This window comes from Pseudopipra pipra, chromosome 3, assembly GCF_036250125.1.
Source record: "Pseudopipra pipra isolate bDixPip1 chromosome 3, bDixPip1.hap1, whole genome shotgun sequence".
Taxonomy (NCBI): Eukaryota; Metazoa; Chordata; class Aves; order Passeriformes; family Pipridae; genus Pseudopipra; species Pseudopipra pipra.
The window spans coordinates 8,469,736-8,541,824 of record NC_087551.1 but is presented as its reverse complement, the minus strand read 5'-3'; the positions used below and the strand labels follow the sequence as shown (position 1 = coordinate 8,541,824).

The 72,089-nt window shown below is 39.9% G+C and overlaps 1 long non-coding RNA gene across 2 annotated transcripts; it reads right to left on the bottom strand.

Moving 5' to 3' along the window:
* Positions 1–21,946: 21,946 nt before the first annotated feature.
* LOC135410815 (uncharacterized) lies at positions 21,947–55,062 on the bottom strand. 2 transcript variants are annotated; one of them, XR_010428887.1, is made up of 7 exons: positions 48,801–55,062; positions 45,455–46,440; positions 44,307–44,386; positions 42,725–42,916; positions 40,835–40,996; positions 38,867–39,029; positions 21,947–22,109 (listed from the first exon to the last, which is right to left on the bottom strand). It is a non-coding gene; the product is annotated as an uncharacterized LOC135410815 (long non-coding RNA). The 2 variants fall into 2 exon arrangements; XR_010428886.1 differs by having other exon boundaries at positions 45,455–55,062.
* Positions 55,063–72,089: the final 17,027 nt, after the last annotated feature.

The window sequence follows — 72,089 nt, the reverse complement described above, 5'->3', positions numbered from 1 at the left end:
GATTTTATTCTGATTCCTTACTTTTATACCAAACTGTGGATCACACCGTCCTGAGTTTAAAAGACAGATGACACCAAATTTCCACTAATATCTTGGCAGGGGCCAAGTAGAAGCATATTTATCATACCACTACTATTCACCTGAGCTTATCAGCAAATCTCTGTACTGGGGCATTATTAGAAACCAGTCAGGTATAAATGAGCCTGAGAAGTTCGGTATGGTCTGGAGGTTTGTCAACCAAAATCCTGGAGCATTTCCTTCCGGCTCCCCTTTGAACACCCTATCCCATCTCTCATCTACTACAGCTTCCTCTTTTCCCCCCTTTTGTTCCCCTCCAAGGATACTTACTGCCCTCTAAAGGCTCCTGATACTTCAGTGTCCTTTCTCCCTACACTGCATTTCCCCCAATGCCTATCCCTTTTTCTCTCTGCTCTAGGTTTTGGCAGTCTCCTGTTCTACTGAACAGTGCAAATTAAACACTCTAATCTCTCTTACTTTTTCACTCAGGGATATGGCCAGCAAGAAATCTGGACAGTGATGTACCCTGCGAGCTCATGGGAAAAACAAGGAGAGGGTCCACTGTAAGACTTGGTCTTTGTGCTACCTAATTTTCCTGATTTTTTTCCTGAAACTAGGCATGCTAGTTCTTATTTGTACTCCTTGTCATTTCCTCCAAACTCATTTATCAACCTTCAGAGCTCCAGTCCCAGTGCTGCTGCTCCCCAGACCTTACAATGTGGAGCCCCTACCACGATGACAACCTCCAACAGGCACAACAATTCTCCATGAGCTTCACATCACAGACCTCCCCAAAGTGCATAACCCCCAAGAGTCATCACCTCAAAGGGCTGGAGGGGATTTCCAGAGGTCACCAGTCCCTTTCCTGGCCCATGGCACCTGTGTCATTCCTGACAGATGCTTATCTTTGGGGTTTTAAGGCCTTCAGTGCTGGAGACGCTGCCACCTCCTCAGGCAGTGCCTTGCAGTGCATCGCTGTCTTTATCACAAGAGGGTTTTAACCTGAATCTTTCTTGCTGCAATTTAAGCTCATTACTTCTTGTCCTATCTTCAACAGGCGTGGGGAACTGATTATTCCTTTCCTCTTTGCAGCGGTCCTTTACATTTTTTAGGATTGTTTTGTTGACACAGACGCTTCTCTTCATCAAAAGCACTGTCTGAGGAGAGGTTTATCTCTCCATCGCTGAAACCAGCATACTTTGAGCTATAATGTCCACTGGTGGCATTTCTATTGTAAACTCACTTTACAAAATGAACTGAAAACTGAAATGAAACCTCATTGAAAAGCTCACATTATGGGAATTTATACTCCCTTTTTACTGTGCCTTAAAATACAAACAAGACTATTTTTGACTTATGTGTAATTGAAATAAAAATAAGCAGACTCAGCTTTGCCAAATGCCAGTGCTGAATACTCATCATTCAGTATGCCAGAAATTATCATCTGGGCTTAAAAATAATAAAATTTCAGAGATACATACGAAGCTCTTCTTAATTGCCATCTGGGCTAGGTTCTCTGAGAGCTTGAGCTGGGCTTCTACTCACTTCAGTCAACTATTCATGCACCAGAAAATTAGATGTCTTGTCCATGTGCTGTGGGCTAATGGGTATGAAAAAGCCAACACATCTATTTAAGATGGCACAAATTACTCCCTGGAAATGTCTTCTTTTTTTCTCCTAAGAGGGTGCCCAGGCATTAAAGGCTTTCAGAACAAAAACCACAGTGGAGCAAGTTATATTTTCATAGACTTTCTCCCCAGTGAAGCAGCGACTTCCCTGTCGGTACACTTTCTTGGTTTGGACAAAAGCTGAGATTCTCACATCGTCTCACATCTCCAAGGTCTTTAATAAAGGTGACAAACATCAAAATACCCACAACAATTTCACCAGCAGGTTAATAGCTTCTACAGGAAGCTGTGTTTCTTATTGCTTTAGAGTATTTCAGACTAAAAAAAGGCACATTCACTTCAATGGTGCTGTACCACTTTGCAGATGTCATTGACTCAGGTATGTGTTCAAGTTAAGGAGCAGCCTGATGGGTATTTTTTGGTTTCTACAGGCACATTCTTCTTTCTTCAGAGTTTTAGGAGCTACAACTTTTCTAACCCAAAGCTGCCTACACTTCAGAAGAGAACTGGCTGTACATCTGCTTTATTGATGACCAACCTTTTGGCTGACTTCTGGGAGAGAGCCTTTCTTCATCAAGGACTGAGTTAGCATATGCTGCCTGCTCTTGAGTGTTCAACACACATTTAAAGGTGTCTTTTTCAGAGGGCTTCTGAGGCCAGATAATTTTGAGGCCACGGATTTGATCCAAGGTCCTTGTCTTGCAACAAAAGTAAAAAGTTGCATGGAAAAAAAAGGAGATAAGGTTCCCACATACCTCCACTGGTGGGAGTGAGGAAACAATGAACTAATAAGCTCAATAATTGGGACTTTGACAATGGTTAAGTATTGGAAACAGTCCACATTGTACAGAAAAAAATTTCCCCTGCTATTCTGTTTTGGAAAACAGCAACCAACTGCTTCTGAGGTTGTAGTCAGGTGGCTGTATTTACTAATCACTAACGAACATATCTGCATGAACTTGTCTGCTTGCTTTTTGAGACAATTTATATCATCTTTTCTGATGTGCACAGGCCCCTGATGGAGCCCCATAAGTCTAACCCAAAGTGCCAAAGTGCCAAATTTTGACCAAAACCACATTAAATGACCTTTTAATCTCTCCTTACTTTCATCGACTCAAGCAGTAGGTTGTCCTTGTCCTCTTAATGAAGTTAAAATGACAACAAGAGACTCTTACAGTGAAGTGACAGAGCTCTGGCACTTGCTGTTAGTGAAAGGTTCTTAAAATATGTCCAGACATTTAAAACTAAAACCACCTTTCAGCTTAGCAATCTGCTCTTGGGCTTTCAACAATGGTAAAATTAGTCAGATAAACTTTCTTCTCAACAGATTTCCTTGCTCCAAAAACAAGTTGGAAACTCTTCTTGTGCCAAAGACAGAATAGGTAGATAGATGGATAGATAGACAGACAGATAGATAGAAAGAAAATATTTTTACTTTTTGTCATATTTCTTTATACTGTGCTATCAGGATGCAAAATGAAAAAGTGAACATGAAATGGTTCCAAAGGTACTGCTTGGATTCAAGACCTCCCTATTTTATCAGGAAAAATCCACTGGGGGAGGTACTGAAACAAGAGGATGAAGGGGTAACAACAATTGTGTTAAGCTGTGGGTGTATGAGCCAGGCCAAAACATCTCCTTGGCTATGGGGTTATTGAGGGAGGGCTGATAGTTTGTTGGATCAAGTAGGAATAAAACAATCAGCTCTGATTTTCTTGCCACACGCATGCACCACACCCTTTGAAACCCAACACAATCAGATGAAAAGCTTTGGATATATTGGCATTTAATAATTGCCTCCTACTCAGTGAGGAGCAAAGCTTTTTCTTCCCTTTCTTCCCTCTCCTCCACAACAAATTCTCCCTAGGATTTTTTTTTTCCACTACAGACAGCAAACATAATTACACAACAGATCAGAACAGCTTACATAATGCCCTTTATAGAAACCTGACTTACCTCAGAGGCATATTAGCATTTCTTATGGGTTTAAGGGGTGAGGGATTAATTACAGATTTTCAAAATATGCCTAATTACATATTTACTGGTGGAATAAATAATTCACGTTTCATAACTCACCATGAAATGACTACTTTCTTTTGAAGATTAAAAATTCGAGGCTTGAGGAATGTTAAAGTTCAAACTCTAAATAAAGGCTCCTAATCCTTTATAGATCAGCATTTTACTCACATGAAAAATACAGCAGAAAGTCACTCTTTCACCTGAGTGACTTGTAGACCCCTTGAAATTTCTCTCTTGGCAATCTATCAAACGAAACGAGCAAAACATTAAAAATGTGATTTGTTCATTTACTTTGGCACTTGGGTGGATCATGCAGGATTTCAGGAAGCAGATAAATGACTGGAAAGCATGAGTTTCCCTGCTTCTTGGCTTTTGCATTGGGCAGAGGTGGGACCAACAGCATCCCTCTGTACAGCACGGTGTGGGCAGTGGGTGGTACCCTCTTCCCAGGGCTGGTGTGGGGGCTGCTGCTGTGCTGTGCCTGGCAGTGGCAGCCAGGGACTCCTCACATCCTTGCAAGCCAGAGTGCCTTTAAACGCTTCATGGCATCGGGTCATTTGGAAGCATAAATCAACTTGCCCCTTTCCTGACCTGCCCTAACGTACAGCCGGTGGTTTCCTCTGTTATATTTTATTTTAGCCAGAGTTAGCAAGAAGAATATCCCTACAGCATTTAGGGAATATAGAAATTATTACAGAAGGGCAAATAACTGCCTGCAGAAAGGAAATAACTGTTTCTGAGCATTTTAGATATTAAAAAAAAAAATAAAAGGTGCCTTCAACAACAATAAGTGCCATGTTAAGTAACAACAGATACCACAGGAAAGAAAGGAAGGCAGACCCCAGTGACAAGCACGACTGGTCTTGGGGTTTGAGGTTTAATAGACTTACAAAGGAGGAGTAGGTTGGAGGATCTGGCCCAATATTGCTCCTATGTATACATGTACGTGACAGTCAAAATCTATGCCCACCAGTCCTGGCACATTATGGAAAGTGTTAAAAAGAAGCCCTTAGATGAAAAAAAAGCAGTAGGATACGGGGAGCAAGTGACCAGGTTAAGTCATCCCCTGGTCACCCCACCACAGGGCAGCTCCCTAAGGGACAAATAGAGAACAGTTCTCCTGGCCAGCTCATGCTTTCTCCTGCTTAGTTCTCCAGGTTTGTGAAGATGCTTACAATAAAGCCAGTATACCTTTTAAAAAGAAAGATATACAGGGAATATTCATAGTGTATAGCAATGGATCTTACCTATTCAACTGTAAATATTCCAGAAAACAAAGAAAGAAACAATGTTTTATAACATAGACATACTTGTAAATAATTTGTAGACAAAAGTCCATGTGTTTTGGACAGGTACATGAAAATAGAAACCTGCTATTCAGCATTTTAACTCTTCAGAAGAGAACTAGGTATATAGAGTCACATAAACCAAAACAATCTGATTCTTGGTGAGACTCCAGTCCTAGTTCAGCCTTTCTTTTTGTGCCACCTTGTGCAACCTTAACCTTTCTATGATGTCCTTCTCTTAAAATGCTTTCTACCTTATAAGCTAAAATGATTGTGTATAGACTAGTTATTGATTTAATTGAAGCAAGTGGAAAAGTGGAAACCCACTCTCATAACCAGTTTGGGAACAGGAATGCTATTTTCATTTGGAAGCAAAGGGTCTACTTTTTCATGCACTTTGCACATTTTTAGTAGTTTAAAATTAGAAGCCTATGGAAAAAGAGTTCTTTTTTTTCCTTCTTCAATAATGTCTTACTTTCAGTCCTGTTTTCAACAATAATTTCTGTATTAATGTATGCTTAAAAATAGGAGAAAATATTCTGGGAAAAGCACTGATAAGATTGGTTAATACAACAGAGATGACTCCACTGTAAAATTTTGTGTCTCAAAATGCTCAGCTTTCCCAGAGAAAAACTCACACATTTGATCAACATGCAGCTGTTTCCTTCATTAATAATTGCGTATCATCCATATTTAAGTGTAAATACTTAATTTAGGCTCTAAATTATTTAAGGTAAAATACTCAACATCGCGAAGTGGGAGAAGGCAGTCAGTGGTATGAGGTGGTAGATGAGGGGCAGCTGAGCATCCTTAGCCATAACTACAAGCAGTGAACACCTTAGGACAGATTTATAAATGTACTGCAAGCCATTTAAAAAGTCTTCTCCCTCTCTCGCCCACACAATATTAATTACCTGTGCCAGCTTTTGCTAATTCATTTTCCTTTCACCTCAGTAAAGGAAGCTGCTGCTCAAAATAAGTAGTGTCAAGATACAGCATGAAGTAGCTGTGGATACTTTCAAAACTGTTTTTTTTTTTTTGGGGGGGGGCAGGGAGAGAGAAAGAATAACACCTATAAGTTATGCTTCCAACTAAGTTTCATTCACTGAGTCGTGTAAATAAATATCCAGCCAGTTTGGTCCCCATCCCACAGCCTCGGCACAGCAGCTCTAATTACTCATCTGTAAACAATGCAGACAAGCCATCGCTCACCGCCGCGCTACGGCTCGTGGCCACACGCTTTGCATCCTACCTGGGCAAATATTAAAATGAATATAATCGACTATATTTTAAGGGTAAAGTTATCTGCAAAGCCCAGTGATTCATGAGCTCCTCCGAATGTACATAAAGTGCTTTAGTGAAAGCATTTCCTAAGGGCCTGATCCAGTCGTGCTTCTCAAACCCTCCGCAGCTGCCTAGGCTGGAACAGAAAGGTCATTCAGCCACTGAAGGCCAATCCATCACTCCCATTAAAAAAGAAAATACCTAAACTGCTCCACAGGTTCAATTTGTGGATCTGATGGGAAGATACTGAAAGAACAGCCAAGGTCCCCTTCCCCAGGGAGATGAGGACCAACACAAAGCCTGTACCTTTCCTGGGGCTAATTTTGAGGATACAAGCAGGAAGCCAGAGGATCCCAGGAAAATTCCTGCCTTGGAGCACATCTCTTGTCATCCTCTTGTTTTTAACATGCCAGTGCTGCAAGGCAAGGAGCTGCTGTGCTCTTCCACACCAGGACCTTTCTCCCTACTTGCCCCCCCTCAGTATCAGGGGGCTCCTGAATGCAAAATACAGTGTTTTGTTAAGTCTCATGATAGGAAAAGTAAATATTCGTTCCAAAACACTCTCCCCCAACCTGTAACTTAAGAATGGAGGATCCCACTTTCTCCAGGCTGTGTGTGGCCCCTCCACTGTTCTAACCATGCCTCAGGAGAGCCAGTGGTGATACTGGGGATGGGTGCTGCTGTCTCCTCCATGGAGATATCCAGGCCACAATGGGGCTGCAGGGAGATGTTCACCAGCCAGGGAAAGCGTACATCCCTCTGTCATCCCTTTAGCAATGGTACACCAAACTGCAAAACATCCCTATTCCTTGGGGATTCCCTGCGTCCTGCAGACTCAGTGGGCAACTTCAGCCTCATTAAGTTTGGGCAACCAAGGCTGAGGGAACTTCTGCAGGGGACAGGTGTGAAAACCCAACGGGACATTGCACAGCTGATGGGAACGGGGCATTTTTCCACCTTGAGCACTGGCAGCTCACTGAACTGCTATGGGTCAGCAGCAAAAGGGGCTGGACATCATCACCCCAGAGAGCTCCCTCCCTCCCCAAAGCAGGGGAGAGAACAAAGAAGCCAGAGCAGGGACTGACAATGCTGCTTGAAAAATGTATTCCAGCTGCTCTCCTTAAACTGCAAGCTACGTCCCAGTTGTTTGTGATCAAAAACGTTTCTAAAGAGGCATTTCTGGGGTTTGATAGGACCTGCCTCCTCCAGACATGGATGTTTTGGAAAAAAAAAAAAAAGGGAGGCAAGGAGAAAAGAAAAAGCATTCTCCTCCTGGATCTCATATTTTCCATTCAGATTTCGAGCACCAGAACCATTACCAAATAAAATGTCAACTTTTTTCCCCTCGTTCATTAACCTTTGATGCTTACTGTACAGCCCATTTCAGTGCTCACGGGGGACTTGGGAGGCTCAAGTCACAGCATTCATTTTACTCAGGGCTTAGGCACAACTTGAACCATAGTCCAGAAAGGAGGGAGGGGAAGGGAGGGGAAAGGCTGTTAGCCCAATCCTGCCTCTTCAGCGCTTTACATGTTTAATAAAGATTGAATTCAGAGAGAGGGGGAACCCCCAACTTAGTAATAATTCCCTTCACAAGTTCTACCATAATTAAAAAATAGAGGCAAGGTCATGACGAGTGCTATTGAAAATAACAGACAGACCTGTAATTATAGCAGGGCCAGCTAAACCAAGGGTTAAAGGTCTCTTAATACTCTGTCAGCATTTCCACTATAACCCCTCAGTTTCAGGGGTTTACAGCTCACACATAAATATTTGCTGCAGGCCAAAAATGGCCCTTCAAGGGGTCAGCAAAAGGAGGTAAATTTTATTTACATATTTATAAAAAATGGCCTGGCTCCACAGAAGTGGCACGTCCCTCACCAACACCACCAGTGCAATTCATGGGGATGAGGAGGGAGAGCCAACAATCACGACCATGAGAGCATATGGGGTGGGTGGAGGAGCTGGAAATACATTTTAACCAGAGCAAGTGGCTCCAAATCCACAGAAGCCCTGTACAGAGGCAACGATCTACAAATATAGTATGTATTATAAAGCTGAATCCTTAAATAATAAGGCTGTATTCCTATCATGAATTATACAGATAATCACTCCCACTGTTCAGCCAAGCATGCACATAAGTCTTTGGAAGATGAAAACCTAGGGCCTTGCTAGCATATTGGTTTAACTTAAATCAGTACTTTAATTGATTTATTTAAGCCAGCGCCAAACCCAGTGTGACTCCCTGATTTCTGATGAAGAGTAGCTTATTTCAGTTTAGTTTAAAAAAGCATATCTCGACTTTTTTCCCCCCAAAGCATTCCTTCCTCCCTTTTTCCTATCTGTATTTACGTGACCCTGAGTTGACATTAGTTCAGTGCTTAAGGATCAGAAGAGGCAAACTGGCTGTGACCTTTTCCAGGGCTCCTTTCCTTGAGGGACTGACCTGCTGCCAGTGGTCCATGGCCAGAGCGACCACTTGCACCCCATAAATACAGCCATTTATTGGTTGGGGAACCTAAGCTGTTACTGCTAGCCTTGCAAATCCTATTTTCTCTTCTTAAAAGTCTTTTAAAAAGTTTCTAGTGCTCAGGAAAAAAAAAAAAGAGAGTTTCACAAACCCAAACAAATCCAGAAAGATCAGAAAACCATGGTGACAAATAAAAAGGGTCCTGAATTATGGAAAAAAACACAGAACAGACCCTTGTTTGTTATTGGCATGATATATAAGCCAGGCTGTGGTTTTTGGGAGGTTATCTTACCATTTTCCAATGCCTGCCATTAGCAATCAAAATTAAGGCAGTTTGGTTTGCAGAGGGGGTTTCTCCATTGCCAGCTGGTTCAACTGGACTGTTCTTCTCATGTGGTCACACATAACAGAGGATTTTTAGACATGCCTTCAGGTTCAGTTAAGGGGAATGGCGGGAGAAAAGCTAGAGCACTAAATTATCTTGGATCTAGTGAAATTCATTTATAAGAAATTTTTGATGGTCCAGAAGTGAAGAGAGGAAAACACTCAGCTAAAATGATTAACCAGGCAAACCCTTCCAGTAAGTATTATTTTCATCTCCACCTAAAAATGTCACAAAATAATACATTACTTTTCCTCACTAACTTCAGCATATTTTTCAACGTGATTCTAGAGAGACTTGGGTTTTGGGTTTTTTTAAGTGAAATTATATTGAGGATGTATAACTTTTTTTTTAAAAGTTTCTAACAAAATATTTATTGTGCAAGACCCAGAAGATAAAAAGATGCAACTGTTTTTCTTGGTTTGTTTTGAGGTTATTTACTTAGAACTAAGCACCTCATTTTTCTTGTGTAGAAAAAGTAATTATGCAGTCAAAAGAATTATGACCCACATACTTCAAAACATATGAAAAATGTAAAACTTTATTACATACATTAATTTCTAACAAAGGATGTCTCCAGCATCAGTGTAACTGCTATAAGGCGGATAACTGATGTATGGTATATTTGTTGATGTTCCTCCCAAATGGGTTTTATAAAGGCAAACAAACAAATAAACAATTTCTTTCGTTATGTCTCTCTCTCTTGTATAAATTTCATCAGCCTCATACAAGGGACTGTAGGCTTAGAGGAGTGGGTTGCCCGTGGATTTATTATTGTTTTTTTTTTTTTATTAAGCTAAAATATTCTGCTCAAGCAAATCTGTTCACCATGCTTCCCTTTTATTATCTTTCCATCTCCTGCATTTCTCAAAGCAGGCAACCCCAGCTCCTGCCCCTATCACTGCCCAGGCTGAACCCAGACTCCCTACCGTGGGCAGGTCCCCCAGGTCCCTGATTTAGGGTGGGCTGCAGAGCCAGGATTGCTCCTGACATCCCAGTCAAGCAGTTTTCTACGTGCATTTGGAGCAGAGGTCTGTGGAGTACTGCTATTTTTCTCCCCCTGCTTTCCAACCCCCGGCTGAATTTCTGTGAGCTGGGCAAGCTCATTCCTCCTAAATCAGCTGGGCTGGGAGGCCGTGGCAGGAGTTGTAAAACCAAAGTTCACAGCATCCTTATCTTTAGCTGAGCCACTTTAACTTTCTAACTATACATCTGGGTACCATATCCAAGAGGAAAAGGATGGCCATTTAAAATGTCAAGAATAACTGCAATCAGTTCTCCTCAGTGCCTCTCTTGAAGAAACAAAACAAAATTGAAGTGTGAAAGACAGATTCAAGGTAGTCTTATCATTTAAAATGAATGAAAAAATGAAACCTGTTTTTTTTTAAAATTAAAACAATGACTTAATCAAGAAGAGACCTAATCTGCTTCCAACACGTTTATTTATCCTTGCTATTTTCAGTGCAATATCTATATATAAATATGTAAATTTAGTATGATTAGTCAAATATTCTGCTCCATTGATAGATGTGACATAATACTAGAAGTCCAAAGAAAAAGGATTCATGGCATCCAACAAATAATACACACAAGTAAATACTGGAAGTTTCTATTTCAGCCATGCTGAGTTATCACATGGATTCAGGCAAATACAACGTCCTGCATTCTGATTTAAGCACAGTCCTCTTTCAGCACAGATCATTTCAGTATTTCACAGTGTCTTGTCAGGGTTTAAGGATTTTAGGGAGAAGCTTGGCAGCTTCTCTTGGAGAAGAGGGCTCTGCTTATATCTCCTTGTGGTCTGCTCTTGGCATGTCTGGACACCAAATGGGAAAGCTGCCTGAATGGCATAACTAAGACTTAAGATCTTCCATTAATAATTATGTTGCAGTTCATTTGTGTCCTGGTCCTCCTTTATATGGCCTGGGCTCATCCAGGTGTATGGAAGTCTTCAAAAAGCATGGAAATCCCCAAATATATTTCTGTGTCTGACCTCTCTAAAATCAGCGGAAATTTGAACTTGGTGTAACCTTGAGGCCCATCTTTAATTGAAGTACAGTATTTTGGGAACTCAGGACAAAGGGGAGGGAAAGACCTATTTCAAGTTATACCTAACCCAGGAGAATCAAAGCAACCCTGATGGCTCACAGCTTTAGCCCCAGGAAGCCTCCCCCAGTCCCTGAGCATTCCTAGGCTACTTGCTACCTTTAAAACCCGAAGCCACAAGTCTTTCTACTCTTTTGCACCTTCTGAGTCCTCTCTCCCTTCTCCTACTAACCATGAAAAAAAGCTTTCAGTGTTTCCAAAGTGCTCATCACAGGTATCAAGGGAAAAGTGGACCAGTGCCAGCTCTCAATGGCTTGTTTGTTTGGGTGGTTGAAATCTATCCACTTCCATTTCAGGCGTCCATCGGCTGAGCCACCAGTTGACATGCCCGGCCCCAACAATCACAGGGGCTTGGTGGGTTAAAAATGCTAGGATTTCATTTTATTGCAGGGATATTATTCATTCTTGGGAAGGTTCAAAAGTACATGCGTCAACTTATGTCATCAGGGTCAAACAAAGTGGCATGCAGAATCCTAGCCAGATTGCATCGGTGGAGGGGTCTGGAGGCAGAGCCAAAGAGCAAGGAGAAAGAAAAATGTTTTTTAGGATGTGCTCTGGATCACTTCATCCGTTGGAAAGGGAAGAAGGGCAGGAGGTAAAGGATCCCCTCTGAGCACATTGCCCTGAGCAGCGTGAATCGAAATCGAGTTGAGCAGATTTCACTCCTATTTCCACTGCTGCTCGCCTGGTGACATGCCTATAGGTAAGACCATCAAACAACCATGCCTCCTCAATCGCCAAAACGCGCCTCCAAAGTACACCAGCAAGCCCACAAGTACACACAAACTCCCACAATAATAGCATTAGACGCCATTAACAGGCTTTAGCCTTGTTTCTTTTCAGTGGAAAAACTATTTGACATCCCTCAAGCCCAGGCTCAGCACTGCTTGACCCTTTCCCTTCCCTGCCTACATTAAAAGAACAACTAAATAGCTGCGCACAGCGCGAGCCAGCCCCTCCTCGCTCCAGGTGTCTGTATTTTACTTAGGGCCCCAAGCTTGATTCAGCTCATACAGTTTCTGACAAGCTTCAGCTGGCCCTCGTCACCAGACAGGCAGATCAATTAACAGAGGGATTTTTCTTCCCTAGCTCTCTTCCTGGACCTTTAACCCCTTGTGTGTCCTAGCGCTCTATGAAAGGAGGGCAGAAAGCAAGCGCTAGGAAAAAAAAGAGTTGTCATTTAGAGATTTTCTTTTTCCTCCAAAATTCCCTCTCAGAACCTCAGCTTTCTGCAAAGATGCTTCTGGTCATTCAAAACTTCATTTTTTTTTTTTTCCATCTGAACAGAAAGTTTTAAAATTCCCTTTCCCTCTTTCTCCTTCCTCCCCCCACCATCTCTTTATATTTTTGCAAACAAAAGGGATGAGGTTTAATGTTTTATTTGGGGGTGGAAAATTCTTTTCCACTTGTTCATTTTACATTCCCTTTTTCCACTGCACCCATTTTTCCAAATTGCCACATGGAAAGGACAAATTCCGGCTAAAGAGGCTAAGGCCAAGTCTGGAGCTGATGCTCTGTAAGCTTTTATGAAAAGTTATCAGAATACAAGTGACAATTTGTGGATGGAATGGAATTGAAAAAAAAAAAAGGGGGATAGAAATGATCAAGATGTTTAGAAATTACAAAATAGAAAACAAATTAAATAATTTCAAACTGAAAAAAAGCAGAGATGGTTACAAATTGCCCTGTGAAAAAGAAACAATGTCAACATTGACAATTTTATTTTGGAATTTCATTATACCTCCATTCATCTTTGGTGAGAGCGTACAAGAGAGCATGTCAAAGGCATGAGAAGCTCCTTCAGCAACAGCAAAACACAATAAATAAGTTTAATTACTAGTGATAATAATTAGACATTTCTGTGAAAAACAGTTCCCAGAACTACTGAATACTATCAAGAAAAATAAATGTTATGGCTACTGCAGGGAAATCCATTTAAATGCATTGATAGTGATAAATAATTTAAAACTTGTGAGGGGTTGTTATTATTTTTACTTTTTGAAAAAGCCTTCCTGCAATTCCTTAGGACAAGCCCGTATTTTACTAATAAAAACGGGTTTTGCCCATCACTTTAGTACCCAAGTAGTACCACAGCAATAATGACATAATAATTAACAATAAATAATAAACACCAAAGCAACCTGTCGATCTCAGAATGCTGCAGCAACTCTGCACAAAACAGCAAATCTGAGTGTGAAGAAACAAGCATTGCTCTTCCCATACATAGCCTTCACCTGGTGAAATGCATCTTGGCATTAGCACCCCTCATTTTATCAGGCAGACAAGAGTTTTAACTCTTCCTTGGTAGAGGTGATAATTTCCCAGTGTCTTGTCTATGAACCTGGGTATATGTACTTTTTCAGGACAGTATAAAAAGAAAAACGAGATTGCAAAAATCCCACACCGAAGTTGGCATGACAGATGGGAGGCGCCAGGCAGAGTTGAGGGTATTGTCTCTTCTCAGTGGTTTATAGTGCACAATTTTCTTAGCAGGAGAGGAGTGGGAGGGCAGCTGGTAATCTTTCACTCTGCATGGGGAATCCTTATCAAGGATTTGGGAATGGAGCATTATTTCTTGGATGGATGGGTGCCATTTAATGTTATCAACATTTAGAAAACATGAAGTCGTTGCTGACACAGACTGGGAAGGTGGTAAATAGTGACAACAGGCCACTGATGCACAAAGGAAACAATGAGCCAGGGGAAGTGTAAAATGATAACTTTGGGTAAACAGGGTCCAGGGAATAGTTACAGAAGGGGAGGAGTCTCTCGGGGAATGAAATGGCTCCAGAAGGAACATGGCAGGATTGTGAATGCTCCGCTATGTGTTAGCTCTCTAGCTGGAAGAGTAACTTCAGTCCTTAGGGTATTTAAGCGGGGGGATATAGCCTAGAAGCCCAGGGTAATATTATCTTTTTCTGTGGCACTGTTGTGACCACTAATGGAATAGTGAATCCAGTTCTGGTGCCTATGTTTAAAGAGGTTGTTGATAAATTAGAGAGAAGAGCCAAGGGAATGGCTAAAGGACTAGAAAACATTGTGAGGATTAGGAAACAATTGTGAGAGGCTCAAGAAGCTCAGACTGTTTAGCTTAATAGAGAAAGGTTAAGGAGTGACTTGACCACAGTATACAAGAACCTTCAGAGGAAACAGAATTTGATGGAGAGCTCTTCAGTTTAACAAAGATGTACGTAAAACAAGATCTAACGTCTAGAGGTCAAAGCTAGATGAATTCGTGCCAGAAATTAAGGGGAATTCTTTAACATGAGAGTGCTTAACAATGGGAACAATTTGCTAAAGACTGTGGTGGCTTTGCCGTCATGATATTTTAACGTCATCTTTGGAAGGTCTGCTGAAAGGTATAGCATCATAAAAAACCTTCAATGAGTCCTGTGGCCCTTACCAGACAGAGAAGCAAACTTGATAATGGCCTTGCTTCTTTCTGCCCTTAGCATCCAAAAATTAAAAATCTATGCACTATGCCTAAGTATTCTTTGTTATTTTTAATGATGTGTGACAATGTGCCTGTTGTTAAAAAAAACCAAAATATTTTTGGTCTGGTCATGCTATTAAACTCTTACCAGGGAATGCAGAACATGACTCTCACACAACACACATAATGCTGAAAATTTTCTAATAAACTTGTTGATCCTTTCAGATCATTGACAATGATAAACACAATGACTTTAATGTTTTAGCACTTTACAGTGTAAGCACAGAAGGCCAGTGACTCCTTCCACTTCTCCCTTTTAGTCAGATGATGCATGCCAAAGTTTCATTTTTTTAATCTGATCATAGAGCTTGCCAACAATTAATAATACTGTCCTCAGATAGTCCCAGAGGGAAACTCAGTGGGTATAAAATAACAGGGTGTTTTGAAAGGAGTTTTTAAATGCACCACCACAAATTTAAAAAGTGAACTCTCCAAAATGAAGAACTGCATTATCAGTGCTGACTCACTCTTAATCCTGCCCATCACAGAATTCATTAAAATATGAGCTTAATGAGCAAAATGAATGCATTCTTCTACCAGGGCTTTGATAACAGTCCTAAGAGTATGCTTGTCATTTTTACTTCTTCATCCATCCCTTCCACACTTTGCATGCACAGTCAATTTCTGTGGATTGGTTTCTTGTTGAATCAACATGGTTTGAAGATAGTTACCTTTTGAAAGTTAAAGCTGGGATGAGCAGTGCAATGGGCAGATCAACCCTATGGTCCCAAACATTTGTCAAATGGGATTTAATGAAAGAGGAGTGTCCTTGCTAACATGCTAAATCCAGCCTGTAATCCCCAGTTTAACAAGAAAACAAAGACGTTTCCATCCCCTCTTATATCAGGAATACAGATAGGGTGATGGAATGATGTGAACATAAAATAATTGTACACACAGAAGCTTATGCAAAAAGGCTTTGTTTGGAAGTGCTGGAAAGCCACTCACCCCGAAACAATGGGGCAAATTAGCATGCATCCAGCCCAAGGGTGCAAGCAGCACACACACGCACTCCCGGTGACGGATGCTTAGCTCTTGCTGGGAGGTCACCACTACGAATCTTTCTTGAGAAGGCAGCATGTCAGATTTCAGACACTTTCCCTACAAATGGGCTTTTGCAGCTCAAAGAAGGAGAGTGGGGGAGCTTTTCGATCCAGATAATAAAGTCCATTTACATGAAAAGATGCCGCTTTCAATGACATGATTAATTTCGGAAATACCTGGCATCTGAATGAAGCAAAGACTTCAAGAGATGACTGATGATGAGAAAAGATAATTAGGCAAATGTCAAGAGTCAGTGTTTTGATTGGTGACTGAGAGGCTGGTCTGACTAGGTTATCGTATACTCATTCCAGATGGAAATGAAAGGTCTTTGTAGGGAGAGCAGGGTGATCCCTTCATAATTAAACATAAACTCTGTTTAAGTCTAGGTGTCTCCTAGGTTTTCATCCTGGGAAGCCCTTCTACCAGAGAAAGTGCTCTACCTGCATGGTACTGGACCAAGATTGTCCTATCTGAATCTTAAGATATTTTAAACATGAACAATTTATCTTGCATTTTATTACTGCAAGGCTAGAATTGTCTTAGCCTTTTCAAAACATCCTGAACTGGCTTCTCCCAAGCTCTCCAAAGACAGAAGGTAATATAGCCATTTTGCAGGGAGGGCAAAATATAGTCCTTTTCCCAAATGTGCCCAAATATCCCTCCTCAATTCCTCATCAAATGCCCAGGGTAGCGACTGCCATTGAATACTGGTGCCCTCCACAGGTCAGATAAAAGAACAAAGAGGGTGGTAGGGACTCTGGTGTGGCTTATTCTGACAGGATTGCCCTGTTGAGATTGACGGATTATCTCCCCTTCAGAAAAGGGATCATTCACAAGGCCCTCTCCCTAATCCATCACAGTGCTCCAGACCACACTTCCCATCGCTTGTCCCTTCTCCACGCACGCTGCTTTTGATTTGTGGGATGTGCCGTCTTAGTACAGGCGCATTTAATCCTCAGCAGGAAAACTGATGACACCCAGAGACCTCACTAGCTTTCCAAATCGGTTTGCAGAGGAGCTCAAAGCACCGTTTGCTTCATCTCTCTATTGTTGTGGTGCAGACCAAACACCAGGCCTGGTTCATCATCTATCGGAAGGCCTCCTCTGCAAAGGCAGGCCCCAGAGATCAGCTGACGAAGCAATAGTCTGACAAGTCATACCTAATTTGGCCAGCCATCCAACGCTGAGGCTGCTATTAGTTAATCTTCATATAATTTGTTGAAGTAGGCTTTACGAAGTACAGGAAATAATTGTCTCCCTCCCCCCCTTCCCAATCCCGTGGCCGCGCACGGTTCGGGGTTTAATAACAGACCGTATCGCGCAGTCAGAACCAGTGAAGGTTTTATAGCAGTGCATTAGCCAGAGGTGGATAACCTATCTCTAGAGGCTTGATTGACTGGAAACATATTCTTAGCCTGCTTAAAACTGCTTAGAGTGTGTCACGGAGGTCCCCCAAAATAAAACGTTCAGTGTATTTAGTGAAACCCTACACCCTAAGTATATGTAAGGGCACTGTAAGATACTAATTAGGTTGTAACATAAAACACCGTAAAAAGCAAAGCTTGACATACCAAAAAAAAAATGTTTAAGCTCTGGCCAGCTCTTTCATGATAGAGAAATACATTAAAAATATATTCACAGCAAATATACTGGGGCTTTGAATAAATCTGTTTCTCATAGTGGCCCATAGCTGGAAAGGATAGACATTGTTCATTATGGAGAACTTTCTACTTAAAATTGTCCTCAGATATTAGAAACTATTCTTATTTACTTTTCCTTTAAAAAATATAAAATCCTCTAGCACTAAGATCAGCAAATGATCATTCTGATGACACTGGTTAAAATATGCATGCCCAAATTTTTCCCCTCAATCTTTTTCCTAGGAAAGGTGAGAAGAACGATACCAGATGAAAACATCGATACTGCATGATAGCATATAAAACTGCTATAATAATAATGTCAGAAGAGTAACATGCCTCAGAATTCTTCCCTTGAAATTTAAAATTAAAAGTCCTATTCAAACACCTTTCAGTGAAGCTGTAGCACAAAGTTAGTTTTTTAAGGTGAAAGTCTTCAGATCTATCTTAAGAAATCACCCACAAACTATAAAAGCAACGTGCTATGTCTTTTTTTAGCATCTGCAAATTCTGACATTCTTAGTATTTTATGTTTAAAGTATTAGTTGTCAGTCAAAAGATTTTCTCCGTACTTATGGGTGTTTCTTCTGTTATCTGGTGCCACTTAGCTCCACTGCACTGTATAAATTAGAAACATTACCTCCTTAGAAATAGTGGAATTAGTGTAATTTTTAATCATTTAAGAATATTATTATTTATTTCCATCATAAATATTAACTATTAATATAAAATATGTTTGATGTATTGAAAAAGTAGAACTCAGCATTGCCAAGCATAATTTTAATTGTACCAAACAAAATTAATATAGTTAGCTAGAAAGAAAAACTGGGTGAGATTGATTCCAATGCCTTTAAAAATATCTCTAATGGTGTGTATATATATATATATATGTGTATATAATTTGCATTGTGCAAAAATAACTATAGATTTAAATATTACCCTACCACTTCCAAAAGGTACCTTTTGCAAAAGCCTTGCCATTGTTGCACATTATTGAAAGGAATGAAGTGCTAATATAATAAATATGTCACTAGCTGTGTTCAAACTAAACACCATTAATGTATGTTTGTTGTTGTATGTGCATAAGGTTACAGATTGCAAATCCCCTTACTAGGAAACAAGCTGCATTTTATCAATGAATATATTCTTTTTGGGGTTTTATGGCTTTGCTTTAATGTGGACGGTCACTTTTCTTCCTTTGTTCGAAAAGGTACAGTTTATATTTCTTCCCAGATTTAGCATTTCCCTTGAAGGTTTTTGTGATTAACAATATAATATTTTTATTGAGTTATTTCACACACAAATGACTGGGCCCGAAGGGTATTCTAGGTTTACAAGATTTTACTAATAACTACGCTCCCCTTTGTATTAAAGCTGCTAATTAGTGCTTTTAAACAGCTCAACATCTAATTCTTTGAAGGCACTGTATAAAGGGCTGATATAAAACTGTTTATGTAGAAGGATATATAAAATAAGAAGGTGTTAAACCCAACACAAATTGAGTGGCAGGGGGTTCCCTAAAGTGCTAATTTTATGTTTGTTTTCGTCTCATTTAAAGTTAAGATGTCTGCATAGTAACAGTGATGTGTAACATGCTTTACATACAGATTAAGCAAAATGTGTCAATTTATGAGCCTTATTTGCCTGGAGAAGTATCCACCAGTAGTTTTATCAGTGATTTTATGCATATGTACATTTACATATGTGTGTGTGTGTGTGTTTTCACGTGAAGGAATCCTAAAGTGTGTGTTGTGTATAAAAAGATGTGTGAGTGCCCACACACACATATTTTTATGTCCATAATAACTAGCCCTGAATTTCAGTTATTATGGAAAACTTCAAATGAATTAATTATGAGAGATTGCTCATTTAAAAAATTTAACTATTTAATTTCATTTAAATATATTGTGAGGTGTTAAATCCACATTTTCTTTAATTGGTATTGCTAAACTGAACTGATTTATACATACAGATGATATTGTAAGCTACATTTTATCCTTCCTTTCTCCAGCTTAATCTTCAAAATGTTTCAGAAATCCATTAAAAACGTGGGAATTTTCACTAAGAAATGCTGAATGAAAATTGGAAAACTGCTTCCTAAGAAGCTAAACATGAACATTTCCATTTTTTCATCAAAGCAATTGTTCGTACAAGTAGAGTTTTGAACAAGGTTTTAAAAATAATCTTGTGAAGTGAGTTTCTGAGTCTCATAAGGAGCCGTGAATTGAGTCAAAGTCTCAAGTGTCCATCTTCAGGTGACCTCCCTTCACTTCCTGAGAGCGCCACCACTGAGCTCCAACGTCTGCGACCACTTTCGGAGGGGTGGTAATTGTTTTCTGACATATCCCCATAAACATCTGTAAGACAACAGGAGAGACCAGATTCTGAAAGTGGGAGAGCTCAGTGCAGAATCCCACTTGAGCTAAGCGCTCGTGGTGCAACTTATCAGTTTGTAGGTCTTGAGCTAGTACAGGTGTACTCATTTCAGAGTTCACATGCAAAACTGATGAAATTTATTTATACAACCTGGTGGCTGTGCATAATTATGTACTAAGTGTAATTTACATACCACCAAAAGTGTCTGATGCAAACATTAAGATAGAGAATGTCAGTAAGGCAAAGCTGCAAGAGGGGGTGAAAAAAAAATAGAAAACTATCAGGTAGGATAACAAATACATCACTGTCATCTCTCTAACGCTATAACTTATTGCAAAGAAACGGAGGTTAAGAACTAATTATTCATGCTTCACATAGTACAGTAAACTTTCTTTTGAGAGTTCCCTTCTTAAACTACATTCAGTTCTGTCTTTTCGCTTTCGATAGGCAAGTAAAAAGACATCAGCATCTGGCTACGCTGGCCAATGTACAAACACATGCTAAAAATAGGCTTTCCCCATAGATAGCAGTCTAAGTAAACTGTCTGTTCATGGAAAGATGATAATGTAAGAAGAATAATATAAGCAATAGCATCTTTGTGGGTTGTTACTTCAAGAACAGTGTTTCACCACTATGTTATGTTTATTTGGGCAAGGGTTTTTCACTTTTGTAGGATGAATCATTTATTTTGCAACCAATACTACAAATGTTTTGGTCTGTTTATTTTATATGTATGCACAAAGGCAGTGGGAGGAAATGAACAGGCTAAACTCAAGATTTTCTTAGCATGATCTTGAGGAAAATTCTGTGTACCTTTTTAAAATCTATTCCAAAAGGCCTCTTAAAGCTTTACCTCATTCCCAAAGTATATGATCAGCTGGTATTGTCAAAGCAGAAGTAGTAAGGCTGTCACTAGCATTTGCATCTTATTTATGCCCCTCACCACACACTGAAATGTCTAGAAAGACATCTTTATTGTTTTGTGTTCAAAATTTAAGGTGAAATTACATATATGATGCTTTATAGTTGCCTCAGCATTAGATCCTAAAATACACCAATCTCTCATTTTCATGGTCTTTGTTTCTCTATTCCTAAACTTAGCTTCCCCTGAAGAGCCTCTGGGAGCAAGAAAAATTGGAAAGTTGCCCTGACTCTCATTCTGCCCTGACATATGTGTTGGTATGCTTCAGAGCAGCCTAGAGGCAGCTTCGACAAATAACATCTGGCAGTTTGCCTCTAAGACTTGCATTTATCCTGTTGAACTTCAGGCACACACGCTGAGGCATCTTTGGTGGGAGCCCATCACTTTGTTTCCTCTCTAGGCAAGTAAGAAAGGCAGCCGCATCCAAAATGGGCATCCTCGAGGCATGTGGGATTTGGTTTTCTTTATAAATAAATCTCATGAAAGAAAAGAGAAACACAGTTATGATGTGTACTCTGGATCAAGTAGAAATGGGAGAGCAGCTCTGCCATTTCTCCTTTTTGTAACTTAGAAAACCTAGCCATTAACCCACTGGCATGGGCATTTTTGCAATAGATTGGTGTGTCACTGGATTTTACTGTACAGTGTCAAAGAATTGTTCATAGATGAAAAGTAAAAAATAGTTTGTCTCTGTTTTATTTTTCTCCTTTGCTTCTCTGTGAAGTTACTGTACTGAAGAGTTGCCTCATACTACTGCATGACAGCACAATTCCTAATAAATCCCACCTGACTGAAATGAATGAGGTCTGGGAATATGTGTTCCAGATTATTAACCAGCACCTTTGCAAGTAACTTACCATCCACATTTATTAAAGATATTGGGTGATAATTTGTGCAGTGTTCTGGATCTCTCTCTGGTCTAAGAATTATGGTAATTAGTGCTCTGAGAGAAGATGTCACTCGTATGTTTCTCAGGGTGCAGAGAATAGCATATCATTACACTCCTTTTAGATTTGAGATGGATAACTCCCAGGCTATTCCTATTTTTTAACCTTGGCTATTTGTGTATGGATGGAGGCTCTGAGCAGGTCAGGAGACCTGTGCTCCATCTCCAGCTCTGCCAGCACAGGACAGTGCACTGTTGGCTTTGACCTGGCCCCTCATTTTCAGCTGTAAATGAGAATAAAGATCTGTCAAGGCTGGGTTTCAGTTTCAGCAGGCACTTTCACTAAGAGCAAACACTAGATTTGATGAACACCGTGGAATAAAAGGTACCTGCATCTTCGGCGCACAGCGCCAGGTGAGGATGTGATGATGGTTCAGAGGGCTGTAAAGTGTGAGGTCACTCCAGAAGGAAGGATCAGTAGGAGCTCTTCCTGAGATTGATACATGTAACAATGCTGGTGCTGTAAAGTAACCACTCCAAAAAGTCTTTTAAGACCTTCTTAAAAGAAGAAAGGGCAGAAGATAATGAACTACTATCTGTATTTGGAGTCATCAGAGAGCAGGTCTTCAAATTCTAGGAAATAATTTAAGAAAGAAGAAAATTATTAACTCCTCCATGAATTTAAATATTAAATTAAATTCTGTAAATGGACTTTCACTTTCCAGAATCCTCAGAATTCTGCCTGCACTAGTCCCAAGTAATCAGTCTGCCAGAATTGCCCCAACTGAAGTGCCTGATAGTAACACTCAAATCTCCAAGTTTCAAGAGACTTTAGCCATGTCCTTCACCTAAGTCACACCGTTTCTGCAAGGTTATCTGAAAATCTCTGGCTGTTAGATTCCTCTGCTGGAACATGTCTTCATACCACTTTCCTGGAAGAGAAAGTAATCTACATTGCCACATCTTTATTTCTATGTGCACTCATGCAGACACACAAAGGGCTGTGATAACAGTACTGTCAACTGTTTTCCTCACCCCCCTGTAAAACTCCTCCTTGGCTTATTTCATAGCTCGTCATTAGACAGTGCAATAATTTCCATGGTGCTATTTTGGGGGATAAAAAAAAAATCAACTTTTCCCTTTAACTACATATTCCTGTTTGACTTTCATCAAAGAGTTAAACAGCCAAAGGCTTTTAGCATCTCATTTCACTTACACACACAGGCCATTATAACCTGCATAAACAAGGATGACAAGTTGAGATTAATGAAGGTCCCAAAGTGACAGAACAATTTAATTGTCAGAAATCATAGGAGGTGAACTTTGCCAGTGTATTTATATAAGACTGCCATAGTCTAAAAACTTCCCTAATTGATTATGACCAATAAGTAATAACACTGGAAGCAGTTTTCTGGTGTACAAATAAGAAATGACCCAAAACAGTTAATAGTCATATTAAGATTCATAATATAAGAATATTAGATTGATAAAATAAATGACCAATAACGCTCTGCAAATAATTGTAATGTTTACACTTAAAAGTACAGCAGAGAAAACTGCAGCTCTGACAAAAGTCAAATGAAATGGGCTGGCTTTAGAAAAATGAATTGCAACAGTTTGGCAGGGAGGCTTACAGTGATAAGAGTACAGCAGAGGCAAGCAGGATCCCTGCAGATCTGAAGTGCAATGCTGTTTGTTCTCTCACTCCTTTAAGAAACTTTAAAACTTATTTTTGCAAAGAATCCTAAAATGATTGTGCCTTTTTGTTCAGGAGGAATAAAAGCAGCGCTGTGTAAAAAAACAAACACACACACACACAGATCTCTGATACTAACTAAGGGGAGGGGGAAGCCTTTCACTTCTAACCTTTGAAAGAGTTACCAGGTAATTCAAAGCTCAAAGATACAAGCCACAGTTCTTTGTATTTTTGAATTCCACATGCTTACTCAGTTGTTGCTTAAATATTGCCCTTGGAGCTCACCACCTCAACTGGAAGCCTGTTTAACCTGTTCCTTCGCCTTTCTATGATCATATATCCTTATTTTTCACTTCCACACATCCTGTCTTACGTTCCACTTATCTCTTCTAGTCAGGCTTTTCCAATGATCCCAAGCAAATCATCAAGCTAATTAGAATGATAACTCAGAGAGAGCTGCAATAACCTCTCTTTTATGTTTTTTTCTTCCTCTTTTTTTTTTTTCAGAAGGTAAGAAACTAACTGTGCCAGCAGTATTCCCCCTTCTAAATATAAAGAATATCTCTTCATTCCAGTAATATTTTACTTAAATGGCTGCCAGGGATGGCTGTATAATTGATCTTGCCTTTGAGCAGGAGAAAAGAATATATGGCCTATGGAGTTTCCTTCCAGTCTTACATTTCAGTGATTCTCTGATGATAGAGGCAAAAGGCAGCACTTAATGCATTTCACTCATATCACCTCGTAACTGTCCCTCCACATGACTAAATCAGGATCATTGCACCATCTTGCCCTCTCAGTTAACAACAGCATGTGTCAGCCTAGCTATTCCAAACTTCTTCCCATGCACAAAAACCAAACAGGATACTGTAGACCAAGCTCTGTCTCAGTATCCATGCACTGTTCCCATTAGATCAAAGGGAAAGGTAAATAAAGCTGAGGCAGAAATTGTCTCCATATGTCATATGCAGCCTAACTGGTGTTTTATACAATGATATTTACTGTCACCAGCAATCTGTGAAAGCAATCCCAATTTCCACAGGATCTTCCCCTTGTCACACTTTTCAAAAGCTTGGGAAAAGGTTGGATGCTTTTTTACCCCAGGAATTTTTGTAAGCATCGAGTCTACACTTACTTTTCAACAAGAGCTTGAAACCTTCGGTCCCAAATGCATTATGTGCATTTGGAGCTCAGAAAGAAAGTACCCACATTTCAATTCAGATTAGTTAGACACCTCTTGATAAAAGCTGAGGTCTGACTAACTTTCCTTACATCTGCTTTGAGCAGGGCATACACAGCACTGAGGGCAAACTCCTTCCTCACAAGTTTAGCTTCTCCTTGACGAATACATTATCTGCAAGACTTCTAGCAGAGACTCTTGTTTTTGAAGATGGCCAGACAAATACTTCATGTAGACCTCTTGCAGACAGTAAATAACTTGTAGTTGCTGCTTGGCTGATGGATTTTGAGAAATGAATCTTCAAAATTCATGATGCCTTGGCCTGTCCCTGGTATATCTAATTCTTTGATCAGATAAATGTAATTACTTCAAAAAAGAAGTATGTATCTTAAATGACTGGGAAAATGAATTCAAAATGTGCTTTCACAACCAGTTAAGGCTACTAACAGACATGCTGGGTTTCTGCAACCTTTCCCCTCAAAATTCATTGTATTTTTATTTACATGGTGGGAAGGAAAAGGAGCACAAATCTAGTGCCAAAGGGTTAACAAAATGTAGGTTTTGGGGAAGGCTCATATCAAACCCCTCTTGAGCTATGTATGTTTTCAAGACTTTTATCATAGTTAAAATCCTCTCTGATAACAAAAGCAGAGCTCCTTAACCTTCTTACGTCACCTCCCTTTGGAAGGTTGGAAGCCCAGCTCGCAACGGGGTTAGGAAGGACAAGCTACAAACATCATGGTTTGGCTGTGTCACTTTTACTTGATAAGTCCAAAACAGCCCACTTTGACAGGCCCTTTATATGCAAGCTTGAAAAATAACCTATTTAGCATTCCCCAGCCCCAGCACATGATTTCACTGGGAAACTATGCAAAAGATACTTTGGAAATAAATATGCACAAGAAATTACAACTCTGTCTGAATGACCCCCTACCTTGGAATGTCTAGAACTGTGAGAATTATAAGGTCAGGAAATATGTACAGGCCTAGTGCCTCGAAAAATTACTATTCCTTATTAGGAATCTGCACAGACATGGAAGCAGGAGTTGTATAAACTAAAAGGAAGATTTTTTTCCTGTCGCTTACATGCCTAGTCCTTGACCTATCCCATTTATAGTTTCCTTTAAGATACTATGCATTGCAAGTTCATTTGTTTCCTAGTAGTCCTCCAGAAGTGAGATTCAGCTGCAGCCAATACTGCAGACAGAGCAGGGCTATGTAAGCAGAAGCTTGAGATTTATATGCCTGTAAAATCACAGGTATTCATTTATCACTGCTAACAATTTTGAGCTCTGACTCTACAATTTCCAGGTAAAAGGTATCCTTACTCTCTGTCTGAAAACCTTAAATGCAGACATATAGAACTGTTTAGTCTGCTTTACTATAAATAGGAGGTAATATGTTATTTCAAACAAAAAGCATACCATAAACTACACACTTAATTTTGACAGATTGCGCTTTCCTATATAAGGTACGGTCCCGCTGTGCTTTCATGGATCAAGCTCCCATTGACTTCAGCTGTCTCTCCTAACAGTGCAATTCCAAATATTGCCTTTTGTTATATTTCACACCTTTGGGGTTTTTCCTAATCCTTTTCTCTGCATAAAAGCACTGTATTCTGCAATATCCAATTGTAGGCTTGCACAGGCAGCACAAAAGCCTCTTAAGAACTGAAAAGTGCTCGCAAGAAGAAATTATCTCAATTTCTTTTCCTCTCCCTCCACCATCAAATAGTTAGACAAACCATTCTCAAAATTCAGAATACCACAGCTGCAGATCACCCCCAAAATCTGCAAAAGGAAAGAACTGCTTTCACATTGCAGATAACCTTTCAGCAAACATTCCTCTCTCTATCCCCCCAGTTTGCAGTTAAATTGCACTGTGTGTTTATTCTTGTAGTGAACAGGCTCATTATATGGCTTAAAAGTGTTAGTGTACACAGCACTGACACATCCATTACATCCATACACACTGATATGCAGATTCCAGAGAAGTTCAGGTTACCCCATTAAGAATTTGAGCCACATTTTGGAAACTGAGAAGTGGGAGGGAGATTTGGTTGAAGTAGTTCAGTTTACACTCCGACAAAAACACTTTCTGTTTGCAGAATATTGGCCACCGGGTCCAAACAGCGGCAACCAGAAGGAGAGTGGGACTGAAGGGAAAGATTCAAGACCAAATATGAATAAAAAATGCTGGCTCCCAGTTTAGCCACTGAGAATTGAAAAAGTTAGTCTGAAAAGAGAAGACGTGGCTTGTCCTCCTACCAGTGTGGAAATGCAGGATGGGTGCAGCCTTCCCTGTCCCTGCATTTCACGCCTGCTTTATGTCCTTGAACCTTGTTTGCAATGGGACTCATGCTTTAGGCCAAACAGGCCATTGACAAAAAAATGAAGTTAAAATTATGAAAGACCTCAACCAACAAACAAACCCTGCTACACCAGGCATAGCAGCCAGCACCTACTTTCTCAGCGCTGTGGAGTTAGGGCACACCAACCTTTCCAGTTTGAGCCCACCATTGTTTATCAGAGATTGTCGGTTTTAATTAAAATAAACTAAAAATAGTATAAGAGGTTTTCTGAGCCTTTAGTTAAGCTGAAAACCTAAGTATTATAACTGCCAAAGATGTCTAGTGACTTTGAACTCGAAGACTGGAAAAAAAGAATCTTCTGAGGGGGGATTAAGGCTTTTGTCTTTGACGTGGCTCTTGCAAGGGGCTCAAGCCACACTTAGGAATGCTGTGGGCTGGCAATATCGCTCAGCGTAGGTATAAATAACTCACGTGCTGTGGGACAGCAGTTCACCTTTCTTGGTGCTTTGAGACTTCTTTTTTCCCTGGTAACGTCCATGTCATGAATCATTTCAGGTTACCAGGAGGTTCTTTGCTGACTTCAGTGGGAACAGAACTGAACCCTAAGTAGTTGTCAGAGGAGGACACTGATAAAGGCAGCTTTAGCTGCTTCCATTTTATTTAAAGATGTTGTTACGTGCTTTGACAGTTCAGCCCCGCACATTTAAACATTTGGTTACTGTAGCTTTAGTGTAAGTGATTCTCTCTAGCAATACAAATCTCTGGTTACCAAACATTTACTTTATGCTCTCAAAAAGATAATCTAACAACATCCAGAGTTTTCTGTTTCCAAATAAAACGAATTCACAATATTCCCTCGTGTTATTGTTACAGACTGTACAGCTAAATTTAACTCCTTTATCTCATGCTGATCTTTCAAATAAAGTTCATTATTATATCAGGTATGTTCACGGTTAGCAATGATTGTTTAATATTAAACACCCTTTGCCAATAAAGCTCCATGTATAATTGACTGTTACAATCTTGGTTACAGCTGCTCCAATAATAAAAGCTATAATTAAAATCACATTCAGATTTCCAAGATAACCACTTTGGCCTCATTGGCAGAGAAAGTAGGACCTTGTAACTGTCCTAAAGACCAGAACAAGACCATTTCTGCAGTGAAAGACTGCAGAAGCCGTTCATCTGTATTAATTGCTGTCTCCTTTGGGAAGAAGGGACTGGAATTTCAGTGCTTTCAGGCAATATTTCTAGCCGGTCAAATTCTTCATAAATCCCAATGAACTTCTGAATAGTGAGACTCAGCTGAAAAGCTTACGCCACTTCCTTGAACGCCCTGCAGTGTTTTATAACAATAATTTCCCTAATATTTTTCCTGATATTGATAGTTACACTTCTTATATTTGAATTAAACTCATATATATATATATAGATAGATAGATAGATAGATAGATAGATAGATAGATATACAGGTTGCCCAGGGAGGCTGTGGATGTCCCATCCCTGGCAGTGCTCAAAGCCAGGTTGGATAAGGCCTTGAGCAACCTGGTCAAGTGCAAGGTGTCTCTGTCTGTAGCAGGTGGGGTTGGGACTAGGTGATCTTTAAGGTCCATTCCAACCCCTTAACATTTTATGATTATATGATTCTATAAACTGTGAAACTTGCTCTATTCCTTCTGATGTTCTCTCCTCTTCTTCTTTCCCATCTATTCTCAACTTGAAAAAGCTTTAGGGAAAATCTACTCATACATATTTGAGTTTGGAGAAGATGATAGTATTCTTTTCCTAAGATAAAAGTAATAGAATCTTCTTTGCTTGTGACTCTATCAAAATGCCGAGCAAAAAGGTCACCTTGCTTGGACATAATGTGCCACAGTGAAGACTTAATATGTCATTACTAAGAATGTTAAGATTAAATGTTAAAAGTTGCAGTGGTTTAAAAAAGCAAATCTGTGAGTTTAGAAGTTAACTTTGTGGCATGCTTTTATTGGTTTTTTTGCACCACATAAGAAGCAAATGATAACCTAAACTGCAGATCGGCTACAGGCTAATAGGTTAATGGAGAAAGACATGTCTTCTTACCCACCAAAGCACAGGCAAAGCTGTGCATAGCATAGCTGTGCCCAGAGGCAGGAAAGCATGGCAAATTCAACTTAACCATAAACAGCATAAAGAAATCTCACATAGTGTTATGCTCTGTTCCTCCATTTACCTTCCCCCTCCAAATATTCATCTTAAAGACACCAACAGAAACAGGTATCACAGAACAAACTAAGCAGTTTTCTCTGGTAATATAACTTTACAATAAACTGTTCCAAGCAAACTTTGGCAGAAGGAGATGTATGGAGTAGACTCCTGTCTTGACTCAGTCATTGTCCTGAAGCATCATCTGATTTTCTTAATACTAACATTTCAAAGGAATAGCAGTTCTTTATCTCTTTAAATAAAGCAAGCACATAGTGAAATTAAAAACACTAAATGCTGAAAAGGCTAGAAATAAACATAATTAAGTGAGAAAAGGAAATTAATAAAATTCCTACCAGAAGATCGGTTCACTGTCACCAGGACTTCAGCTACAGGCCAATATTTCAGCTAGTGTAGAGACGTACTTATTATTCCAGGCATTTCTACCACAGTACTCTAGTTCACAGCCTCCAAAGAACTCAGCCTTGCACATGAGCCTGCAATTGTGGCTAGGCAGTCTTGACCACTGGAGGGTTTCTTCATCAGAAAGACAACTGGGTCATCCTGAAATACTCCAGGAAAATATCTGTGGCATCCAAGATGTCCTCCTTTTGCCTCCTAATCCAATATTGGTCCTCCTGTGTCTGACTGAAGCTTTCTTCTTTGCTCTTCATTCACCTGTTGAGCCTCTGCCTTGTGGGGACAGCTGGGGAGTCTGTGTCACTGGTACTCAGCAGAAAACACACATTGCCAGTTTTTGAGCAGACCCTTAACTCATCTGAATTGCTCCACACTGGGTGCAGTGATTTAGGAAAGCCCTGCTGATATGCAGAGCTATTTTGCAATCATGCCCTTATGTTCATCTGCTCTGTTCAAGTGAGTGAACACCACTGTGGAAAACTTTGTTTCCGAGCTTCCTCGCATTTTAAATTTATATCCAAAGACTTCATTAAGAAAGAGGTTTGGTGTTTCCATACAGAAATAAAACCAATTAAGTTTTATGAGGGCTAAATAAAAATAACTATGTGGCACTTCAGAGTGAAAATGACCTTGGGGAAATTCAAAACAGTAACCTACAGAGTGCTGACCTCCAGAGACCATAAACCCGCCCTTCCCTTCCCCGGTCCCTTGGTGCACAAGTTAGGTAGGACAGTATTGGGTTTGGTAGCACCCATTTCACTGCATCATTACAAAGTGCTTTACAAAGCAGCTCTGCTGTCCTGTCAGGTTCAGCACTTTTTCATACGTTCTTTTCTCAATACACACAAGGAGAGGTATGCATCCTTGTGCACCCCGGGACACCAAAAGAGAAACAAATTTCACACGCAGTCACTCAGGTTTCCCTCATATGTCTTCAGTGAGACTTTAACTTCATCTGGTGAGCTCTCAGAGCCTGACAAAGCATCTTTATTCAGTGGCAGGTCTGAGCCTCTCACTTACCATAATAACTGACCTGCTTCTCCCCTCCCCATCTAAGAAGTGAACTCACATGATGTATGTTTTAATGTAATACAGGGCTCCCCTCATTGCATCTACTTCATTCGGCAGCTTCTCCTATCTGGCACCAAAGCCTGATTAAATATTAACATGGGGTGGGTCCTATTATTTCCTGACTTCCAAGAATCCATTGGTAAATTGAGATCTAGCTGCTAAAAATTTCTGACACAACATAATTTGTATTGAACCCCCTTTCCATGCCAGAGTGCCAGTGTTAATAAATCAGGCTGTTCACATTGAATAAATCTATTTAAATACTTATAAAATATTAAAGATGCATTTGGGAAAAGCCTCTAAGGTGATTGTTGCACCCATGCACCTCACAGTAACTAATTTATTAAAGAGTTTGCAAACCTGGGAAGGAAGGGAAAAGAAAAATGGTTTCATAAACCAAGAGCAGAAGCCAATTTTTCAGCTCAGATGATGAAAGGAAGCATGCATTTCTAATCAAAAAGACAGATACGCCTTTTCTCTCCCACCATTCCCTCAACAGCAAAGTGCCTTTTCATCATCAACAACACTCCATTCCTAATGTCTGCTGAGGCCTTTCTGCACCTTCTCCATACACTAGTAATGTATACACAGCATCCCTTTGAAACAAGAGCCCATTAGCCGTGGCAGACTACCTTTTCACATGAAGTCCTTCCGTTGGTAGTCATCAGCAGAGTGCTAAATCATCCCAACTGGGCATGCTCACATCATGGCAGTGGGATAAACAGATATTTAGAACCGCAGAATGAAAATTGCTTTTCTACTTTTCTTGAAGGCTGTTTCTTTTTTTTTTTGTTTGGTTTTTTTTTTTTAGGAAAGGTCATAAACTGCACAGGGAACATCTAGCTCTCCTCTCTTACCCCCTTCCCTCCTCCCTTAAATACAGATTTTTTAACAAATCCACTTTTGCTTACACGCAGGTCATCTGTAATTTTAGACCTTCAACCACCAGCCAGTCCCCTTTAAAGATTACATAGTAAATGCGACCATAAATTTGCCCCACAATAAGAAACGAGTTGGAGCATGCCCTGCAAGAGGGATTTATGTGATTGTTTTCCTTCCAGTGGGCGTGGTGAAGGGATATAGAAACTGTCAGCAAGAGCAGCAAGCAGGGTGATACTTCACAATAGCTACCTGAGTAATGCAAGAGAGATTAAGCCTAAATTGAGGACTGCCATTTCAGAGGACAATTAATTTTCAGGCTGTTGTAAAAGCTCTGTTGACATTTCTCAGCCAAGATTTTGCTTCTCAGTAAGGGTTTAAAGAGCTTTATTCAATAGAGGCAGTGATGCTGATGCCATTCTTTGGGATAGGTCTAGGGGGTTTCCCCCTGGAAAAGCTTATTTCTCTGACATTTGAGGAATGTTCTCTGTATTTTTTTCAGTGCTGTCTTCTAGATCTTCACCTGAGAGCCCATCTCAGAGTCTCGACTGATGCTTTTCCATAAGTGCCTGATTTGGTATCCTGATGCAGTTGGACAGACCAAAAATAAAGCAACCAAACTGTGAGCAGCTGCCTCTGACCACATTTGGGCAAGGGTCTGTCTGTGCAACCCTTTTTCCAGTCCCTTTCTTTTTAACCCCAGCAAGCACCTAGGAGCACAATGAACTGTACCTAGGAATGGGAACTCTACTGATCTCCAACTATGCCATATGCAGGCAAAATGCTTTTCTGCATGCTCAAGCCATCCTCCAAGTCCATAATGAATTTTACCACAAACCATGAGAGATGACAGTTCCAGGTCCATAAAGAGAAACCGTGGCCTCTGCCTGTCAATAACACCAGAAATTCCCTTTTGCTTTAGTGACAACAGTATCCCATTCAAGCTCTTTACAACAACAGACTAGCATCCCCTAAAATTATTTGGCCAGCACAGCCTGGGGCATGTTCTTCCAAGAAGGTGCCTAAAAGGAGCTGCCTAAGTGAGCTGCTGGGAGTCTTAGAGAGTCTAGAGATAAGAAATAAGGGAGCTAAACTTTGGAAGAAATCTTCTGCTGCAGTGAGGCCACGAGGAGACTCCAGATCACAGTACCTGGCTGTACTGTTGGAAGTGGTTGGCCTTGCCAACTCGGTCCAATTTATTACCAGTGACAAATTGCCTGTCAAGAGGCAGCTGCTTTGTAGGAATATACAATTGTTTGTGTACAGAGACCGAAGGACGAAAGGGTTAATTATCCAACAAACTCAGGCAGAAGGAGAAAAAAGTTTAAAGCCCAGGGAGGTTATCGTTGCCTTTTGCACAGGCTGGTTTTAATCACTTTCTTGTACCTCTCCCTGACTTCATTTATCAAACCTTCACATAAAAGTTGCAAAGTGAGGTTATTCAGCGGATACCTCCATTCATCTCGGATGATTGACCAGGGTGGTTTGCAGTACAGGCCAACCTGGGTGATGGCATTCCTCTTGTTTTCATTGCACAGCCTGCTTTCATTTTATGCTGTAATTGTGTTTCACAAAACCATAACCAAGCAGGCTGCAGATTCCAGGTTCCAGGTTATTTACAAACACCCCTGACCAGCCCCCTCTGCCTTCTCCTGTTATCTGCTTTATGCTGCTTTGTATCTTACTGCCAGGAGTCTGGGGTGGATTAGCACAAGATAGGAACTAGATCCAATCTATCCGAGGGACCTAATCAGCTCATGCTTCCATCCCTCTTCTCCTCATCCGCACAAATCCAAGTCCTTCTTCCACACAAACATTTCGTGGGAGATGCTGTTTGATACTTTGTGACTTTGCAGGAGGTGTTGTCGACCTCAGGCAGGTAACAGAAGTGCTGGTCTTACTTGACAGAAGTAGGTAAACTGCTCCAACAGGTAATTCAGGAGATGTAAGTGAAGAGGCCGTGTCTCTTTTGAGGCTGTTCAGAGACCTGGGGATCACTATCTCTGCACCTGATGGGTCATTAAGGTGAACGAGGCAAATTCTAGATACTCTTACTAATCAAGGTGAGTATATACAGGTGAAGAGCAAGAAGAGAACAACTGCTCTAACCTTCTCTGTATTAATGCAATTAAGACTTGAGTTGGAATTTCACCCACTGGAAAGGCTTCAAAGCTCATCACAAGGCAAAATGTGATAAAAATATTTTTCCTGACTTTTAAAACCACCAGAATCTGAGTCCTGCTGATTACTAAACAGCTGACTCACACATAATATAAGGGGATTTTTTTTTTTTTTGTGCAGCTCAGGAACTTCAGCTGGTGTAAATCAGCATATTGATGGCACCGAGTCAGTTCACACCACTCCGTTTGAAAACTTGAAACAAATTTTTCAATGTATTTCCTTTGGGAAATGTACATTGAGGCAGAAAAGCCCAGCCAGTGATTATGAAGAGTTCCTGTCCACACCATTCATCTGCAGTCACTTTCTTGGTGAAAAGCCTTTTAGATAAAAGTAGCATTTCCATCCAAACAACCTGGACCGTTTTGGATGGAAAAGAGTAAGGGCAACAGTGCAGAATAGCCGACCAAGCCTTTGTTCTATTTAAAACATTCCAATAAGTTCTCAACCACAGAATATGGCAACAGAACTGATCACAGGGGAAAATGCAATTAAAATACCTTCCTGCATTTTGCAGCCACAAAATCGTTGGCAAATCACTGTAATCTGGCTTTGCTGAAGTGGAGGGCATGAGTCAATGCACCAGGAAAGAGTTTCAGCTAAGTATTTTTCAAGTTAATAACCTTGCTCAGGGACAGTTCAGAGCCTTTTCTACCTTCCCTCGTAGAAATTGGGATCCACAAGTGACTTTTCTTTGTGTTCTTTGCTCCCACTGCAGTGCTGAAACCTTGAAGAGACTCAGTTCAGTGACTGTGCAAGCCAGCTCAGGTGCAGCAAACAGAAAAATTTAAGTTTCAGGTTGATAGAGATTCTGTTGCCCTTTTTTTACCTTTAGGTTTTGTTTCTTCTCTTAATATGAGACTGGTCTTGTAGATTACAAGTTGACTTTGAGCAAGAACATCAAGCTAACCCATCCAGCCTGAAGCAAGCAGAGCCTTCAGGCATGTGTTTGTGGGCTTTCTTTAGAAGGGCTCCCTAGACACATAAAGGGAGTTCCTTAGTGGTGGTTTGTATATCACTGCTGCTGTCTTGTTGATAGTGTGCTTGTCTTCTATCTTCTTTGTCTGAGTCCAATTCGAACTGGAATTCAGAAAGAAGTAATAACCAGAGAGGGATTCTCATTCATTTTTTCATCTCTTTCCAAATTCCTTGCTTGCAAAGGTAGTTCCCATATTGCACCTTTGACAAAAAAAGTCTTCCACTATTGCTTGTGCCTGGACTGAGATCAGTCTTCCTTAGAATATTTATTCTTTCGTGTGTGTGTGTGTCTGTGTGTGTGCGTTGAAGTCGAATATTAAGATTAAAAGGAGCTTTTGGTTCTTTCTCATCAAAGAGCTGAACACTCCTTGACCCCTCAGTGACCTTTTAGGTGATGCTTTGGGGGGTCTAAAAACTTCGAACAAGCAAAGTCTCAAGACCACAAATGTTATTACCATTAGATGCTGAGTAAGCCTTTAATTGGGTGGAGTGGAACTATTTGATAATAGTTTTAATACAGTAGTGAATTGGAATAACTTTTGCAGGTAGATTTCTTTTTCTATGGGACCCATAGCAGATGTCAGGATTAACACAGACAAGTGCAAAGATTTGTTCTTTTCTGGAAATATTTATACCACATACATATTTTATCATAAAGCTAATGAACACGATTTTAGCAGGAAGATTACTAAGGTTGCCATCCTGCTGACATGACCATACCTTGCTGCTACAAATGTAAATTGAACTGTTACCTTCAGGAAGGTAACAAAAAAGGTTTTGTTGCATAGTGTTTGAGACAATAAACTTTGGGACAGAACTGTAATAGAGAAACGGATGCATCGAATTAAAACTTGGAAAGAAAGAAAAAAAACCTCCATTGGGGTTTTTCCTCCCTAAATTTTTGAAAGACACACTCTCCAGATGTAACAAAATGGATCACTAGAGACAAAAATTGGCATTATCCCTGTATTGAATCTGAGGAATGAAATAGGTTTAATTTAGGGCTGCTTTTTCTTTGAGAATTGCAAAGATTAGCTGATTTATGTGAGAAATTTTAAGAGATTTTTTCCCCCCTAAGATTTCACAGATTCCCTTGTTTCAGAATAAAAATCAAGCTTTGTGGTCTTTTTGTTGGCTTTCCTTTTCTTTTTTCCATGAAGTATTTTTATAAATCAAAACTTCTAGAAGATATTTCAAAAATTCAGAAGTTCTTCTGTCAGTTCATCATTATAATCAGTGTAACCTTTTTGCTTCTCATTTCAGTGTGTTAGACCATTTTATATCTCCTGAAACCAAAAAGGAAAAAACCCCTTATTTAAACTTTACCCTGTGATGTAATATCTCTTTGTTTGTACTCCAAAATTTTATAGGCCTCCCTTGCTATTGTGCCTTATTGAAAACTCATGCCTTATTTGCTGTTCATTATTATCTTTTCAATATTTCTGCTTCTTAAGATTCCTCATCCTCTTCAACATTTGTTTCAAATGATTTGTTTTCTGCAAAGGTATGCACTTGCATTTTTGAAGGCAAATGGCATAGTGCTATCATCCATCAATTTTTGTAGTTCTCTTGGTTTCTCTCATGAGCTGTGTTGTCCAAGAGAGATGTTTGCAAAGTGTATTAGTTAAGAGTCTGCAGATCTCAAATGTCTGGCATGCGTGGATGATGCAAATAGGATTAAAGACAGGGAAAGGTAGGCTTGAGCTTTTGTTTACTTGTGAGATGGTAGAAGTTAATAAGCGGATGAGGGAGACAATTCTTTCTAAACATATATGATACTCTGCTGAAGTCAATCCTAAAACACAGTGCTGCTGTATTTTTAATGCACTTGCAAAGTTTCATCTGCAAATTTCATTAATATACTCCTGTAGATCCAGGATGGCTTCTCCTCAGGAGTCTCTACTTTCTGGATCATAAAGTTGTCTTCACTATAATTTAGGAACCTCTGCGATGATGCATGTTCAGCTGTATTTGTTACTCAACAGATGTCTGGGTAGTTAAATTCCTCCATGAGCCTTTATCAGTACTTCTATTCTGGGATTCCCAACTGGTTCAAGATGTACCTCTCATAGCCAGCAGCAGCACCACTGCTGGAAGATCAATATGTACAGCTCTGGTCAGGCTGGTCCAGCACGGAGCTGGAGTGGCTGGTGGCCCTGATCACACCCAGTCTTGCTGCTCAGCTTGACTCTGTAGACTCTGTAGTCAACATCTTGTTGGTTCCTGCTCAAGAAGGACCTAGTTATAGGGGCAGCTGGGGATAGGTCCCACATTCATAATTCTCGAGACCATCTGCTGCAGTAGCTGTCACTGCTCTTCCTGTGGGGCTGCTGCCTGGGCTTGTTGCTCACCCGTAAATTTTGACAACACCTGCTGCTCTCGCTATTCCTTCATATATTATTTCTGCAACAGAAGCTCAGAACCAGGAGCTGCTCACACTTCATTCCAACAGCCACCTCCCTGACAACACACTGATTCCAAGGCTGCCCCTTTGAGCAGTTTGGTTTCAATAAAACAGGTGTGATAATGAGCTAACCACACTGAGGGTGAACATCTCTTCAGACCCACCCCAGGTTCTTCAGCCGTCTCAGCTACTCTTCCCACTCCCTGAGTCACCTCTTCTCTTGGAGAATCACTTGTGCCTGCCTTGGCCACTGGTTTCAAGGACTCAGCAGGATGCATTTAACCAGGAGGATCAACACCCAATAGCAGTGTGGGCAAGTTTTAGGCAAATGATGCCAGTCTGCTCTCTTCCCTCAGGCTACTTCTTTGCATTACAAACTAAGGAGCTTTCCCTAGAGCTGGTCAAAGAATCAGATGATCTGATTTGCAACTGGAAGTGCTGAATCTGGATCACTATGATTCACAGAGGCATAACATTAGTTATTAATGAATATTCAGCCTACTGCTGGGTACTTGTGAAAATGCTCCCAAACCCTCAGAGTTTAAGGAATTTTAGCCAGAATGATATTCACCCAGGAATTTATGTGTTGCCATTCTGCCATCTAGAAGTATGTGCCATTCAGAGACCAGAAAAAATCCCAGCCACTTTTTGGTTTTCTGGGCAATCAGAAATGAATAAACACAGTCAAAATAAATGGTTTATCTTGAGTAAGCTGAAAAGCAATTGTTCTCCTTCTACATTGGCCATGTAAGTATTAAATTTACAGGTGTCAGAATTGGTTTGCAAAATGTTACTTATTAAAATGAGGATTATATTTCTACCTCCCACCAAAGGCATAGCTAATCTCTGCTATAATATCAACTAGTCCCGTTCTGCGCTGCAGCAACTGGCAAAGTTGCTCCTCTGGCGTGGGAAGCTTTGACTCCATTGTAGGCACCTTTTACTTTGTCTGAAACCAAAGTGATCCCGTCTCCTGCTGAAAATGGGCAAGTAAGGATGGAGATGAGACAGTGTCATCTGGATGTAAGTTTTGGGATTTTTGCTCCTCTGATAATTTTTTCCCCCAGTCACTTAGATTAGGATGGGTTTCAGGACACTACCCACTGTATAAGAAGAAAATAAAGTGCAACCAAGAAGCATTGCTTTTTCCTTTTCAACAACTAAATTGATCTCCTTTGCCTACACCCCTCACCAAGAATCTGACTTCTTCTGGCTAGCTAGCGAATATAAAGTAAAACACCTGTTTACCAGACACAGAGCTATGTGTCTGCCATTGCTGATCCATCTGTGGAACATAAACATAACTTTCACCAGCTGCTTCTTTTAGCATGGGCTGGTAATGGAAGCCATTATAGAGCATATCAACAACATACTTTCCTAATAATCATGGGCCAGAGCATCACAGGGTGTAAATTGGCAGAGCCTCACAGAAGGTGATACTGATTTACACCATCAGAGGACCTCACCCCACTGTGTTTGTTTTCCTCGCACTCTTCTCCTTTTAGCAGCCTTATTTTCCTAGTTTCTAGTTTCTTTCTGGTTTTTTTTCCATTATATTATACTAATGAGTCAACATGTCATGAAACAATTCCTGGTCCAGGCTCAAGCGGTAATGGATAATTACCTTGGGTACATAGAGCCTCAATATTAATGACTCTAAGAAAACCTCTGAAGATTCAGAGGCGTTATACTGCAAAGACTCCAACTGGATTTGGGCCAAATGCCCCATTCGTATAAACACACTCAACTCTATCGACTTCAGGAGAAGAATTATGCCTGCTTTTGTTTGTGCAAATGTGCTCTAGGTGATTCACAAAATCATGCCCAACCACGTCCACAGTCTTTAGATTTAAACAGAGCTTGAAATCTCACGGTGCAAACAGCAGATTCTCTTTTGTCTTGCATGAAAGTGAGTGTGTTACGACTATGATTAAACTGCTGATGGATCCCCTTATCTCTCAGGCTACTCCAGGATGCAGTAATGAGGCTCTGCTCTTGACAAACATCAACATACCTCTTTCCTTGTGTCACATCAGCTAGGCAGGTCAGGATCTTGATGGTGACCCAAGACAACATTCGTCCTATGACCAGGCGGTTTGTCTTCCCTGCAGTGTAATGGGCAGAAAGGCCACAGGACTTTTTGACTCTTTGTTTTCCAGTCAGAAGACAACCTGAAACTAAGAAGTGAAATTTTATTAGTACCTGAAGCTCTCAAATGGGAGAAATTTGCGCAGTTTTAGAGATGTCAAATTTGGGGAGGCCCATCCTGTTGAGTTCAGCCCAAAAATGGTACCAGTCCCTGAGATTTATCCATCAGAATTTGCTTTCCTCCTAGTAATTTCCTCCTAGTAACATAGACTGAAGAATGCTTTCCAGGAATTGCAAAAATCAATGCTTACCTCTAATATATTCCCACTTAAAGTGTGCAACCTTGTTTAAAATGCACTTCTAAAGCATATATTTTCACGTATCGTTATGTCTAAATGCATGATAACCAGGTTGAAAATCAAATTATCTGCGTTAAGGTGACTATTACAATGTGACTACTACCTGCTGTGTCACAGATGAATCTTGTAAACACAATCAAATCTCTTTCCTTCTCTCCCTCTCGCACACAGAGAGAGACACATGCACGCCCTTGCACAAGGAAAGAGATTCTTCACCTTCTGCCATCGTATTGTCACAGCAGCTCATGTTTATTGTGAATGACATCTTCAGCTACAGCTCAGCATGAGCTCTGGTATGCTGGAGCTGAACATCCTACCAGGAAAATCAGCAGTGACATTAAAGTTGTTTCATGAATAATGAAAAAATAAATATCACATTTACTGTAGGTACACAAAATGCTTTGTTTAACTAAAAGCATTTGCAGAGAAATTCCAGGTCTCTGCGGACAGGTACTATTTTATTAACTGTGGGTAGAGAACTTATTTAGATGGAGCTGTTTTCATTATATTGTTAATTTTCTCAATTATACAAATGAGAGAACATGTGATCAGTACTATTAGCAGGATACAGACTTCTCTGTAGAACACTCTAAACTCTCAGAAAAATCATGAAACAGCAAATCCTCAATGCTGGCAACTGGTGAGTCTTTCAGCCACTTACATTCTGTATAAGGAGTTTCACATGCGTCTCCCAAGTCTTTGTGCAACAACAGTTTTAATCATTTATGGGGGCAAAAAGGCTTCGGAGACAGTAATGTAATTATATAACTGTATAATGCAAAAGAGAATTCAATTGTCTCAATGCCATACAAGGCAAGCTTATTCCCGGATCCCAGCAAAAGACACTCAAAACACGACTGCGCTGTGTCCGGAGTTTTGCTGGCTTGCACCAGTGTGTGTTCTTGCCAGCCCTCAGAAGTTCATAATCACAAATTTCAGGGAGAAAGCCTGAAAGCCTACTTTGAATTATGGGGTTACGGTGACCAGATTTTTATATAGAAGTTTTTTGCAGTGGAAATGCTATATTTTGTCCTATTAAGGACCCAGCAAGCACACTTCTTTACATAGCAATAATGTGTCAGGCACAAGGGAAATCTTTCAATGATTTCAGGCTTTCTGCTAGACTGAAACTTGTGATCCTAAAATGCAACAGCTTTTAATGAAACACAAATATACTTGCTTCCAGAAAGGGAAAAGAGTCTCACTACCATCCCTTAAGAAAAAAAAAAAGGGGGCTGTCATTCCCCATTCTTTGGAATGTTTATCCATATTCATAGCAAGAACCCTGAGAAATGTTCCCAAGTGCCAAAAAATATGAAAACTAATACCAAACACATTGACAATATCTTACTAACTATTGCTTATGAACTTATCAGCATGGAAATACTTATTCTCAGTACAAGTTTCTGAATGGCAATATGGAAATCATAAATAATCAGCCTCATAAGTAGTGCAACTTTAGGTACAGGCTTAAAATTAGTGATTTAAAAGACTCATTTTCTCTCTCAAGGGGGGTGAACAGATTTGGGTTTTACCTTTTACTGAAGCAGGGAAAGGTAACAAGTGAAAGGCACAAAAAATGGTGTCTTTTCTATAACTAGGTCTTCCATTTTTTATAGAGAGTAATATACTTTATGACTTCTTTCTTGTGAGTTCAAGTCGCCTGTGTTTCCTACTCGTAGAGAAATGCTCATTTCCTGTTTAAAAAACACACATGTATTTACTCTTATTCATTTAACAACATTCTAAATGGCAGTAACAAAAAACAGTAAACAGAAAATAATCCACCTTATTAGTACCTCTACAAAAAGCCCCTACTCATTCTTACTCTTTCCCTTTAAGCAAGACAGGAAATTAAGAGCATTTTATTTTTCTTTTTGCCCTGTGCCAATGCTTGCAGCAAAAAAAAAAAAAAAAAAAAAAAAAAGTCTAAGGTGTGTTATCTCTTAAGGCTTCCACTACTGACAGGTGGGCTTAGGCAGGTGGTTTAGAGCTCCTCCTTACCAGCTGCAAGGACAAATCACGAGAGAGAGCCAACATCTAGGTCTGACATGCAGGAAGAGGTGCATCAGGTATCCCCTGACACACAGGGCAAAAGAGTTAAAAATAAGCGAATGTATGAGCAAGAAAACCCCATTTATTAATGGGGAATGTGTCAGTCAGTAGCAATGCAAGCTGTATTTCTATCTATTATACAAGAAAGGTAAAAGTATTCTAGTAGGTCACTTAGTTACTTCAACCAGATGGAATCCAAAATGTTCAGAAAATTAAAAATCCATTTATTCCTCCAAAGTTGCATTCCATCTGTTTTCAGACATTTATGGAATCTTTTTGCATACAGGATATGGCAACCACTGGTGCCTTGGAAATATTTCTCCCTCGTGCATCTCACGGAAAGCCAGGATGGATATAGACAGCACTGAAGTAAGCCCTTTTATTCAGGTGCTCTTATTTCTCTTTAAATCTAGGAAACCATAGTTTTGTTTTAAATAGAGGAATCATAAAATCCAGTGTATTATTGTCTGCAAAAATGCAACAGGAACTTTTAATCTTAAAACAAAAACCCCCAAACAAAACAAATAAGGCTGTTCTCTGCTCCATCCACCTTGAAAATTTTAACTTTCTTGCCAGTCTGTTTCTCATTTTCAGCTTGTGGAGACAATAAGAATGATTCAGATGCTATGAAGGAATGCAGCCTGGCATGTAGTGATCTCCACCCTGAAGATAAAAGTGACAAAATTACCCCAGGAGTTATGAGCTCTAGTCTTCATCAATCATTTTTCAAGATATATTTTATTTCATTCAACTACACATTGTGCATAGATCTAACTGGGGTATGGTCCCCTTCCTCCTATCCTTGTTCTCAGCATCTTCAGCTTCACCAGATGCAAGGATATCATCTGGCATGCAGGCCAGGCCAAATTTTCTGTATATGACACAAACATCCACATTTCCTCTATTTCCTTAGGACCTTCTTTCCTTCACAGTTAGTGGCTCATACAGTGGCTCACCATCAACATGCATTTTCCTGCTTGGTGCAGAGAGGATTTTATCCCCCAGTGAAGTTCACCCATAGGATGTGCAGGCTGTATCTCTTATTGTCAGCCAGTCGTATTCCCACTTCTCTCCTGATCATCCACATCTCATGTTAAATCACTCCCATCTTCTGTGTTGGAAGGAGCCAGCTGCATCCCTCTGAGCTGAAGTTCATTCAGCAGGTAACTCTGCCCCAGGACTGTTTCTTATAGGTCAAAACCACACCAGGTATGGTGACCTTAGAGAGCCCTCCCGTGCTACATCAGCAGAACTTTGCACCATAAATACCCTTCATGATCTTATGCCAAGGCCCAGAGTACTTCAGACTACTGTCAATGGGGGAAAGGATCATGTCTTCCATTATCTACATCAGCATTTTGTTCACCTACCGAAATCATCACTGGCAGGTGACTGTCACATGGAAAGATAAAGCACTCAGAAATCCCAAGGCAGCAGATCAAAGAGCAGAGAACTGGCTTTAAAAAAAAAAAATACTGAAAAAGTAAATCACAAGTGGTGGATTATTCGTTTCAGTCTTAGTGTTTCATTTTGAATGTCAGGTCACGTCTCCACGTTTTCTTCTGCAATCCAAGGGCGAGGAAAAAAAAAAAAAGAAGTAAATATTCATACTTAGACTCATGCTGTCCAAAGCTGACGCTTAAAAAAACCCAAAAATAAACAGCCACACAAATTCAGTGAGAGTATTGCAGTGTTTTACTGAAAACTGGTATGAATGACATCAAGTTCTGATATAACAAGCCTGTATGTTCAGCACTCCAGATTTGAAATCCACCAGGTTTTACTTTAGTGTTGAGGACCACATGCTAAAAGCCCATATTCAATCAGCAGCAGAATGAGAGAGTAGATTTCCTCCTTTTTTGGACAAATATTCTCCTTCAGGCAGTGGGAAAGCTGACAGTGAGCAAGTGTGCTGCCCAAGATGGACAAAACACAAGTGGCAAAACAGCAGAACCTGAGAAAACCTAAGTGGTGCAGGAAGGGCTGTGAGGAACATCCTGAGAGTGAATCCACCCACAAGGCAGGTACACATCTCCCTGGTGTCAGCTTCTATCAACACAAAAATAAATTACCTCTCTTTCAAGAGTTCAAACTTATTAAAGGTTTACTTTGATTACACAGAGGGACTTGGACCCACACCTCCTTATCAGCTAAAGCATGTGCCCTGCTTCTCTTTAGTTTTACCCATCCCCTGCTAAGTTTAGAAGAAAAGGCAACAGCTGTGGCTACTGACAGAGCAAGGTTGGCAGCTGCAAAACGGAGATGCCACATTTCAGTATATAATTTTCTTTCCACAGTGTCTCTCCTAACTTTCCTCTTTAAGAGGCACTTAAAAATCCATGTGTCTGACTCAATTATTGTTATTGTAGCTATGGAACAGAATGTGATGCTGATGAGGTCCTACCTGTCTAGTTAACTTCCCTTTCTGGATGCTTTCTTTCTTTGATTCATCATTGCTTGTGACACATGTATTGTCTAAACTATGTTCAAGAACAAGTCTGTAATACACTCAATGGAAGAAGGTGAAAAAAATCAGAAAAAGGTGTATCAGTTGCAAGCATGAATTTATGTGCTAACTTTATACATTCTGTTTCTGAGAAATATCTTACATAGAAAACATAGTTTCACTGCAAATTAAGTATAACATTTGCAGTAAAATTAAGGATAAAATTTATTTTGCTTCCTTTGATTAGGAGAGCACCGACATTGCAGAAATGCTTTGTCTTTATGAACTCATCTCGAGATTCTGCGTTCCTTCAGCATTCAGTACATTATCAAATCGTATCTGAAGCACTGCCCCAGAGGGCAAGAACCCAAATTTAAAGTCATAATCATTCTGTGTATTTTCTGCTCAGTTGAAGGTTTTATGATACAGGCTGAATGTCTTTTCAGGACAATCCTAAAAATAAGCTAATGCAGCGGGGACTGGATTTATTGGATATGTACACTCACCTTCAGTTGATGTTCTCCCTAGGTCAGTTCTCATGTGATTGGCAAGGGATCGTGACAGCTTGTATCTTCCTATGAGAAACCTGTGTAGACACTGGTAATTAGAACTGCCACTCAGTCCTCCCTGACAACAGCTACTGCAGTGGCTCTGGGCCTCTGAACTAGCTACTGCCTCTGGAAAATCCTGTTTCCCAGTGTTTTCTCCTCCATAGGCACATACCTAATTGCATGTAAACATTCTGTAATTTATTACGTGACACAAAAACATTGGTACCTTCAAGCTGAAAATACAACGGTTGATAAATACTGAAAAAACTACGATTCTAAAGTGTCACTTACAATATAGCTCTCTAACTGCCTCCCCTGACTGGTTGCTGAACTAAAGATACTTCCTCAGTAATGGAAAATCTGAGAGGGGTCTCAGTCTGCTTTTTAAGGAGCCTAATTCTTAGTCAAAGTTATGAGTGTTGTAGGCTTGTAAGTCAGCACAGCTTTGGAAAAAAAATACTGCATTTCAGTTTGAAAATACCACTGCATCGCATTTTTGCTGTACTATTCTACCTCAATCAGCACAAAAAAAAGAAAAGCTCTACTACCTATTAGTATATTTTTACCCATAATTGATTTATTCACAAACTGTTAATGACTGCAACTAACAAGGAAAATAAAATAATTAAAAAAAAAAAGCAATGCAACAGGAAAATGAACACGAAACATTTCCAGTTCACAGCCTCATTTGCAAGAGACTATGGCTAAGGGAAGATATTTAGAAATACTTGCAAATTAAAATGAGGCTGAAATATTTCCTCATAGTAGGATATCTACAGAATGAAAGCTGGATTCTGTTCTCGGCTTTGCTGCAATTTGGAGGTATGATTTCAGATACAGCTTCCTTGCCTGTGAAATGGGGCTGACAATAGAGCTGTAGTTTCCATGCACAGTGCCCAGTTATTTAGACCTCGTCATGTTAAATAGCATCTTTTTATCCCGCAGGAGGGAAAAAAAGATCCAGATTGAGGCAGTCAGGAACTGTTGAGACTCAGAGCTGAAAAGACAGTGAAATCTAATCTCCAGACCATGGAAATCAGTGGAAATTGACTTCAAAACACTGTTGATTTCAGTGGTTTTGGGATCAAGGAGAACAAACTTACCAGACAAAGACAAGTCTCTTTTTCAGAGCAACACTTGAGTTCTTGATCGGAGAAGCCTGTCAGACAGCAGCAGACTGTACCTTTGGGACAGACCTGTACTGAAGGGCTGTACACAGTTTTAGGGAATCCAGGAGCACGTCAGGGAAGGAGTTCTTCTGCTCTCCCCACAGCTTCTTCAAGACAACAAAGAGGATGTTCTGGCTTACCCCTACGGTTGAGCAGAAAGTGTTTGGCACCAGATCAGGTGTGCAGAGCCCCAAAGAGCAAGGAAGCCAGGCTGTGTGGGGTGAGTTAGGCACAGGGACCTGCTTCTACCTCCTATCCCTTCCCACTCCATTAGCATCCAGCCTGTCAGCTATGGGAATTTCAAACATGTGCAGAATCACATCCAGAGCACGGAGTGTGCCAGACCTTGAAGGCATTGCAACCACTGTAATGCTATTTTTCCAGCCCAAGGAGATCATGGCTCAGTGTATTAAGCATCTTGATAAAGTTTTATGCAACCACTCTTTAAAAACCAACACAGAAATGGTAGTGCTGTATTTTTAGACAGATAACTACAAGGGTACTCCCATATGTGTGCTTCAAAATTAATCCAGTAGTGCAGTCAGGCAATGGGTCAGAAATTACTTAATGAATAGTACCATTCCCTTTTTAGACTTCTATTATAGAATGGTATTTGGGTAACACTTTGGCACAGCGCACAGGGAAGTAAGTGTAGAGCTCTAACCCTGTTCATGGGCTTTTCCCCTCGAAGCATCTGCCCACCACTAACACATCACACCCTTCACACCCTTCATTGTTAAACTATCTGTTCCCTGCATTTAAAAATCCCACTAAATTGAGCACCAAACCTGCAGAATCCTACTCCATCGACTACACACAGTTTTCAGAGGATGGAAAACGCTATGTGTTGGTAGTGCCAAGCTTATCCAAGATAACCCACATCCTTTTTCTCAGAGATGGCAGGGGAGAACAATGTTAAGCTGTAAGTAACAAAGCACACACTGGTAATCTGTGGAAAAATCCATTTTAGAAATGTAATAGAAAGTGATCTGCAATCCCAGGCAAGACAGGCAGAAGATGAAATCTAAAGGAAATCACATTTTAAGCACTGAAGTAAAGTTATGGCAGCCAAGTAATTAGAACTCTGCTCTTTTAGACAGCATGTAGTATCATTGTGCTTAAGAGCTCATGGTGTCCATAGTATTTAATTTTTTAAAAAATAAGCTTTTTTTTATTTCTCTCTGGCTCCACTCCTCACTACTGCGTACTAATCTCTATACTAGTTTTCCATGTACTAGCAGAACAGGCACCTTCTGAGAAAAATATTCTGGATTATTAATGGTTGCAAGTTTTTGTCGTTGTTTGTTTGTTTGTTTATGTAACTGTTAAGTTATTAACAGAGGCATTGAAAATTCCCTTTCACAAAAATTTTTGAACCATTCCTTATCAAAGCTGTTCCTGTCTTCCACTTCTTCCAAGGACCACTCTGTCCCAGCTCTAGCCTTCCCTGCTCCCTGTTCACATGGTAAAGGAACAGAAGTAAATACCAGAGGGTACTAGTAGTCAATGCCTAGTTGCATCTGAGCCCATTTCAGTTCATGTTTGAGTCTGGAAGTCTCACTAACTTCGAGAAGCACCTCATTTTCACAGCATCTTTTCCAGCAGGAGAAGGTCAAAACCACTCTGAAGGTCTACAGGGCCCAAAGGATGATCCAGCTGGTACCCTGGGAATGTTCTTAGTTTACATAACATACAAAGACAGCTAGAAAATTATTCTTGCTGAACCTGACTAAAAATGCATGTGCAACATCATTAATGGTTTCTATTTCCTCTAACTGAAAGGCAATTTAATAAATCATCCTTTGCCATAGTGCTACTAATTGCAATGGGTTGTGAAAAAAAAAAAATCCCAAATGATTTTTTTAGAAAAGTCACACATCCTGAAGGTACACTGCTGGCAAGCCCTCGAGTGTTTATATTACAAGCCAAGCAATTTAAATAATCCCCAAGTTCATTACGTTCAGCTAGATGCTCAGGAAAGGTCCTCTCTTCCATTGGTTTCCAAGAATAAACCAACACATAGAGCATCCTATTTTTCACAACTGGTAGGTTTTGTGTGGCTGGGACTGAACTACAGTAGCAGGATTTTAACAACTGCGGAAAAGACTATAAAACTTTCTGCCCCTTATTAACTACTGTGTGACTATTAGGTTTATGGGCAATGTTAACTTTGCAGCATAAGAACAAAAACATTGTAAACGGTCTCCAAAATGTTGGAAGCAATTTTCCCCAAGAGAGGCAGGGGGCCCTTCCAATCCCAGTAAGGTACGGAAAGGGTCATGTGGCACACATGTAAAACTAGATTAGACTCTCTGTTGCTAAGTAATTAAACCTAATTGTAAACCTGGGCAAGTGCTGAATTTAAAACTGAGCTCCCTGTTCAGAGTTCCAAAATCTCTACTGAAAATCCACGGAAAATGAAAACTGCCTCTTTAAAAGAAATCAGCTTGCAGCTCCCCAGAACGGAGCCCCTGGGCAAGTGGTTCAAAATATGATTTTTATAAACAAATCTGACATAGCAAACTTAATGCAAAACCCTATGCATATAACATCACTTATGTGTGCAACTCATTTAAATTATAGCTGTAGAGAGAAGGAAATAAAACTGGCATATTAACCTTTGGCACAACAGTGCTCACATACTAGCGATGTTCAGCAGCAGATGATATTATTGTGACTCCCACTAGTATTGTCATAGTGAAGGGTCTGTCAGAATTCATGTTTGAAACCTCCACAGTCAGAGTTTATTAATGCAGCCATGAGCATCCATTCCAGACCTATGCTGGCATGTACAGTCTTAGGAGCAGAATTTTTTTTTTTTTGCTGCAACTTCTCTTTCCCCCATCACTGTTGTATTTAAAGTCACTGAATGCAAAAATAAAATCGAACAGAAATTCATGAAATACATTTCCGAATCACCATCATATTTAAAAAGACTGAGAGCAAAAATAAAATAAGAAAAATGCAAAAATAAAATTCATAAATTAATGAAATATAGCTTTCCACATCTTATTGCCATAAACTCATTGGATTCCTTGCTTTCCCAATGTTCTTTGTAAAGAATAGTCTGCTAATTCTTCCTCAAGAGGAAGAACCCTTTCCAGCATTTCAAAAAGACAAGCTACATGCATAAGCAATATGAGCTTAAAAACAACTTAGAAATTAAATTTAAAACATTCTCAAATTTTTTTGTTAAATGCTCCACAGTATTGTATGCATTCCTATATAATTAACAAAAGCATCATGCAAAATAAACCTTCCTTGTTAAAATATGTCTTACTGTGATTAGCTCTGGCAACGACACTCAGGACTTGATGTCAGTTCTTGGCCTGTCTGTGTTCTAAAACATTTTGGTCAAAAGTTTCAGACATCAGACTTATGCAACAGCTTGAGGTGTCCTTTGATTTGTTTTCTTCATGCATCTGGAAAACAAAAAAAGGTTTGTTACAATGAAGGTCGTGAAGCTTGCCTATGGGTAAGGCTGTTCTCACCTGGAGAACAGTTATCCTTCAGAGTGGTGGCAAATGGATACACAACCCAGCACAGGTCCAGGGGAGAACACTTTGTGGCTCCTTATTTCAGAGAGTGACTCATAAAAGAAAAGCATAAAGCCAAAAATATCAGCAGTAAATGAAGTTGACATTAAGTGAACCAATCCTGAGAGATAGTAAGTATGACAGCGGGATGAGTTTTGAGTTCCCATTGCACTTCCCTTGCCCACACAACAGAAGTGAAACAAGTGCAGACCTGGTGCTGAGCTGCAGAATTCAATGGTTGAAATAATCATCTGGTTACTGGCAATGCCAGTAGATTTGAGAAAAGTTATTTTATCAGAATATCAGAAGGCTGCAGCAAGACACATTTGTATTGTATCTATTTAAATGACATCTAGATAGTTTTAAGCAATTGTCAGCTTCTCTATTTTGTGGAAGAATCCCGAGAGCCACCCCTATTTCCCTGGATTGCTTTTACCAGCAGTCCTTTGAACCAAGCTGTGACATGGGCAGTGCTGAGCCAAGGAATACACGATGCAGTTTTAGTATTGCGGGATTAAGAATGTGTTGACTTTTCTATCCTTACTTTCTTTGCTAAAACTGGGACAAATCAGGACTACAGATGCTGCTCTACAAGCTGTACTAGCACAAGGCCAAAGATCAATGCCTGTGAAGCCGAAGGAAAAAAAAAAAGACAGATTTCAAATACCAAAAAAAAACTGCGAAGAAACTTAATCCTCAAAAGGTCAGAGGTACATCTGAAAGGCCCAGGCCATGCCTTTGTATCAGAATGTTACAACATTAGCCCTAATGACTTAATAGTTTTGCCCTTGAATTGTGTCAACAGGAACCTATCTTATTACATGGTAAATTAGTTGCTTCCAGCCTACTCCAGACTCTCAGATGATGGGAAGACAGAGCTACTTCTAGCAAAGTTAGAACCTAGATTAGAACCTCTTTAGTACCCAAACAGTGTTGCTAAGCATTATTTAGTAGCATTTAAATTTTTGGACATGTGTTTGCATAAATGAAGGCTGGAAACAGCATGGAGAAGAAGCTCCTACGTTTGGCATTCGGGAGCCAAAATTCAAAGGCAGGCATTTCTTTTGCATGCTGTTGTGCAGTGTCATCAAAGGTCATTGTCTGCTGCAGATACCAGGGGATAATGACCAAGGGTCAGGCCTAATGATGGCAGGCTCTAGGTAACAGAGGATGCTTTCTTATGCTCCTTATCTCCTCTCAGAGAAGTTTGCATCCTTTACAGGCCTTCCTCACATCCACGCGTAAAACCAAGTTCCAAGCCTGGCACAGCACAAAACCACCATATGCCCAAGATGCATCAGCACCCAACCATTCATAGCCTCTCCTTGCATAAAACAAAGGAAAACAGTAGTTTCTAAAAGTTACTGTTACCAGGCAATTGTCTCCTTGTATTTAAACTGGAAAATTCCATATTTTTCGACTTATCTGGAAGTCTTTGCTTCACATCTGTCTTAAAAACCTGTCTCCTGTCAGCTAAACAAAGGGTTACTTTTCACAATAAATACACAAGAAAGGAGAGACATGCTTATGCCATTCTGTAAGTCTTCTTTAAGGAGTTTTGCAGGCAAGTAAGATGCAGCTCCAGACACTAGACTTTTAAATCATTTAAAGCTGACATAAGCTGATCCTAGGCACGGTTTATAACCATGTTTTAACTTTTCAGCTCTGACAATTACAAACTGTATTAGCTCCACAAGTACTCCTATTCAGCAGTATTGTCAAAGCCCATTCATCCCAGTCTCAAAACAGCACACCAATCCTTTGCTTTGCCAGTCTCCATCCATAACCTTCATCTAGCTGTTACTAACCACGCAGGGAAGGGCAGGAGAGATCTACGGCCTGCAAAGAAAAAAACCTTCATCTGCAATCTGTGGTAGCTGCAGTTTCCCCGTGTTTCAATGTGCTTTTCAGGCCATCTCAGCTCGACAGGAAGAAGCCTGGCATCCTCTAAGCATGTTGCACTTCTAACCTTTGAGGATGTTCAAAAGGAAAGAAAAGAAATAATAAATGAAAGGTCTTAGCCATTTTGCATGAAGTTGCATGAAAAGTCTTGGGGCCTAACTTGACTGGAACTGTTTTAAGTACTCCTCTACTACAGCAGCGGTGTGTCATATCAAAGGCTTTGTTTGGCATCTATCCACAGTTATAAATAAAAAACATATTTATCTTTGGTCATGCATATAATTTAAAAGTCGGACAGGAGAAAACTTTTTTCTCCTTTTAAATCTGTAGCAAGCTCAAGATAAGTTCTTATAAATTATTTCTCTTGAAAGCAGAGGAAAAAAACCAACCCCAAACAATAACAAAATAACTTGGCTATTTGGAAATCTGGAAAACAGATTATTTCTTTGGATGGAACAAAGTGTGTGTATGTGTCATCATGACTCTAAACAGTTCCATGATTCCCTATGGAAATACTTAATTGAAGCTAATAAGATGTGGAGTTATCAGTGGTTTTCTGTGATAGATCTCATATGGTCTCTTCAAGATGTTTTACCTCCTTTAAAATGTACTGACCTAAGGTTGTTTTAACTGGTGATCTGAGCAGCAGCCATGACGAATACTAAATCTGAGTGAAACCCTACTCACAGAGGGGGCAGGATTTTGGGCAAACCCCTTATAACTCCAACATCTATGCACCACAAACACTTAAAGTTCTGATTTGTAGCATATGTGACAACATCCCATAGAAATCTTCGAATGAAAGAATTATTTGCCTCCTAACACTTGCATATTGAGTCAGAAGTCCTTTCTTTTGGCATCACAAAATTAGGAAATATACTATTATCAGCAGACTGCAGATACTAACACAAATCTTCCTATGTTTCATAAGGTGATCCTACAAGCTCATCCTTCTGACAGAGGATCAGGCCCCCCCCTTCTTCCATTAATCAGATTAGTTGATCACAAGCACACGCTATAAAAATTTTTGACTGGTTACAACTATTCATAATTTGTGCTTTTCTTAAATCTCAGTTTAGAAAAGCAAATCTCTGCTAGATTTGAGATGGAGATATAGTGTCCATACAGAAGACTGCATTTTTAACCATAAGCACATACCTACACAGCCTAATGAAGAGCCAGTAAAGCTTTCTCTAAGTGCAGAAACAGGTTATTTGGCATTTGCAAAGTGCAGGTGCTTTATGAGCATCTGCACATACCCATTTCTGATAACATCTCCAAATAAATTTGGCTTGAGCCAATGTATCTGTGTCACTATACATGATTAAACCATTCTGAGGTTTATGGAAGAGGAAAGGATTTTCCTATATTGATAGCAGCTGAGTTTTTAAAGGACTACAGGTAGAGGTAATTTGCATAAGTTTGGCACTCATTTCACACCTACATTTTAGGTAATTAAGTAAACTATCTTCCTAAAATTGACCAAAATTAAGTAGCTTATCATTATTCTCCTTTAGGAAGAGAAATTTGTGGACTTTTCTGGCATAACCACCTTTTGCCTTCAGCAATTTTTTTCCCTGAAAACTTATTCCCTGTGCCTGCAAATGCATTCCACTGCATATGTTTCTTTTTAATGTTAATATTCCTTTTGGATATGCCCTCCCTGCTGATAAAGTCAAGTACATGTCTGTGGGCTGTAGGGTCAAGTTCAGTGTACCACCTATCCAGTAATTACGTCAGTCAGCAGCAAGCACAGTGCATTCATTAACCTATAAGCAACCTTGGTATTGAACTTACACTGACCAAAATTATATTCAGTATTAAAGAAACTGAATGCAAATATCATGATACAGGAAATGCATGGATACAATAAATGCCATGGGATAACATTGCATTTGAACACAGTTGAAGTCAACACAGATTCAATTTTGAGATGAAGCAACTACTTAGCAGATGCTTACCACCTCTCAAAATTAATGCAACACAGCAGTGAACAAGCTAAACAGGACCTCTGTATTCATTCTCCAGCCATCAAAGAGTAAAAGTCACCTCCTGAAGGCAATTCCTGTCTTGGGCATCCAAACTCTGTGACACCTCTTGACTCCTCATCGACTACACAGGGAAGCGAGGGCAACTGAGCTCCTAAGTCAGGTGCCGTGTGGAGTTAGTTAGCAAAAAAAGAATCCAGGCTGAATTTTTTTGCATATTTCTGTTGCCAATTTTCCTGTAAGTCAGTCTGTAACTTTATGTGTGTTCCTAAAATGCAAAAGTGCCTAAGATTTACAAGGTTAGCAATGCACACTGCTGTAAGCGGCACGCAAACTCAGATGCTGTGGGATTCTTTACCATGCAAGTTTTCATCCATCTCAGCATATGGATGAACTGAGCAGAGGGGAAGCAAGCCTGATTGTAATTACATTAAGCACTTTGGCAATAAGGAAAAGTTTGTACTTGTACACAGATGGCTTTATGTTACAACGCTATAAATGTGCCAAGTTTCATGGCTTCACCACATGATGCAAAAAAGGGCCTTGATCCAAAGTCTGTGCAAACCTGGTGAAAAGCTCTCCCTGATTTCAGGGCGTTTTTATCAGGTTTATGGTAAGTCCACTGGACACACCTGATAAGGAAATAGCCTTTTGTACTAAAATGTAATTATTTTTAGACCATTTTAAGCCGGTTTGCCTATTTTAGCTCAAGTCTTCATGCTTTGGTGGCTCTGTTTTCTTCAAAGGAGAAACAATAAAGTCCAGTTCAGGTTGACTAAAATGAATTTGGCTGCCCACTAGTTCTCATCCATGTTGGAAACTTAAACTTTGCAGACTTCATAGAAACTACTAGGGGAGAAAAATTATTACATTCTTATTCTATGAGGTCTCTTGAGTTGTGGTGTTTTTGATTCAAGTCCTCTCTTCCGTGAGCCTCCCAACTCTACTACTTCATGAAGGTAAGAGATTTTAAAACTTACTTTAAAAGTCCTTAATTTAGAAAAATAAACAAAAAATCTGTCAACCCATTCCTCAGTGTCTCACTATTACTTATTTTAGGGTAATAAATCTTCACCCTGACAGCTCTCTGATGATGCATTATATTAATACATCATAATGACAATACTTGTGATATATGATGAACATATTTTCTGAAAGGGATATCACCGATACATTCCATCTTCCCAGCACAGCAGAAGGTTGTCTGGGAAAAGGGGGAGAAGGAGAGATAAAGGATGCTCTTTACCCAGAAGGCAAAATCTCACAAGAAAATGCAGAAATAAGTTGATTGCCCTTGTTAAAATACCAAAGAGAATAAGAAATAAAATGCTGCTTGTGCACAAGCAACTTCTTGTGTAATCAGTGAGGTTACCTGTTTGCTCCTCAAATACTGGTGCTCAGGTTGGATTAAAAAAGGGAAATCTAATAATACACTTGTATCAGTCATGCTAATACAGGAGTAACAAACTCCAGGAAATAATCATGAGGATTTTGATAGGGTTGAAAGATTGTGATAGTGAGAGGTGCAGTATTTAACAGGGTCATCTGCAAACAGAAATAACTGGCAGCCTCAGTGAATGATCTTGTGAGAGTTATGTATACTCCAAAGAGTCACCCATGACTGACATAAACCAAAATTCAAACATGTACAAGGTGATGACAGGGGTTTTCAGTAAGAAATAGTTAACTTTTGATATGGATATCTGGCCTTCCACACCACCACAACGCATTAGAGCTAGATCATAGGCTGGTGTTTGCTGTGATGGGCTCTGCACAAACAGAACAAAGACAATGCTGGCCTCAACCAATTTAAACTCAATTTCAAAGGTTTAGAAGACAAAATCAGTCCCTGCCTTAGCAGAGCCTGTTGCCTGGGCAGAAGGTAGGAGTAACTTTTCTCCAAAGGCTCATCTTGCCCGTGTGACAGTGCAAGACTTGACAACAGCTGGTTTAAAGTGCCCTCCAGGTGCACTTGCGTTGCACACAGGTAACTGACAACGACCTCAGTGCCACTGTTTGTGGCATAAAGATCACAAAGGGTGGACAGAAATCACCTTGAGTATACCAACAGCCTTGTTTTCCCAGAAACATAGTCTTTCCATCCACTACGAAGTTACTGAAATCTTAGTATTTAACTTAGGTGCATAATTAAAAAAAAAACAAACAAAAAACAAACAAACAAACAAACAAACAAAACCCCAAAAAACAAAAACAGTGGAACAAGCTTCTGGTTTTTTAGGAATTCTGATACTGATCTGATGTTTTGGTGAAAAGCTTGACTTTTGCAAAACACCCACAACAGACTCTCTTCAAGACTGAATTGCTGTTGTCTGCCAATACTCCACAAGTATCTGAAGGCCGTTTGGACCATTATTGTGATTCCTAAAGTGTGTGATTGGAAAAACTGTCTGAGGATGAACAGCTTTCATCACCTCTCTTCTCTTACACACTTACCCACAGGTACTCACCGTGCCATTGAAACAGAGTCTGTGATAAATGTTCTGGTCTGACAAATACTCACTTGTTCCTCTGCACAGGATTAATGAGAAGAAGACCACGTGAAGTACATTTTGTTTCTGCTTGGTCTTGTTGATGCTGAAGGGCAGAGGTAGATATGATGCCTGTTTTCCGAAACAACTCAGAGGCTTGAGGTATCCTTTTTTTAGTTGAAGAATTAGAAAACAAAATTCCCGTGAGATATTTAATGAGAGAAAAAGATGTCATGATTAAGATTCACAGAAAAAGATTAAAATATTACAGTAAGAGTGAAATTTTAAAAACAAATGTATCTGAGCATGTATTGGTGTGCAACCACCTGAGCTGACAAGCAAATTGTGTTTGAATGTAGTTGCATTAGCTTCAGTGTAAAGTTCTGCATAAAGAGAGGCCTTGGACATCGCTGTTTTGAATTTTCTAGAAACACTTCAGAGAAGAGCCTCAAATTCCTGATAAGGACCCGCAGGTCTCACTCTGCCTCAGAAATGCTGAAGATGGAAACAGCAAGAGTGCAAGCAAAATGACAGGAGTGTCAATGTTACTCTGTCGAACGCACGAAAACAAGCAATGATGCCCAGTGCAAGGCAGTGCAACAATCACCCTCTCTGAATGTGAATGGAGTGTTTCTGAAAGATGCTTATTGACCTCTGAATCTTCAATCTGCAGAAGAGATATGAGCTATAATGAATATAGGAAGCCACGAGGTGATAGCCATGGTGCCTTGCTAGCAAGCCTATCTCCCAAGGGATGATTACAGGCAAAAATAAAAAGGTTCTAATGGAAATCAGCTGATAGAATCAACACTGCTAAATCCACTGTGACTTTCCTATGACCACGTGCGAGAGCCTATCGTAATGTTATTTTGCATTGCAAGCATTTGTCCTTCACTTGTTGAAGGGGAACGACCAGCTCATGTTGTAGATGAGCTGTCCTTCTGGATATTGCTGCTCTGAGTCGAGCAAACTGCATTACCAAGTAGATGTCACGGGCATGCCAGATGTCCTCTCTCTTCCAGAAAAATAAACAAACAAACAAACAGAAAGTAAAAATTGAGAAGCGTCACAACTATATCGCTTTTCATGCAGGAATACAGTGACTTTCAGGTTCACCCTTAAACCCAGTGACAGGGGTTTAAAAGAAATTATTCAAAATCTGAAACAGAGTATCTTTATTAATAAGGTGAGGTGATTCCAATTATTTTATTAGAATGTTCTTTGTGATTTTTTTTTCTTTTTTGTAAAGTGAGAAGCACATACAGAAAGTCCTGTTAACTGCCATTCAAACCACGGATCTGCATTACTGTAAAAAATTGCTCAGTTAAAGTTCGCACAAAACAAAAGTGAAATTACCCCAAAGGAATCTCTGTGTTTCAAGACAATTTTCTTGCTGAGTTTCAAATATTAAAACTCTCCCAGTTGTTAAATAAAGAGTGATGAGAAAATGCATGCAATTTTAATTTCCACTGGGATTATGCCTGGTGTGAGACAATCATGTTGTTAGATATTTTTCTAAAGACTAAAATAACATTATAGCATCTGTGAAGGATGTTATGAAGAACAAGGTACTGAAATAAAAAACATTTTTTCCCCAGATTGGCTACTTGTTATGCTTTTTGCTGAAATTGCTTGAATTAGAATTTACGCAAAGCTTTATTATCTAAGACACTTCAGCTCAACTTGGTTTAACTGATGTATCTATTATCTTATCTATCTTGTGGTTAGTGAAGGCTTGATATATCAACTATGGAGAATCCGTGCAAGTACAATGGATATTTATAAAAAAATGACATGATGTTTCCTTGCTTCCCCCCCTTCCAGCAGTGCCAAAGCAACAGCATATTTTAAAATCAAAACTGGTGTTCATAATGCTCCCTGCAAAGCCACAGGTTAGTGGAATGGCCAGGCTTTCACAATGCCTGTACACCTGCCTTTGTTCTTCCTTTGGGGTCTGGTGGGATTTCAGGTGCTCTTAAAAGATCTTTGTAGGGAGACCAGAAATGAGGAATGGCAAAGAGGAACTTAAAAAACCCACAGATTACAGTCTTAAATATAACTAGTTCATAATTCCTAGCTCATAATCAGGCGCTGAGGAACAGATATACCAGACATGAAGTATCATACTGTAATGGTAAGAAATTTTCTTGGGAGATTTGGCTCTGGCTGGGAAAGAACTTGAAGGGTTTTACTAAACAACTCCATTGCAAGAAAATTAGAAATGTCAACAATGACTAGGAAAGCATCCTGCTAGAAAAGCAAACATTACCCTGTTTGATTTTGTTTATTGCTTTGTTTGTCAAATCTGTAACTTTTTCTAAAATATTTCAGCCTGGAGGAAGGAAATAACAATAATGGAAACACTACCTGAGAAACGTGTCAGTTTTATAATTGAGTATACATGCAAAAATACTGACAAAATTGACAACAAATACTGACAATAATGTATGTTTCAGTTCCTGTACTTCTTTGAATATTGGCAAATAAAAAAACAATGGGACCTGCCTTCTTCAAACTCTTTCAGGAACCTACAAAGTCTTCTTCTCCTTTTCTATTAGTAATGTTATTCAGCAATACATTTAGGACAAGGATGGGACAGTAATTTTCATCTCGCTCCACTTTCAGACAGTTTTCACAAAGGAAACTGCTCTCTAGTAAATGCATTATCCAGACAAAGTTTAGGTGAAACCAAATTTTTCCAAATCAGTTTATATTTGATTGTCCTGATGCAGGTATTTTCCAAGGGAGATGTTCTAGAGGAATTTTCTAGGCTAGAGGGCAGCTTGTGTGCTTTGTGTCGTCTCCTCTTAAACTGCAAACTTATTCATGGAATGGGTAAAATCTAGGCAAGCAAAGCACATTTGTGGATCTTGGCATAACACTTGTCTGAGTGCAAGGAATGGGTAATGGTAGGAATTTTACCATGTATTCCTTGACAGGCAGCTGCATAGCTGAGGAGAGCTGTGAGAGTGACAGGGAGTTTATGTATCCTGGAGATATGGGGAAAAACAAAGAGAAATAGGAAGAAGGGGGAGCAAATTAAGTGGCAAAATCAGCAGTTGCTATAGCGGAACTGTACTGCTGGTTCATTTTTTTTGGACTTGATTTAGAAAGAAAAATAATGGGCACATTTTTCCAGATTTATTATGTTTGGAGATAGTATATTTAAGCAGAATAGACAGCGTGGATATGAGTGAGAGTCTAATGATAATAGTAATTAAAAGGAATTTCAAGGCCAACCAAAAGTGAAGGAGACAAATTCTCTGCCCCTGGTACTATTGACAGAATGGTGTCTCTTCCACTTCTGGACATTGCCAAAGACAAATGGAGACAAAACAGCATAAGTGAAGACCACACAATGCCAAATTCAGAATCCAGGCAACAGCTCCAACAAAAGCCATTTCAAAGCTAAGACAACAATGGCAGCAAATCCAAAAGCATCACTATGGGCTCTAAGAGGCAATGTGCCTTCCTCCTTTCTTCTGGCCTCTGATTAGAGCCATTGGCAGGGTGTTAGTCCACTTGGAGACTGACATGGAAGATCCTTATATTTACATTTACATTCACACCCACCCAGAAATTAAAGGATTTCTCCAGATTGGTCCTACACGATTCATGTCCATAAGGTAGAGAGCACATCAAGCCATCCCTACAGCCTGTAATCTTGGTAGTCTCAATGTGGGTTTCTACAGGGCTGGTCTATGGTGTGGCAGCCCTATCCTCCAGCTCTGAAGTTTCCTCAAAGGCCAAAACAGCCCTTGACAGCTTTTGTAAGTGACACAAGAGTTTACATCTAGGGATGACAGAAAGCCTGTACCAATTCCAACAGAGCTCAGATCTGTGTGGGGTCATTACCACACACCAGGGAATCCATATTTCCACAGAGTTGCCACAGCCTGGGCTATGGTTTGCTAAACAAGTAGCAAAGGAGGTCTGTACCTGGCTCGTTTTGCATAAGTGGCCAACAAGAGGTTTTAAAACCTGCAGGGTCAGAAAGTCTCTCTCTCCATTGTGCTTCAGGAACACAATGCCACTTGAACTGGTTCTTGAATTACCTTTACTGTTCTAAAGACCCCAAAACAACATTCTCAAAAAATACGTAGGACAGTTTTGCATATGCAAGGCCAGCAGAGAGTTACTTAATAAAATTAAGTGAAGATCATTGGGAACAGAACAGTTCACACTTTATTGTACAACTCTGCAGCTTTCAAAAACATAAACCATAGCAACAAAAGTTGAAATTAGAGATAAAAAGCAAGTTTAAATGTCTTTGATGACTTCTGTGCAGTAAGGGAGGCTTCAGAGCTCATGCTAGTGTAAACTGTAAGGAAAAAAAAGCCAGACCCTGAAACTGGGAATAGGACTCCAGAAAAGTCTGGTCCATTCCCCTTTACTCTGTAGACTGTGAAAAAGATGGGCATATTTAAACTCAAGTCTCAAACACAGTGGATTGGTGATTAATACTCTCTACTCCTGTCCTGCCTAATGAGTTTGTAAGATCTCTCATTAAGTGTTTGTCCCAGTCATAGCACAGCTGAGACCAGGTCTCCTTTGGGGCCCCTCTACTTTATGATGCAATTAATGCACATAACCCTATGCCATTTATAGTCCTCGAACACTAACGTGTCATGTGTGCTGGGAGGATGGTGTTTCGGGACCAGCAGTGACTCACTGGCAGCAGGCCCCCTTTTTCTGCATCTTTTGTATCTACCTGTTCTTCAGTGTTACAACCCCTCTGCTCTCCTGGGTGCTGGAGCTGATGACAAGCAAGAGCATCTCGCTGTAGGAGGCCAGAGTAAAGCAGAGATGACCAGGTAACTACTCACATACGTCCAATGGACCAACTCTCCCTTACTTTACTTACAAAAGAAGGTTAAGTGGAAAGAGTGCTAAAACTCCCACTGACCTCAAAAGGGCCAGAATTTCTCACTCTAATTTAAGTGACATTATTTGTCAGTGCAAGGAGGGTTTTGTTCAGACTTTCTGTCTCACCTCACCTTTTCCAAGTAATTTCTATGTCCCCACTTAAGAGATTTCCAACCACCACTGCTTCATCATTAGATATATTGCTTTTTTGTCCCAGAAGGATTTAATTCTATGTATTTACTTATTTAACTTGTGTACCCCCACGAATTAACATCTTCTTTGCATTTAATAGGCAGTAGAGTGGCATGCAAAATCAAAGCTCTGTTCTGCTGAAACTGCAAGATGAAACACAAGAACAATACTAACTTCAGGGAGTTTTGTAGAGAGAAAATAGGAAGTGAAACAACTTTAAAAAATGCACACTTTTCTAATGCATTAAAGCCTTCATTGCTTTTGCCAAAACTTCACTTTTAAGAAGAACCAGCTGTGGATTTGATTTCTATGTTTCTCAGCCGTAAGTCAATAGAGGATTCAATTCTAAAGCATAAGGCATATAACATACAGTGTGAATCATCTCTTGTCTGCATATAAGATAGCACAGATACATAACTTGCTTAGTGAAAGCTTTATCACCAAGGAAACACATTCATAAGCATTGAATCTAGCACCTTAACATTTACAATCCACTTTAAAAAAAATGCCAGCTGTAAATAAGTCTATACTCATAACTCGAATTATGTGGTATCTATCACTCATGCCTATTTTAAGAATTCCTCATCGCCTAAGAGTGGCAATGGGCTAAGTCAATTTGCAAAAGTTCAGAGCTTCTGGAAATTTGGACTCTGATCTTCCACAAGTTAATTGTTTCAGTGAGATAATAATTTTTTGGTAATTATGTCCAACCAATCCATAAGTAACCCCTCACAGAATAGGTTTTATCTAGTGCCACTTGCTATTTCCTAAAGGTCATGGAGTCTCTTTTTCTCACCTCTAACAGCTCACCTTTCCTGGGTGCACTATGGGGAAGCATAATTCCAGCAGAGTGGAAATTCAGTCAGCAAATGAGGCATTGACATAAATATTCATGGGGGAAAAAAAATTTTTGAAAAAATTTTGAGAAAAGAGAGTAGGTAAATCACAGCATCCTCGGGAGACCACTAAGATATGCACTGACAATTTACATAGATTTGCTTAAAATTTTGCCTGTAATTTAAGAAGTGTTTCCATACTTACTGAATTATCACCTTCTTGCCAGTATTTGGGCATCTATTGAGCACTGTACACTTGATTGAGTACACAGCAGTGGCCCAAATGCCACGTGGCACCCATTTGTCATATAATTGATTTGCAGTCTGGCAATTAGCAAAGGGAAATTATTCTGGATTATACAGGGAAATCCTTATGCCCCAGTCAATACACAACAATGTGAACTTGACTTCTTGTCTAGGATTCTTTCCCCACTTTTCAAACCAAGGGTTTTCAAACCAAGAGGAATCCACTTTTTAAACCTTTGAAACCCTAACCAAGGACCTGACACGAAGGCAAGCCATGAAAGAAGCACATGAACTCACAGGGACCATCTGCATGTACAAGGCCAAGTTTTTGTATAGGCACCAGAAGATAAGCATTATCTCAGATAGAGTCCCAGTAGAGTTCAGCACAACTTAATATGGTAAAGATTCAGTTTCAAGACACAAAATTGCAGGAAAAATTTTTAAAATGCTTGATTATGATTTGTGCCGCTGTCACTGACAGCACTTTTATGGACCTCGGTAGGAAGAGAGCAAAGCTGATGCCATGTGCCCTTAGCCATCTCTGAAAACACAATATACTTAAAATATTTTACTCCTTGCAGTTAATCCTACAAAGACACACATTCATAGAGACACTTGTTTAATTGGGAATCCTCTGAACTCAGTTCATGTCTGGATCCGGTCTGGTTCCACGAGGCTAAATAGATACGAATAAATTGAACTGTTTTCCAACTCAGGACTCAAATCACCAGCAGTCATCATAAAATCCAGTGCTAACTGGATGGGATGTAGAATACCAGACTCCAGCACCAAAATTTGACCATTCAGTAAAGAATAGTATAAAAATGATTACTTCAAAGCCACTGAAGAAAAAGAACTTCGACTGGTGGGTAATGACGCAATCTTGAACTTTCACACCATATCTCAGTAGATATTACTGCACTGTAATTGAGTTCATCAGGTTCCCTGAGCATGCCCATGCTTTTGTCTCCTTTTCTGGATGATTTTCACTGATATGATGCAAAGGCCACTACTGTCTGCTGGGGGGTTGTCTGTGCTAACCTGAAGCACGTTCTTCTCCATTGGTTATTTCACCCTTGTTTGCAGCTTTTCAGCTTTCAGGTCCTCCCTAATGAGGACAGTGATCAGAGGGATACAACACATGTAACTTTTACAAAGACAAAATGAATGGCAATGTTAAGGTTTCCTCCTTTTTTTTTTCCACTTTTCTAAAGAAAACCTTTTATTTAACCCTGATGCTATAAAAGAAGGTGATGTCATAATTTATGATATTAAACTGGTTACTAAAATGTCATTACACAAGTGATGTTTTAATTGATGATGTTAAACTGGTTAGCAGGAAAGTGTCAAGTGTCACTTTCATGACATAAACTGCCAGTTATGATTATATAATATCAATTATTCTTTGGAAAACTGCATTAGATCAGTTATTTCTGAACCAGTGTAGTTGGGGCAGGTTCATATTTTTTTAAATGCTCTTCATCCAGTTCCCATTATTAGGAGTAAAATATACTTCGGATGCAGTTCAGGCTTTTATAACTGTCTTCTTGAAACATAATACCTCCCTTTCCCATTTGCCCTTTCAGATGCCATCAAATCAACAGTGAGCTAAAACGAAAGCTGTGAGGTAAATTTTATAGGCTTAACTGAGCTTGCCTTGTTCTGCAATCTACAGAAACCAAACTTTTGAGATGAAGGTAATCAAAAATAACAAAACACAATCGTAATAGTAGGTTAAATATAGAACATTAGGATTTGCTGACAGAATGTTGGTTACTCTGAGCCCTGTTTTGATGCTGGATCCCCTAAAGCTTTAGCATCCAGCTGTTCTACAAATTCTTCTAAATCTTACTCAGGCACAGAACCAAGAGAATATATTAATATCTGAAATGCATGCAGCCAGATCTTAAAAGCTTAATCCCTTTTAGGGATAGTTACAAGTAAAAGCAGCAAGTTTAGTTCATGTGTACTCTCTGGGTCCAACAGGAGTACACTGATTCACTGCCGATGCCGATCTGATGGACTGAGATTATAACATTTCCCTGTGCTAAAGCTGCATTTTGTTCCTTGCTGTCAGTGACACACCTCTGGCTAACTGGCAAAGCTATTCAGAGATGTCCTGATAACCAGTTAGATGCAACATAACAGGATGAGATTCTTACAGAAATTTCTGAGCTGAAATCTCACCTATTTTATAGGAGAATAGGTACAATCCCATTAGCAAGTGACTATCTCTTGGTCAGGACTGTTCAACTTGTCTATATGAAGATTGTCCCCACACATTTCCCCTATTGTAAACTGGCAAAAAACTACAATGAGAAAATAAACAATGTACATCCATGCAACCACACCGACCCTGAGAAATAGTTGGGACTCCAAAGCCAACAAAAGTTGGCTGTTAAATAAGCCACACTTTTACTTTCCTGAACAGCTTTGCGCTCAGAGCGGTTGTGATTTATGATGAAAGCTGGATGTGGAGATGACTAAAAAGAGCACACTTCTCTCCACTCTGTTACCTGTACTAACTTGGATCAGATCAGAAGCTATGCTTCTTGGGAAAAGTCTTGGAGGTTTGATCAAAAGAGTTGTGGAAGGTGACAGGGAGAAGCTGTAAAGAGGTAATAGAGAAGCGTGCTAAGAAATATTTAGAAACACACATGTGATTTTCATTAGGTTTAATGGAGTTGGTGGAAATTAATCTGCAGGGCAAGGCTGAAAACTTACCTCATGATTTTGTCTATGCAAAAGGCATCTGTTGTCTCTTTTTAAGTCTCTTGTTCACTTCATGCTTATGCAAGTAATGGATTTGGGTATTATCCCACTCTCCCATCTTTCTGACAAGGTTAATGATGTTTACTGACCTGAGTTCATTAAAAAAAAAAGGGGGGGATAAAAATTAAAAGAAATAAAGAGGAGCAGGAAGAAAAAAGGAAAGAGAGATGTTAAGTATTGATTATCCACATGCACTGGGTGTTTTATTATCAACATACTCCAGGTAGCACCTTACCTATCAGATTTTGGGCACATACAAATTCCATTAAATATCAGATCTTTAATGTAGATGGTGAAATAATGCCAGAATTTTGAAAGTTTATCCCCTTAACTTGCCCTCACATCTTCTCTATCCGACAGACATTCTCATTGGAGCCCATAACTATTTTTCTCTTTTTCCTGATTGGCTGTAAATATTTAGAATGCACTTTCAAGGCAGAGAGAGCTCTCATCAGGCATCAAGGGATGCACCATATCACTCGGATTTACATAACAAGTCAGATAAAAATCTATGCACCAAAGAGTGCACACTTGTTGACAGGACAGAAGGTTGAAATCTTGTAAGCTAGATGCCTATTACAAGAAAGATGAGGATAAAAATTGATTCAAAATCTTAACAGGTTGGACCTGCTCATCCATGTAGTTGCTGCACTGTCGAAACACATTCACAGCCTGTGGCTGTACTGATAAACCTGCAACAAGGCTCCAGCTTACAAAAGTGAAATTCCTGCTAACATTTCCTTGTAACTGAAAGAAGGCATCCAGACACTAGTGGGCTTTGTAAAAGTTATATCATAATTTATAATTGGTTGTTAATTAATGTCAGATCACAGTGGAATTCCTATGGAATTACAGAGTGGAGCCTCTTTAATTACCAGTTTATAATTATAAATCTCATTGGAATGAAAAACACAGGAACTGTAATAAACGATGATGATCTTAGAACACTTCTTCGACTAATAATATCTTCATGTATGTCTCTTAAGGAATTTTAGAACAGTAGTCTTCACTTGGGGCAGAAAACAATTTCCATGATAAAGGATTTCCCTTCTTGCATTCTGCAAAAACTAAAGAGGCAAAAATCTGAAACGTTATTTCACAACTGGAACAATTACACCTTGTGAAATGAGGAATACATCTCAGGCCTCTTGGCAGTGCATCTTGAAAATTGTGTACCCCATACGTCACTAAGGTAGGACCTTTCTCACTATTACTTTGTACTTTTGTCATCCTCTACTGATTTCCCTTCAAAAAACCACAGAACTAGCCCTGATTGTGTCAGATCCTCTATGTAATTATACAGCAGAGGACTGCAGCTTTCTGTTCAGGTTGCCACGATCTGCGCTGTACTTGCATACAATCAAGGATGAGATGATTAGTACTGTGCATGTTGATTGTTAATTAAGTGTACACACAACAGTTTGTCCTATGTTCTGCTACACACATTTGGACCTCCCTAAACTTGATTGTTAATTAAGTGTACACACAACAGTTTGTCCTATGTTCTGCTACACACATTTCGACCTCCCTAAACACCCGTGGGTGGAGAATTACAACTCTAACAGCTTTACACCAGTACCCTACAGACCAAAAGCTGATGCAGCATGAATGTTGTTACGAATTTATTCAATCATCTTTTCCTCCTTTCAGTTTGACTTCGGGCTAGCTGAAACGAAACAGAAGTTGGGGTGTCTGCCACATGGAAGCAGCCCTCTAAGCAGAGTTCCCAGCATAGGAACTCATCTCTGCAACACATACAAGAGGCAGGAGGAGGAGGAGGAGGAGGCAGCTGCCTCCCTGTCTCACCAGCGGCATCACAGCATGGGACCCCAGCACAGACCTGTGCATCCACATCCCCACAGCCACCTCAGTCAAAGTCATTATCTCCAGAGCTTGCATGGGACAAGGAAGAAGATACTGATCTGAATTCAGTAATTGTTTTCATAATTGGCTTAGCTTTGCTGGTGAGCAGCAAGTTCTGTGCCTCACTAGCTTGTTTATATGTCCCAACAAGTTCAGTCACTTTCTCTCTTTCTCTAGACTGCTTGTTACTGCTTTCAGCCATCCTCCTAAGACATATTTTTGCTCCATAAGGACATGAGTAATTCATATGTTGAGCACCTCCTCCCCTGCTTCTAACAACATTGTTTTTCTCTGTTCCTTGCATTTTTCCCTGGTCCTCTCACAGTTCTGTTTCTCTGTGCCTTTGAGGCTGCAGCCCTGTGCTTCTCCCTGTGTCCCCCTGTACAGCTGTGAGAATCTGTAAAACTGCCAATGTGCACTTTATAAAAACTTGTTGCAGATCTGATGGGTTTCATTTTGCAAGCCAAGAAACGAAGGCTTACAACATAATTGATACTAACAAATTGAGAGAGGAACTATGGCCCCTACCTAAAATAAAAGACAATCACAGTGAATTAAAGGTCATGCTATAAAAAACTGTGCAGAGAAATACTGGAAAATAAGAACAAATTTAACACAGGCTACAGTGGAGTTAAACCAGAGATGAATTGGGCTAAATAAAACATAAGAAACCTATTTCCTGTACTAATTACTCCACTTCTTAGAGAAGCGTAATGTTGGCATCAGCCTTCATACTAAATTGCACCACAAAACCCCGACACTTAACAGTGTTTTAGCCTACACATTAGGGAGGCATTTACCAATTCTTATTTTGCCTAGCTGTTTTTTATTTCCTGACAAATTTTCCTTGCAAGTTTTATCAAGTGGAGAGATGCTCCTTGAACAGCAGAACTGGTATTCAAGGTCTTTGAGAAGTAAACACATAATATTATTTGATTATCCATTTGTTTTTCATTCCACCTTGCAAAAGCATCCCTTTAGTAAATCCAGACCAGCAGCATCAGCAGAGTGACTTCCACACACAGCCAGTGTTTCCCACGGAGCACATAGGTTGCAGTCACTAGCACAGGCAAAAGGACAGCTTGTTTCTTCTCATTCGTTTTGTTGGCAGAACAAAGACAACTGCACATTAGCAACAGACTTTCATATGGACACTGGAATTAATCAGACTCAAGTTTGCCTTCCCCTAAATCACAGGGTCATGTGAAGGTGGGGAGAAGAATTTGCAGTGGTATCTTCGTGGGACTGCATTCCTCATTCTGCCCGAGATAACAGAGCCCCAGCTCCTTGGATTGCTGATTATTACAATCACCAACAGACACACATACATATTCAGGGAAAGTGTTCAAACTCTCACATTTGTATTCATTTTACTTTGACTCGACTGGAATCATAAAAGGAATGTGTAAACGAGGAGAGCCTGTTGCTGAAATGAAGTTGAATTTTTTCCCCACAGAAACTTGGGTTCATGACAGCTTTTTGTTGGGCAGGACATTAGCCTTTTGTAATTTATTGCTTTTAGATTAAATCTGGGGAAACTCAATATTGCAGTTGAATGATTAGAGCAATACCCCTCGGAGTAATAAATTTTCTTTGGTGCTGTGCATCTCCCGATCATGTTTCCCTTCTAATTACATTTACATAAATGATATTCTGCAAAATTAAATTAACATTCAAACCGTTACGCTGGCAAGGAGAGACAAAAATTAGTTACAAACTTACATCCCTAAAAAAATGAAATGACACCTCATTCTTTCGACAAACTGAATCACTGCTATCCCCCAAAGTGTCTCACACACAACTCATTATTCTAGTTGGTTAATCACCGACCTAGACGCTCTGCTCCCCCCCTTTCGGAAGTTTATAGTGTGAGGAACTGCTTTCCACGGGGTCTCATTAAATAGAAGCAATTGGTGACAATCCAAATTTGGTCAGCAAAGTGCTCTATTCAGACCTAGGCTTGATTTCTATAGTTTTGGCCACAGCCCTTCTTCAGGGCTTCCCTTTCTTGGCTCCTGCATGCCATTCCTGTAGTATGGAGCCAGAAGGTGCTTGGCAGGGCTCCCTGTGAACTTAGACTCAGTCCTGTGCTGACAATGTCCTGACCAGGCTGAAGAAAGATGTTCTTGCTCTCCATACATCCACATCGCCACGCTGGCTGGCGAGCAGAGCCGTGACTTCCTGGTCTGTCCTCCAACTGATGCAGGGATGCAGGATTTCACAGAGCAACTTTTCACTTGCCAAGAGGATGGACCATTATCCTGAAGAGGGAAAAAGAGTGCCAGCCTACTACTGCTAGCTCAGGAAGCCAGCCTTCAAACAGCTTTTCCAGGATCTGGCGTTTAAATGGATTGTGCTATGTGGTGTTGATTTGCCTAAGGTCACTAATTTGAGTACTCAATATTTTTTCTCAATGGTGTTTGAGGATCAGTAGCTTTCACAGAGAAAAACTGTTTCCTAAGACCTACTTGGAAAGGCATTATTTTTGTTGTCCCTTAGAGGATTTGGCCCTTCAGATACCCACCCACTGTAAAGACAGGGTACATCCATCTCTTCTCTCCTCTCTTTTGTCTTTTGATGCCATTAACAAATCATCAAAATACAGAACACATGTCCTGTTCTATCAGTGTGAGGCACCACTTGGTTTAATTTGCTGCCCCTGTGCCCACTGCACTAAAAATCACCGTATTTTCATTCAGGAATGCAATTCCTAAACCTTTTCCTGCCCTCCCTTTTAATAAAGAGCATATGCCATCGTGTCTCCAGTGGTATCAATTCTTACGCAAGTATACTCAAACAATTTTGAGACATTAGTAACAAAAAAGTGGGGGAAAAAAATCAATATCTACTATATGGCACATACATATATACATATATATACTCACATCTAGAACTAAGTCTGTCAGCTCTAGTGCAAAAGTGCCTATCTGAGTGTGAGTACACTCTGTGTAAATTGGGCATACTTCAGTGGGGGAAAATACAGTATTTGGAGAAGGGGATTAAAGTAAAAATGTCAAAGCTGCTGATTAAATAAAAACTGTGTATATATGAGCCTACTTTTTGGTTTGAAACCTGGATGATTTTAACATTTCAATTTTTGAAAGCAAAGTTTTATTCAGTGATTGAGTTTCCTTCTTGAAATGCATCAACATTTGCATTTTAGCATATTTCACTTCACTTGGCAAAGAGATTGATGGTTGTTTTTTTTTTTTTTTTCCAAAAGAAGGAACGCTGGGCAGCCTGGCATTTGTTTGAAAACCTAATTTAATTTTCCCTAAACTTCACAGTTTCTGTATTTCTATAGGTCTTACAATAAATAAAGTTAATTAGTTGTAGACATAACATTTAGAGACCATATTTTCTCAAAGTGTTTGACTGCAGTGAGTCATCTGCATGACAGTTCTCTTTCCAGGACCGCATTTCATTCCTGCTTGCCTCACCCTGGTAAACATAACGTGCCAAACACTCTAGAATTTCTGTTAAATAAGCTCGTCTCACAGCCTTATGGCCCAGGCCCATTCAGAGCCATAATTGAATTCTTTGGCACACAAATCGCTTGGAAAGACCCGGGCCGGTTTATATGTTTAGGACCATATGACAAACATCTGTTTCACTGCAAGGAATGAGAGGGCATAACCACAGGTACCGAACACAAATCACGTAGGAAATCTTGGGGCAGGTTCATTAAACGTGACTCCTGGAAAGGACATGAGACCCGAATTTCCATTTGATGGAACAACCCGTGCAAGACTATGATGAAATTTCTGTGAAATCAGTGAAAATCCAGAGCAGTCAAGGAGATGGGGAACATAATAGCAACAGACCAGAAGGTACCTTTACAACAGCAATGTTATGCAACAAAATTCCATAAACATATCCTTCCTCGAGGACTTAAAACTATGGCTTTAGAAGACAGAACAATATAACTAAAATGTCATAACTAACTTCCACTGCTACAATTAAACTTTAATTTACTTTATTTCATCAGTCTCTTATATTATTCCCAATACCATTACCATGGTATTTTCCCCCTGTATTTAAAAAACAGCACAGCTTCAAGACACATTTCAGTGGAACCCAACAAATGTAAGTCTGAGCGAGCACTCAGTGAATCATGGGAGAATCCCTGTGATTAAGAAAAGCAGTAAACAGAGTATGTGAGGTTTCAGCAAAGTTATCAAGAATTCATGATGGGTGTGATTCAGATGGCTGAGGTTATCAGACTCCAGGCACACTGGACAGTGTCTGTGACAAGCCAAGACCATCTGCCATCCACAAAGAGAAAAATATACATCTATCTAGAGCAGGCTCTTCCTAACCTTTCTGAAAGAGCTCCAAGGTGGGATCCCAGCATTTTGGAAGGTTGTGTAAAGCACAGATACCTTATTCAGCTCCTCTTCCAGGTGACAGTATAGATCTGAGGAATAGAGAAGGAAGAAGAAATCTAAATTTGTCAAGGTGTATCTCAAAGACAATGCAAAGAACACCTGGAGGGATGGCTGCCTGTTCTTCAGGACAATGGGAAAATTGTGATCATATTTTATCTCTCAGGAATACCACAGAGAAGAGGGGATTCAAAATTGCGTTTGGACACTATCAGGAGCAACCCGAATGATTATGATCTAATTTTACCATAAAGGTCAGGTTAATATCTGCATATCAGAGACTGTTTAATAAACACTCTTGACCACTTCAGTACCTCTCTCGTTTACCACCCTTCCACCCCTACACTTTGTGCAAGAACCAAAATGCCCAGAGATGAGATTGGTGTGGATTAGCTGCATTTTGGGCTGCTCTTCTCAGAAATTTTTTTATTTATTTTTTATTTTCCTCGTACAATCCTCAGGGACGCCTTGGGGCAGGTTGCTGTAGCTGCAAGGAGAGCACCACTGTGTGCACAAGGCATGGCAGCAATAAAGAGCAGTTGAAACTGTTCTTACAGCGCCCATGTTTCTCCACTCTGCATTTTTGACTGATTTTTGTTGTTGTTGATGGTGTTTGAAGATTAAATGTTATGTACAGCAACAGATGTTAGTGATCTCATTCAGAGCTGAATATCTTTTTACACATGGTTTGGTTGTGCACCAGGGGCCAAGAACTTTGGCTGCAGATAAGCAAAATCAAAATCTGTTTTAACTGGCACATTGAGTCCACTGTCTATAAACATTCACTTTAAGAGAATGAGATCAAATCTGCCAAGGGACATTATTATGTTGTGAAATATATTTGTCCAGCACAAAAGAATGACTGGAAAAGAGTGGAAAAGTGGTGATTACGGACCTATGTATCAGTGGTCTAAATTTGCTCAAAACCTCCACTAATTGCAAGCACAACACTATCTTGGAGAACAGGGAGTCAAAAATGCATGCATAGAAAAAACTCAAGGAAGACAAGGCAAGGACATTCTTCAAGAAATAAAGAAAGGAAATACTAGAGCTTGGCAGCTGCTGCCCTGCTTTGATTGAATGGGTGGCAGCAATTAATGGGCAATGCCAAAAAGATCAGTGTTAGGCAGGGTGAGATTTTCGTAGGAATATGAAAAACAGGCCAGGAAGCAGAAATGCTGCAATACTGATCAATGTTTTTTAAGCTGTCATAGATTTTTGATGTAAATACTCATAGATTGCATAAGAAGGGAATCACCAGGAAGATATCCCAGGAGCTGTTCTTACAAGTAATGTATTTAAGGATCTACATGACTATTGTTAGTAACATGGGAGCTGTGTTCTCTTTGGAACAGTGAAGGAAGCAGCTTGAGAAGGAAATGTAAGGTTTCAAGGCATGAAGATGCAACTTTTGGATCAAACTGCTTTTGATGGATTAAAAACTGGACTTAATTGACTAAAAAAAATGGCTGCAAATATTTGACTTGTCTTGGG